Source organism: Berghia stephanieae, chromosome 7, assembly GCF_034508935.2.
Source record: "Berghia stephanieae isolate SIO BIC M18660-M18661 chromosome 7, UCSD_Bste_1.3, whole genome shotgun sequence".
Lineage (NCBI taxonomy): Eukaryota > Metazoa > Mollusca > Gastropoda > Nudibranchia > Aeolidiidae > Berghia > Berghia stephanieae.
Window position 1 is genome coordinate 27,484,363 of NC_088366.1, and position 62,500 is coordinate 27,546,862.

The 62,500-nt window shown below is 36.3% G+C and overlaps 3 protein-coding genes across 4 annotated transcripts; 2 read left to right on the forward strand and 1 right to left on the reverse strand.

Moving 5' to 3' along the window:
• The first annotated feature begins 4,026 nt into the window (after positions 1-4,026).
• Positions 4,027-11,777, forward strand: LOC144976976 (centrin-3). Its single transcript, XM_078921632.1, has 6 exons — positions 4,027-4,112; positions 6,449-6,584; positions 7,417-7,531; positions 7,881-7,995; positions 8,822-8,898; positions 10,086-11,777. The coding sequence occupies exons 1-6, from the start codon at positions 4,096-4,098 to the stop codon at positions 10,127-10,129; spliced, it is 504 nt and encodes a 167-aa protein (XP_078777758.1). The 5' UTR covers positions 4,027-4,095; the 3' UTR covers positions 10,130-11,777.
• A 14,385-nt stretch (positions 11,778-26,162) lies between these two features.
• Positions 26,163-30,674, reverse strand: LOC144976977 (uncharacterized). Its single transcript, XM_078921633.1, has 2 exons — positions 30,513-30,674; positions 26,163-28,111 (listed from the first exon to the last, which is right to left on the reverse strand). Exon 2 carries the CDS (start codon positions 28,103-28,105, stop codon positions 26,978-26,980), a length of 1,128 nt encoding a protein of 375 aa, XP_078777759.1. The 5' UTR covers positions 28,106-28,111; positions 30,513-30,674; the 3' UTR covers positions 26,163-26,977.
• An 825-nt stretch (positions 30,675-31,499) lies between these two features.
• Positions 31,500-52,501, forward strand: LOC144976978 (uncharacterized). Of its 2 annotated transcripts, none has more exons than XM_078921634.1 (13): positions 31,500-31,657; positions 35,925-37,081; positions 37,835-39,173; positions 40,005-40,110; positions 41,243-41,406; positions 42,205-42,277; positions 43,229-43,431; positions 43,972-44,564; positions 45,486-46,625; positions 47,366-47,566; positions 49,184-49,283; positions 50,014-50,118; positions 52,388-52,501. In XM_078921634.1, the coding sequence occupies exons 2-13, from the start codon at positions 36,008-36,010 to the stop codon at positions 52,438-52,440; spliced, it is 5,151 nt and encodes a 1,716-aa protein (XP_078777760.1). In that variant the 5' UTR covers positions 31,500-31,657; positions 35,925-36,007; the 3' UTR covers positions 52,441-52,501. The 2 variants fall into 2 exon arrangements, with proteins under 2 accessions (XP_078777760.1, XP_078777761.1); XM_078921635.1 differs by having other exon boundaries at positions 31,513-31,657; positions 47,396-47,566.
• Positions 52,502-62,500: the final 9,999 nt, after the last annotated feature.

Here is a 62,500-nt window from a genome sequence, read left to right on the forward strand (position 1 = left end):
CAAATTACGCAATATCCACTAAACGTGCTCAAAGGGGTCCCAAGTCAGCAGCAGCCCTTAAAATGTAGGACGAGAATGACGCCTGTGAGGCGATATTACAATTTTTTTTTTCCAACAGAGATAACATGGGGCTATTGGATTTCCATTAGTCACATAATATCAGGGCGAGCCGTTCAAGGCGTCAGCTTATAGATAGAACGAAGATGACGTCATTCCGGCCTTTTTTATTGTTTTTTGCCATCCGCGTTTATGAGTAATTCTCACTAAACTGTATTAACCAGACTTGGCTAAGAAGTTCACAACCTTGCCATCCGGAAGTATAAACGGACCAACACACAAAACTCTGTGTAACCATGAACGTTTATAGCCAGGTTAATACAGTTTAGTGAGAATAACTCATAAAGATGGATGGCAAAAAACAATAACAATGACCAGAGTGACGTCAACTTCATTCTATCTATAATATACGTTTAAGGTTACACAGAGTTTTGTGTGTTGGATCATTATATTTCCGGATGGCAATGTTGTGAACTTCTTAGCCAAGCGCATACTATCTATAGGTCCGACATCCGGGATGGTCTATTGACGGTCGACGGGAAGTACTCCTTTGACCCCGATATGCCTCAAGTTCCCCCACCAACGAAAAGGTAGGTGATCCATGAGGGCACTAATGCGAGTGTCATTCCACAAGACCACATAGCCGCACTCAATTTGATTCAATAGTCTGATGTCACGTCGCCCAGCAACGGCGGCCATCGTGGTTCTAAACAAAGAAAATCGGTACTTTTTATTCTTCATGCTGGCGATAACTTTTCATATGTCTTGTGATCAGAATGTGTAAAAGTCAAAACATGATCAGATTTGTAATGTTTGTTTCCCACTGGATACGCGTGTATGCTCGTCGGAGAAATATTTCATAAGAGCGTCCACCATTGTTCCGATAGTTTAGAGCCAGTTACTAAGTTTCCATGCGTCATTACGAGGGAAGTGACGTTACGACTGTTGAAGCGTATTACTCAATTGACCCCGATATACTTCAAGCTCCCCCACCAACGAAAAGGTAGGTGATCCATGAGGGCACTAATGCGAGTGTGTGTCCACAAGACCACATAGCCACACTCAATTATCGACCAATCAAAACGATCTTAGCTTGTCCAGCTTCAAAAATGAGAATTCTTTAAATTTCCATAATACCTAAGGGAGAGCTTTTGAACAAGTTAGGGGTCATATTGTTAAATTTATAAGTGAGGTGGAAAATTGTAATAGAATTCTGGCCAAAACGAATTCAAGTGTTTTGTCGGAAAAAGTAAGGCTGTTGGTTGCATTGGCGTATGTTGAAGTGCACGTATTTGCAGGTCTAGTAACCAAATTCTTTATGTGCCCATTGTTGTTATCGACATTTTTTTAATGATGCAAAATATTGTCAATTACAATAATGTTAAACTAGGCCCATAAAATTGCGCTCGGATGTCAGACCAGCATTTATGTACACGTCGGTGCATGTTCATTAGAAAGTCAATGCAGAATTCTATCCCCACCCCCCTCGCCCTTTACCAACCCTCTCCACGGGCTCCGCCAACGCCACATTATCTTTTCACGTCTATGTATTTACCATTCGCTGTATCTGACACTAACAGTACAGCACACAACAATGACGACAGTACCAACGGGAAAACCAGCCAATGAGATAGTAATAGTAACTAGCAACAACAGCTGCTGCAACAGCGACAGCAGCTAATATATTAACAACAAATGACCACCACTACCACCACGCACGAAAATAATCACCAATATCAAGACAATGATGATGATGATGATGATCATCATCATCATCATCATCATCATCATCATCATCATCATCATCATCATCATCATCATCATTTCCAGCAACAGCATTGTGAGGCTCACCGAACTTGTGCTCACACTCAACACTTTTGAGTTCAATGATGTATTTTTCCATCAGATCTCAGGTGTTGCGATGGGCACCAAGATGGGTCCCTCATATGCTAACCTCTTCATGGGCTACCTTGAGGAAACCTTCTTCCATCAGTACAGCGGACCTGCCCCCGAGCTGTTCAAAAGGTACATTGACGACTGTTTCGGCATTACGTCATTGACCCACAGCCAATTGAAAGGGTTCATCCTAGCGATGGACTCCTTCCACCCGTCCATAGAGTACACTTATGAGATTTCAACCTCTGAGGTGAACTTTTTGGACATCAAGGCTGTATTGACCAGCACGGGAGTACGGACCACTGTACACTACAAGGAAACGGACAGTCACAGCTACCTGCTCTATCGGTCATCCCATCCGGTGAAGTGCAAAGACTCCATCCCATTCAGTCAGATACTCCGATATATAATACTAACAATAACGACAGCAGTAACACTAGCTACCAACAATATTATAATTATAAACATCACTAAAGTCACGAACAAAGGCGACAACAATTTAATTCTCTCCTCACGGACCATTTTCAGAATTTTCCCAAAATGACAGGCTTACCCAGCACAAAAATAGATTTTTAAAACTCAAACCAGCTCTCTACAAAAAAAAAAATGTTCTTATTGATTAAACACAGATCATTCTCAAAGCTTGTCATGTACAAAATGAATCTGAATAAGCAAAATGTATATTGTGTCGTAACAAATGTGCCGATTTTGCTGCAGGTGGTGAGGAGAGGGTTAATGCCCAATGGCAATTTTAAACGAATTCATTTCCGAGGGAAGAGCGCCTCATCCAATCCAATCCGATCAGGAATTCAATCTTAAAAGAAAGAAGGCGTAAGTCATCATTATAATAATTGTCTATCTTATAATCCCCTAATGGCGGTGGTCGCTAATATATCCAACCTAACATTATGAATTATGTCTTGCAATTGTAAAGGAAAAACAACCAAACCGAACCAGAGTCGTGAGGAGTGCTTCAATTTTTATCATGGCGAATACCGTTAGACGTTCGACTGTAAGTAGATAATAGAGTAATAATGTTGATTTAAATAAAAAATTAATTCTCATGGGTTTCGAGGTAGCCTTATGAAGATAACCCCGTCTATTTTTTTTTTTTTTTACCAACCGTAATAGGAGATGATGATGATGATGATGATGATGAAGTGATGATATGATGATAATAATGATATATAATAAAATAATAATAATAATAATAATAATAATAATAATAATAATAATAATAATAATAATATATAATAATAATAATAATAATAATAATAATAAATATAATAAAATATAATAATAATAATAATAATAATAATAATAATAATAAATAATAATAATAATAATAATAATAAAATAATAATAATAATAATAATAATAATAATAATAATATATAATAATAATAATAATAATAATAATAATAATAATAATAATAATAAATATAATAATAATAATAATAATAATAATAATAAATAATAATAATAATAATGTTGATGATGCTGCTGCTGATGATGATGATGATGATGATGATGATGATGATGATGATAAAAATAAGTGACGTTTTATTAATTTTTGGAATATTATTTGAAACTTCAGAATTCTATCTGTGGTTTCAACTCAACACATTGAACACAATAACATTCTATTTGTGTAAGCTAAGTAAGCGTAAGTTATTATTATAAAGTTTTCTCTTTAAGATCTGCAAGCTGTATGAGGTTTTTACTCATCTTTTTTTTTTTTTCTTTTTTTTTTTTCAGATTTTCAACTTCGAGCAACACATTCAACATGTGTACTTTTGGAAGCAACCCGATTCAGTTCATCTTTTTAGAATCTGAACAATTGAATTAAGTACATAAAAGGACATCATACATTAAAAACAACAAAATAAGAGTACAATGAAAAAAAAACAAAAAAAAAAACAATAAGATTTGTTGTTTTTTTAAACCCATTGTTTTTTTTTTTTTTTAATTTTAAAAGGTTGTTTTGCAATATCGATCAGCGAATACTATTTTAGGTGAATACTAAACGTTATTTTTCAACTAATGCCCATTTATTTGACCCGGCAAGTATACCAAGGGATGCTACTCTGGTAATTTTAGTACATAGAGATCAAAGATACGGTGTAAACAATTTGCTTTCAAAATGAGTCTTGCATTGAGGTAATACATGTGTTTAATATTGTGTTTCTATCAAATAATGACATATAGAAGTTTAATTTATTAATCCTTGGTTGACGCTTATTTGGTTATGATTCATTTTAATGTACGATGTTCATCCAAAACAAAAGTTAAATATCCATCTTTTCTGCCTTCGCCTTCTCTACTATTTTTGGCGTGCTGCAACATGTTTAATTCTAATAAAGTCTACAATACATTCCAGTTCTAGTTATTTGTACATTCTATTATATTTTTAAAAATTATTGTTACATGTATTTTGACTAATGTGAAGAATAATTCAGTTCAATTTTTTTTACTTCTTAACTGTCGGTGGGAGAAGGTGAAGATATGTCTCAATCAAAGTGAGCCCTGAATCACTGCGTGCTCAGTCTCGATTTCTAAAGTCATAGATAGTCAATAGCCCACAGTAGACAATTTGTGGGAGGCCTTCCGAAAGCTCCTACATCCCCAGTATTCTTGTTCTAGTAGGGGGGTTTGGGAGGGGGAAAACTTTTTATAATGTTCTAGTGGGGGTTTGGGAAGGGGGAGACTTTTTTTTTTTTTTGTTTTTTTTTTTTGTTTTAAAGTTTCCCCCCTCCCAAACACCCTACTAGAACATTATAAAAAAACAAAACAAGAAGGAGCTTTCGGAAGGCTTCCCCAATTTTTACTAAAATAAAATATTTTGAGAGGACACGTTTATTTCCATAATCAAGTCTATTAAGAAATGTAAACGGATGGATTCGATCCTGACCCCTGGTTAAGTTGGATAGATCACTTAGAGATTATAGAGCAAAAGAAATGTAAATTAATTAAATGAACTTGAGCTCCGGGTTCTTAAAATTTCTAGATATAATCGCATTTAAGGCAGCAAGCAAATAGAGTGTCTAGAAACGATTCAAGACGAAGATGATATTAAGAGGGAAGTTTCAAATGGGATTTAAAACGGGAGAAAGGAGTTAAGCTTCTGATGTGCAATGGAATGTACACTACACCCATGTCATGATATGTGCATGTTTAACACACACACACACACACACATATATATATATATATATATATATATATATATATATATACAGTAAAATTACTTTAAACCGAAAGAAGCTAAACCGAAAAATACCTTAAACCTCAAAGAATTTAATAAATTGTACTAGTTTCTTCATTATCTTTGTACTAATTCTTATGATGAACCGAAATACTTCTAAGCAGGACTTTCTTTAAACCGAAACAACTTGAGAGCACCTTCCCTTTTTCTTTAAAAATTCGGAAGGAGGCCACATGTAATAATGCCTGGCGATATTAAACAAAGAGCGTAAGTATAAGATGAGAGTGATGGGTGGGGGGTAGGCAAACACTTCAATCACTGCACTTGGGCTTGGCCAACACCACAATCGCACAGACTGGAAAAGGAAGACAGCAGGTGACTGGCAGGCGAAAAATGAGGAAAGAGGGGGAGTCGGGGTGTAGAATCACGCAGGCGAGATGTTCTCATTCGTGTGTTGATGCTTTGGAACTGACTGGATTTTCAACACGACAATAAGGAGGGGGGGGGGGGGGGGGGGGGAGGGGGGTGTGGTAGACAACTTACAATTGACAGGCCATTTCATTTCCACTTTGTTTAAATGTGTGTGTGTGTGAGGGGTGGGGGGGGGGGGATCTATGTAATTAGGCCTTTGAACCTAATGGCTTTTCAACAAAAGAGAGATGTGTAGTAGACAGCTTAGGATTGACATGCCTTTTCATTTCCATTTCACTTCACCTCTGAGTCGCTGCACATAATTCATTGTCAATTATCACACAAGAACTTTCGATCTTATTTTAGCTTTGCATTTTACTAAAAGATGTCTAAAAGAAAGCACTGTGCTTACACGTTGGAGTTTAAAATTAAAATACTATGTGAAGTTGATGAAAAAAAAGTTGATCAAGACGTAGATATAATACAAGGCATCCGGAACTCAACTCTTTCAACAATTTTGAATTGAAAACGAAAACCCCCATTTTTTTTGATTAATGGTTACGAAGACGGCATTTATTCAACAACTCCATTTAACGGGAAACCCATGATACGATTAAATGAGCAAATTCCTTGATAAACATTGCAAAATGGGAGCTTGCTTTAAACCAAAATGTCTTTAAACCGAAATGGTTTAGAAGGTCCCCAAAATTTCGGTTTAAAGTAATTCTACTGTGTATATATATATATAAATTAATGTGCACTCATTTCTGGGGATGTTTGGTCATACTATTCTTATGTGTTCGTGGGGAAAAATGTAGACCGATTATCATGATTGTCTCTGCAATGCACCATTTTTCTTATTTAAAAAAAACTTTTACAGAGCTGAGTTTGCTTTGGACAAAAACAAGAAGAAGAAGAAAAGAGAGTTAGCTGAGGAACAAAAACAAGAGATCAGGGAGGCTTTTGATTTGTTTGACACAGACAAGGACAGAGCCATTGACTACCATGAATTGAAGGTAATCCATTTCCTAATATTAAAATTTTCTTTTTCTCTTTTAATTTTCGTTATTTTGAAACACACTCAAAGCAAAGCAAATTCCATTCAATATAATGATAAGGCGTGTAAGGGGAAGGGGGGGGGGGGGGGGGGGGGCAGAGATTCACAAACTCCATGTGATTTTTCAATCTGATTTTCAGTCACTACACCAAAATAGAACACCAAGGTCCTTGAATGTAGGTTTTACAGGTTTTACCCAAGGTTGTTTTTGAATAATCAATTTAATTTTCATTTACTGTTTAAAGTATGCAAACACAACTGTGGCATTATTCAATGACAGCAGTTTATGGTTTACTGTAAAGGAGGAAGTTAGGGTTCGAGTAATTGTTATTTTTTTTACTTTTAGGAATGGGAGTGCACATAGAATGGTTTGCTTCACCTAAGTCTTAATTTTTATTCACCAGTTATACATATGAAAGAAAGATGCCACTAAACAAGCTTAAAATTTACCTTTACTTTTTACACTATGAGTTCCATAGGTCATCACCGCAACACTCTAAATCCAGTCCAATGAGCAGTGTAGGCGGGGGTAACAATGAAAGATGAAAGTCTTTATGGATACAAGGGTGTACAATGGGATGATGATGTCTCATTAGGTCCCATGTATATTTTTATGTTTTAATTAGTATTACGAAATATTTATTATGTCAAAGTCAAATGCTTCATTATATTCCTCGTGTGACAGTATAGGAGTGAGAGAAAATATATTATAAGATAGAGCTCGAGTTATGTGATAGTGTGAGAGTTACATTTGGAACATGAAAGTATTTTATCGTGACTTTCTTTTTTAGGTTGCAATGAGAGCTTTGGGGTTTGATGTTAAAAAAGCAGATGTTCTCAAAATTCTAAGAGACTATGACAGGGAAGCAACAGGCAAAATATCTTTTGATGATTTCAATGAAGTCAGTAAGTACTTTTGTTTTAGTCTTGCACTTACAGTTTGGAAAATTTGATTTGAAATACAGGTGCATGATTAAAAACATTTAATTTGTATTTGTAAAAAAAAAAAAAAAAAAGTTAAGATGAAAGTGTTTATTACTGTTTTTAAAAATATCAAATGTTATGATTAGTTTTTCATTTTATTGTACACACCAAAAACCAACGTGTAATTTCTTCTCTGTTTGATAGAATTCATTATCCCTTAAAATAACTGGATTTGTGGGTTATTTTTTATTTATTTTTATTTATTTATTATTATAATTTTTGTTTTTTTTTTGTTTTTCTCCTTCATTGTTTTGTTTATTATTACATTCAGTGACAGACATGATGCTAGATAGAGATCCTCAGGAAGAAATACTCAAAGCTTTTAAACTCTTTGACGATGACTCATCAGGGAAAATCAACTTACGTAACCTTAGGCGTGTTGCAAGGTGTGTATACCACTTGTACAGTTTTTGACAATTTTTACCTGGTTTGTTTTCTTTCTTTACTTTTTATGTATCAATTTGATCAATGCTACAATAGGAGATTTTTTCATGGCCCTGTCTTGTATGACAGGAATTGAAGCCAAATTCAATATCAAACCTTTGAATGAGAGAAGAAAAAAGCATTTTGAAACAATGAACGATTTATACAAAAACTCCTCTCCATAAATTGTAGAATTTAAAATCAAAGAACCCCACTATTCTATAACAAATGTCCTGTTTATGACCCTTTATTATTCTTTGTATCTGTTTTATACTTATACTCCTTCATACCTTACGTAATGGTATAATAAGTGCATCTTCTCTGCGACCCATGATTAACTCAGTAGATGATTAATTGAGTAACAAGCGAATAATTACGAAGTGAAGCAACTGATACTTTATAAATTATACAGCCTTTTCATGATTGTCACCCTTGGCTATTCTGTCAAAATTTCTCATCTCCATATTGTGACTAATAGTTAGTCTCAAAGCGATATAATACTGTGTTATGTTGTGATGAATCGGGCCACGAGAAGTGAATTTAGAATCCAAATGATAAGATCTGCAAATTTTCGAGTTATTACAGAGTAAGAAATTGTATTTTTTCTCAAATATAATGAATAAAAATTAATCCCAATTTTCATGTTTATATCTAAATTCAATTTCCAGCACCTAACTTATCCTGATATCACACCACTTTTTTAGTCGGTGGGTCGCATATAACGAACTGATTTTTATTTTTCCAAATAAAGTCATCTTTCTCTTACAAGTATTTTGATATATTTAACAGAGAGTTAGGAGAGAACATGACGGATGAGGAACTGCGAGCTATGATAGATGAATTTGATCGGGATGGAGATGGAGAAAGTGAGTAAAACTAAAACTACAGTTTACCAGCTGCTTTCATTTAAATTCTTTTTTTTTTCTTTCTTTTTTTGCCTCATAATTTAAATATTTGGATCAACTTCAAAATGAAATAGGTTAGTATTTGTAAAAAAAAAACAAAGTCATTATTTATTGTATCTACTATTGCCCTATGAGCTCTCCTGAAGAAACAGCACAATTCAACAAACATAGGCAAGGAGGCTACTCATATTCTATGTATTTTATAATTTACAGTACCTTTACATTTATTGTCTTGTCTGGGATGTGACATGATTGGGTTTGAGTTTTGTCTTCATTCATCATCAGCTTTTAATTTTTTTGAATTGTCTTTATTAGGTTGCGTAAATCAACAACAAACCCTGTTTTTTTTTTGTTTTTTTTTTGGTTTATTTTTAGAAAGCTTAAAGCACACTTATTTATGTAAATTAACAACTAAGAGTAAAAGAAAGTTTATGTTATTATACCTCTCTTCTTTATTTTGTACATGGACAAATCACTTTTCTCATTTGGGCCAGAAAACTTTTTTTAGATAAAAGATGACCTAGCTCTAACCTGTTAGGAAAAAAACAATCTTAAACTATTTAAGTTATTTATCAAAATGAAAATGAAAATGGATGAGTTGAGAAGACAACACAATGATATTTAATAAATGTAAAGAGGATATAAATGAAATTGTAATCATTATAAGTGTATATATATAAATATATAATATATATATATATATATATATATATATATATATATATATATATATATATATATATATATATATATATATATATACATATATACATATATATTACTAATTAGAGTCATTTAAACAGTAACAGCTATACCGCCAGGTGTGAGATGGCAAAGTCAGGATTATCGCAAGGGTCCATTGTCCAATGCAAGAGCATGGATGTTTGTGTGTGTGTGTGTGTGTGTGTGTGTGTGTGAGTGTGTGTGCCTATGCTTTAATGTGTTATGCAGAGCCTGCATGTGGTGGGATGAGATGCATTAATATTATTATCATTATTATTATTATTATTATTATTATTACTATTATCATCATCAGTGGTATTATTATTACAACCTTCACTTGTTGAATATTAGTTGTAATTGTATTTATGGATCTACTTCTGTTATTTTTTCACTATTATGATTTAATTTTTCCCTTTCAATTTCAGTAAACGAAGAGGAGTTCATATCCATCATGACAGGAGATACATAAAAGAAGTGAAATTGTTAGTTAGTTCTACAAAGTAGGTTGATCAAAATCTCAAATAATCCCTTCCAACATTCATTGCGCATTTCTCTGACAGATCTGTCTCCATTTAAGCCACGATAATATTACAATTTTTGTCTAAGTGAGACTGAAAGTAGCAAGTTTAGTAAGCATAAGAGAGAGAGGGGAGGGGGGGGGGATCACACAAGAGAGAGAGAGAGAGAGAGAGAGAGAGAGAGAGAGAGAGAGAGAGAGAGAGAGAGAGAGAGAGAGAGACTATCATGAATGTATAATTGTCCCTATTGCCAAAACAAATGTTTAGAGCATTCTTCAGCGTCACGTGATTTTGGTATTTCATTTCCGTTGTAAGCAAACCTAGGTGCTCGGCGCTCATAGCATTGCATTGTGTTTTGTTGTATATTGTGTGTATACATTTTTATTACAAAGAGCTCCGCCCATGTCTAGAAAGAGAATTATAGCTTTACTCGTGTTCCATGGTACTTGATGATCAGAATCAGATCAAGACTGATTATATTTTCATTTTGGGGATTTGACATTTTAACTACTAGTGAGTAAGACGAGTGTAAAAATACAAGATTGAATGATTGAATGGAATTGAAGTAAACTGTTACATCCTAATTCAATCCCTTTATATTAACTGATGGTTGCTAACAAAAGCTGAATAATCATTTATCAATTTCTTTTTTTTTTTTTTTTTTTGTCTTATTTATTTTAAAATCAAATGTAGTACGATCCTCAAACTACATACCAAAGATGTCTCTGGTCTTTACTGTTATATGTACTTAATGTTTCACTGTAATGAAAGAATGTGGCAGTATAGTGGTAATGAGTATGAGGAAAATAATAATTCTTATCATAGTATTTGATATAAGAACCTGATAATCCATTTACTTATGTTAATGTGAGGAAATGGGAAGCTCTTGTGACAGAAATCTGGAATTGAAAACGACATGTCATAGAGCACTTGCATAAATCCAGCTATTGATTCAGATAAAAAGTCATGACACAATGGGTGCCTCCTTTGTGATTTATCTTTCTCATTTCTTAGTAAGGGTATTGACTATTATATTGAAAATGCCTCGAGTTTGATTTATCCCTTTCTACAAATACATGTACTTATTTTAAAAACTTTAATGGGGATTTCATATTGTTTGCTTAACATTAACAATCTCATGCATTTACAGCAGCAATTTTATGTTTGAATGAGCAAGGCTAGTACTCTGTTTTGCTTTATTTTAGCTATTATTCTGTTTTGCCTTATTTTAAGGTAATAGCAGCACCCAAAAACAATGGCATGGTGGGATATAAAAATGGTGTAAAATAGAGGTATACAAAAAAAAAAAAAAACGAAGCAAGGAACAGACCTAGAACTAGAATAAATCCATGCATTCCATTTCACTTGTAAGATTTACATGTTTTGTTTTGTTCATGAAAGCATTTAAAAGAAATCGATGCATCACACAGTACTTACTTAGTGAGTACCTCATATTTGTTGCTCTTTGTGTTTTTTATTCCTATCAATATTATTATTCCAATTATCTTACAGTTCAAAATGTAATAATTTGTAAATGAAAATGTATGGTTAATACAGCTAGTTGACATGCTGAGAATAAATATTATTTCAAAAAGAAAAGATTGTTGGAGTATTCAATGCATATTTAGCTGCTCGAAGCTCAAAAGAATAAAGCACAATGGAGTTGAATATAAAATCTAACTTGATTGACAAAGAGAAGTGGTGTGGACTTTTCCTTCAAAATAAACAAACAGAGAAGACTGTTTTAACCAGTAACAACAAAAAACAAAAAAATGTCAGATAAACAGACAATTTTTTTTTTCAATTTATCATTGTTACCAGGCTCAATAACCTACTGCGGCTTTCCGGTCCATGGGAATGACACTGTCGGCCACAAAAAGTTTTCACTGACATTTTTTCATCATACTTGGGTGTAAAATGAGTTACAGTGTAGTCTTTGTGAGAGAAAATTATAATAGTGATTCAGGAAAAAAGTGCGGAGCAGGCACTTATATAAATAATAATGAGAAATAAAAGGAGTAGAGAAGTCTCAGTTGGAAACAGAATGAAAATGTTACAGTTACAGTAACAAGGAGCCAAAAAAACCTGAGACTCAAGTGGTATGGTACAAACTTCCTGTCTCATTGAAATTTCATGGGTTCCGATGAGTTTATCTCTTTCAGTCCCCCGTGGTAGTTGTGAGAAACACAAGCCCCACAATAGTTACTAACTTTGAAAGTCACTTTTTTGATTAGGCAGAAGGTAGGCTATAGTGCTAATGCATTTCACTTGCTAACTTGAGTGAGGCAGTGAGTACTCAGTTGGATTTCAGGTTTGTCTTCATATTGTGATGTTTTTATTCTGTTTTCATCTGATCTCTTTTCCTTTTATTTCTCACTTATAATAATCCCTGACTGGAATTATGTCTCATCTTAAATGATTGATGTTGCTGTTGACTTGACGCAACTGCAGTATGTTCATGATTGAGCACCATTCCATGATTATTTTTCCCCATTACAGAAGACTCCGGATAAGACAATGTCCAGGGGAACAGGAAAAAATAATCGACTTAACCGATAAGCAACTTAACCGGAGTGTAACCAAATGAGCAAAAATGCATGTGAACAAAGCAAGCCAATCTAGAATAAGTTATGGCCCTTCATGTCTCACTTTCCGCTGAAGTTGCTTGGTCGCATCGAATTGACCAGAGAAGTAGAGGTCCCTGTAGTGGTCACGCTTCTTGTAAGTCATCGAGAGTGAATTGTCTGGTATGCCATTTCCTCTTCATGATTTTCTGTCACATGCCAGACTTTTGAAGGCATTAATCAGTTTGATCTTTCTTTTCAACGATAAGGTTGTCAACCTTATGTTTGCCATTTTAGTTGTAGACTTGACATGAATTCTTGATAAAATTGATACTAATTAAGAGGGTCATTAAATTGAATGCCTTGGAATAGAAATTTATTTTTTTTCTACAAATCTTGACTTGAAGTTGCAACCATGTAAAATGTGAGATGGATAAATCAAAGCTATTCGATAATGCTCATGTACATTGAGCATAGACGTCAGGCAAAGCACCTACGTCACATCAGTGTGTGCCAATCGTTCGTAGATAATCTTAACCAATGAAAATTCTTACTGGTAGCTTTTTTAACCAATGGAAATACTTGTTTATTTGTGTTTTTATTGTGGTCACGAGTGACAAAAAACATCGACTTAAGCAACATCGACTTATGTGGAGTGTTTTGTTTTTTTTACTAACGTTATATAGGAAGAAGGGAGAGGGATCAAGAAAAAAAATCGACTTGGGTATAAATTAACTTAAGCAACGTCGACGTGTCCACTGTATTTAAAATATGGCTTAAGTGGATCAATGAACTTACTCCCTTGCAGTTTGATTCAACAGATTTTCACCAAAAAGGGTTTGTTTGCTTTTAAGTGTTTTACGGTGATTATGACACATTAAGGTCATATCAGCGCCAGTAAAAAGGAAGAAAATGGGATAGTCAAAAAAAAAAGTAAGACAAAGGAGAATTGTTCAAATAGGGAACTGATGTAGATTCCAAGAGCATGCCATTAATGTGTTCATTTGCTATCACCAGCAGAAACCAGCACATGATCCCTCTAAGAAAAATATATTAAATGTATAAAAGATATGTTCTAAACAAAAAAAAATATAACTATCAAACAGAGAGATAATTAATAAGACAAAAATATCATCTCCCAAAACTAACACTCTACATTTGACTGTTACCCTCTCAGCCAAGGACTAGGATAAAACCAAGTAATCCCATTCCAGGACAAAGACAGAAACCAGCTACAGGGGGATAGAAATAAAAGACACAGTTAGTGACCTCCTGCCCACCATGGGAGATCAAAAGACCCTGCCCAGTAAAAACAGTTTAACTTACTAAATCCCAGCGATTTTTGCTAGTTTTCAAAATTGGAAAAAATGTATAAAAAATGAGTAAGTACATAGATAGTTTCATTCAACTATCATTAACATGCAAAAACTAAAAACATTAGCTTTGATACTACGCCTATAATTTGTCTCAGAAAAATGTAATAAATAGGCATGAGGAAAAGTAACCCGGGTAAACTACGGATATAGTTGGTGTTGTTAGGGTTGAGTGAGTTAAACCAAAATTCAAGTAATTTGGTAAACCATCTTAGTTTAGGACTTGTTGGGTCAGTTGGGTTCTGGTGCGGCTGTGTGGTCTGATGGTATGTCATTTGACTTGCGACTCGTATGTTGGAAGATTCTAACACAATTGTGGCTGGTCCAAGCCCAATGTTGAGTCCTTAGAAAAGGAACATTCTTGTATATAAAAAAAATACTATCTGATAACAGTTAACTCAGTTGAAAAGAAACCATATGATCACCCTAATGGCTAAATTTCCCTTCCTACATAATTCAGTGTTGCTGCTGGATGTCAAGTGCTTCGGGCACATTTTAGTGAAGGGCATACTACTTTAAATTAACAATTACATTTTTAAGGAAAGAAGTCTAAAAGTAAGAAAAAAAACAACATGGTATGATCCTAAGTTATCATTACCTACAGAAGTTGTCATTATTATTAATTGCTTCCCTCATGATAGACTTAGAAGGAAAAAAAATTATCTCTTGCCCTGGAATAGTAATAGCCCTACAGAGCCCTAATGCCCATGGAACTGGAGCTTTTCCTGGTTTCTGTATGGAAAACGGAATTACTGCATAATTGATAATTATTGACCCAGCTCCCCGATTAACTGGAAAGTGGATTGAGGAAACTGCAAAATGCCTATTCTAAGTTGAAGTGCCTAGTCACTTAAAATTGATGAAAGCACTTCAAATTTGTTTCTTAAAAGGAAAACTGTAACAAAAAGTATCAGCAGACGCCTAAATTCCTGCTAATTGGGCGGGACACACTTATTATATTATCCACAAACACATGAAAACATGAATTGCTATATAGGGGCAACAAGGGAGAATGATGTACAATTTTAAAAATTCATCTCCCATGGGTAGGAAGGAGGCAGAGAAGGACGGACGTCCCTGATTCCTAGTTAAAAAGATAGCAATAAGACTAAAACAAAGCTGTTTTTTAGCTGGTTTCAGACCGTAACAACTACTAGGTCCCTGTTAGATAGGAAACTTATCTATTGCAAAGACCTTATTGTCACAGCCACCCAATCATGGATGAAGAGATCAAACCTAAGGGTACTGAACCCCTTGCTTGTGATCCAAGCGCATTGCCAATAGCAATGCGTTTTTAAGGCTTTTACGAAGTTCGTGACACATTTAGGTCATTTCAGCACCAGTAAAAAGGGAGAAATTGGGATAGCCAAATATTCTAGATTTACAATTGGAAGCCCTCTAGAAAAAGTTATACATAGGGGAATGGCTCAAATAGGGAACAGATCTCGATTCCAGCGCACACCATCAGTCTCACCCAGACACAAGCACAAGATCCCACTAAGAAGAATACACTCAAAGGTTTACAAATCATATATATAATTCAAAACAAAACAAAAATATCAGTACATAGCAGAGAGATGATTTAATTTACAAGGAAAAAATGCAATCTCCCTAAAACTACGATATATTTGACTGTCTTCCTCCCAGCCAAGGATTTAGGCCAGGGGCAGAACAAACCAAGTACAGTCCATGACACCTTTAAACATGGTCATCGGGAGGTTGCTTAGACATGCTTGATGCCAAAGCGAGCTTGAATTTGAAGGTCCTAATCCAGAGTTCCATGAATTTAATTTAACGAGTCATTTCTCTTTGTTGGTTAGTCACGATTGCACAACACCATGCGATGTTGCTCCATTGTTACCCGCTGTTGTACTGTTTGGTTTGGGCTTTTTTTTCTTTTCTTTATTTAATTCTATCTGTTTTTAATACAGATGGTCTAATAATTCATCAGATAAAAATAAAAATGGAATAAAAACACTCAATCTGTTAAAAAATATGAAGTAATGTAGTAATAGGGGAGAATATTCTTGTTGAGGAGGGTCCTTCTTGTTTTGGTGAAATAACTTCAGTAATTGAGCTTTGCAAACTAGCATTAGGCATAATTGTATGTAACACTCTCCCTTTTTTGTTAATTTTTTTTATGTGTCTATGTGTAGCCTGTAAGTGTGTATGTGTCTGAGTGAGAGTGTTTGTGTGTGTGTATGTGTCTGCCTTTCTCTCTATCCCTCACTTGCCTTCTTTCCATTTCTCTTTCTCACTCTTACAGCTGTAGTGACTCGTTTGTTCAAATGGCCATGAAAGAGAATGATAACATCAGAATCGGATTTGGTCTTGTACTTGTATGTAACAAAGTGTGCGGGAAGCCGGAGTTACATTAGTTTATATATAGCAAATATTTGGTAAGAGACAAGTAGCATGCTTGAATCCGAAATGTGCTTAATGATGGCAAGGTCTGTAATCCCATTGCAAAACAAAGACCGGAAGCAACTCAGAAAACGGATAGAAGACGGAGTAAGTGACCTCCTAGTGTTATCAGGAACACATATTATATAATTATTATACAGGTGTAATATGAGAAAATAAATTAACAATAAACAAACTTCATCCCAGTTTGTAGGAGTCAAGCAGGCAAGTTTCCCACCCAACAAGATAGCATTGGAGTTGACCTTCAGAGCCAAAAACCCAACGAGTTTCAGTTGTGTTAAACAGACAATAATAATTTCAGCTACCCTTTAGAAAGGACAATGATCTATTGCAAAGGTCTAAATGTAACAATTACTCAATCACAGCTGGATGGATAAAGGGGTCATAAGAATAGAAAAGAAAAACAAGACTAAACCAATCCGTACTGAACAACTGGCCCGAGTGCCCTTCCAAATGCTGTCAGTCAGAAATCCTAACAAGGCAAAAGAAATGTCCAAATCAATTTTTATTTTTTGAATATATGTTGTTTATAATTTTTTTTTTTTTTTTTTTTTTTTAATCAAGATTTTTAATTATAAATATAAATGCAATGTAATGAAAGCTATGATAGTTGAGTTTAAGTTAATGAATTGAAATTAGAAGGAAACAAAAAAAAAAGAAAAAAATCCTGACTTTTTCTGGACACGACTAGAATCAAAACTACGTAGTTATAATATTAACCTTTACCGCCACTCGTGGGTCTATTAGACCCACCCCAAGTACATATTCTGTCATTGTGTCTTTGAATGAGTAAATAAAAACTTGAAACTCTAGATATGCTTCCTTCAACCATTTTTTGTTATGTGGATTGAGTTTTTTTTTTTTTTAATTTTCATGGAAATTGTATTTTATATGAATTTTTTTCACAACCCTATAAAATTCTTTAGCGCGGCCACTCGCGGGGTCTGTTGGACCCGGTAACGCACAAAGAGAGTTTTATTCCTCATGCCCCATTCGCCACTCGCGTGGTCTTTCAGACCCGCCGACAAGCGAAGAGAGGAATACGTTCGCCACCCGCGTGCCCGACGTGTCACTTACTTACGTATCAATTATGGTTGCCAATTTGGCATTCTTTTTGCCAAAAGCAAAATTTATAGATATTTTGTATAAGTCTATTGGAGTAGTGGCAGGGAGAATGTCTTAATAGATTACTATTTACACAGATGTTTCTGTATTTACAATACAACAGAGTGATCAACGCAATACTAATTTATAGTGCACTTTCTGACTGGTATCAACTGGTTGTAATGGGTTATTTTTTGAACGTCGATTTTGGCATGATTCCACAAAATAATCTTGTTGTGTCCTAAAAGAATGCGCCGAGTCATGACCTGACCTAGCCGTGTGTCGTCTATGTCATGTGTACTCATGACCTTTTCTACTCGTTTTGCCCGCGACAGTTTACAAATATTATTACTTCTGCTTTTACAAAATATCGATATATTTCTACAACTACAATTGCCAGTTTTGTATTTTGCCTATTGAGGCGGTGTGTCTTTTTTACGAAACCCGCCGAAACCCTGCGAAACCCTGCGAAACCCGCCGAAACCCGACAAATCCCGACAAAGTATTGGGAAGTAGGTGGCACTGGGGAGTGAACCCAGAACTCAGGGAAGTGTACACCATTGGGGAGTGAACCTGGGACTGGGTTTCGGCGGGTTTCGTAAAAAAGAATCAGTGCTTTTTTACGAAACCCGCCGAAACCCGACAATATGCAGCAAAGTTATGGGAAGTAGACAACCGTGGGGAGTGAACCCGAGACTCAGGGAAGTGTACACCAGTCGGGAGTGAACCTGAGACTAAGGTTATCGGCCGGTTTCGGCGGGTTTCATAAAAAAGAATTAGTGCTTTATTACGAAACCCGACAATATCCGGCAAAGTTATGGGAGTTTGGCAACAGTGGGGGGTGATCCTGGGAGTCAGGGAATTGCACACCAGTGGGGAGTTAACCTGGGACTGTGTAAAAAGGATATCAGTGGGAAATAAACCTGGGACTAAAGGGAGATGGATACCATTGAAAGTTGAAGCCGGATATGGGAGTTGAGTACCAGAGGAGAATGAACCTGACACTATAGAAGGTGGGCGCCAGTGGGGAGTGAACCTGGGACTCAGGGAATTTCACACCAGTGGGGAGTTAACCTGGGAATGTGTAAAAAGGATTTCAGTGGGAAATAAACCTGGGACTAAAGGGAGATGGATACCATTGAAAGTTGAAGCCGGATATGGGAGTTGAGTACCAGAGGAGAATGAACCTGACACTATAGGAGATGGGCGCCAGTGTGGAGTGAACCTGTGAATCAGGGAAGTGCACAGCAATTGGGAGTTAACCTTGGACTGTGGGAGATGGATAACTGTGGGTATCCGAGCCGAACTATAGGAGTTGGGTACCAGAGGAGAATGAACCTGACACTATAGAAGGTGGGCGCCAGTGGGGAGTGAACCTGAGATTCAGGGAATTGCACACCAGTGGGGATTTAACCTGGGAATATGTAAAAAGGATATCAGTGGGAAATAAACCTGGGACTAAAGGGAGATGGATACCATTGAAAGTTGAAGCCGGATATGAGAGCTTGGTACCAGAGGAGAATGAACCTGACACTACAGGGGGTGGGCGCCAGTGGGGAGTGAACCTGGGACTATGTAAAAAGGAGATCAGTAGGAAATAAATCTGGGACTAAAGGGAGATGGATACCATTGGGAGTTGAAGCCGGATTTGGGAGTTGGGTACCAGAGGAGAGAGAAACCTGACACTATAGGAGGTGGGCGCCAGTGGGAGTGAACCTGGGACTATGTAAAAAGGATATCAGTGGGAAATAAACCTGGGACTAAAGGGAGATGGATACCATTGAAAGTTGAAGCCGGATATGGGAGTTGAGTACCAGAGGAGAATGAACCTGACACTATAGGAGATGGGCGCCAGTGTGGAGTGAACCTGTGACTCAGGGAAGTGCACAGCAATTGGGAGTTAACCTTGGACTGTGGGAGATGGATAACTGTGGGTATCCGAGCCGAACTATAGGAGTTGGGTACCAGAGGAGAATGAACCTGACACTATAGAAGGTGGGCGCCAGTGGGGAGTGAACCTGGGATTCAGGGAATTGCACCAGTGGGGATTTAACCTGGGAATATGTAAAAAGGATATCAGTGGGAAATAAACCTGGGACTAAAGGGAGATGGATACCATTGAAAGTTGAAGCCGGATATGAGAGCTTGGTACCAGAGAATGAACCTGACACTATAGGGGGTGGGCGCCAGTGGGGAGTGAACCTGGGACTATGTAAAAAGGAGACCAGAAGGAAATAAATCTGGGACTAAAGGGAGATGGATACCAATGGGAGTTGAAGCCGGATTTGGGAGTTGGGTACCAGAGGAGAGAGAAACCTGACACTATAGGAGGTGGGCGCCAGTGGGGAGTGAACCTGGGACTATGTAAAAAGGATATCAGTGGGAAATAAACCTGGGACTAAAGGGAGATGGACACCATTGAAAGTTGAAGCTGGATATGGGAGTTGAGTACCAGAGGAGAATGAACCTGACACTATAGGAGGTGGGCGCCAGTGTGGAGTGAACCTGGGACTCAGGGAAGTGCACACCAATTTGGAGTTAACCTGGGACTGTGGGAGATGGATAACTGTGGGTATCCGAGCCGAACTATAGGAGTTGGGTACCAGAGGAGAATGAACCTGACACTATAAAAGGTGGCCGCCAGTGGGGAGTGAACCTGGGAGTCAGGGAATTGCACACCAGTGGGGATTTAACCTGGGAATATGTAAAAAGGATATCAGTGGGAAATAAACCTGGGACTAAAGGGAGATGGATACCATTGAAAGTTGAAGCCGGATATGAGAGCTTGGTACCAGAGGAGAATTAACCTGACACTATAGGGGGTGGGCGCCAGTGGGGAGTGAACCTGGGAATATGTAAAAAGGAGATCAGTAGGAAATAAATCTGGGACTAAAGGGAGATGGATACCATTGGGAGTTGAAGCCGGATTTGGGAGTTGGGTACCAGGGGAGAGAGAGAAACCTGACACTATAGGAGGTGGGCGCCATGGGGAGTGAACCTGGGACTATGTAAAAAGGATATCAGTGGGAAATAAACCTGGGACTAAAGGGAGATGGACACCATTGAAAGTTGAAGCTGGATATGGGAGTTGAGTACCAGAGGAGAATGAACCTGACACTATAGGAGGTGGGCGCCAGTGTGGAGTGAACCTGGGACTCAGGAAGTGCACACCAATTTGGAGTTAACCTGGGACTGTGGGAGATGGATAACTGTGGGTATCCGAGCCGAACTATAGGAGTTGTGTACCAGAGGAGAATGAACCTGACACTATAAAAGGTGGCCGCCAGTGGGGAGTGAACCTGGGAGTCAGGGAAGTGCACACCAGTGGGGAGTTAACCTGTGAATATCTAATAAAGGATATCCTTTATACATATTCCCAGGTTAACTCCCCACTGGTTTGCAATTTCCTGAGTCCCAGGTTCACTCTCCACTGGCGCCCACCTCCTATTGTGTCAGGTTCATTCTCCTCTGGTACCAAACTTTCATATCCGGTTTCAACTTTCAATGGTATCCATGTCCCTTTAGTCCAAGGTTTATTTCCCACTGATATCCTGTTTACATAGTCCCAGGTTCACTCCCCATTGGCGCCCACCCCTATAGTGTCAGGTTTATTCTCCTCTGGTACCAAGCTCTCATATCCGACTTCAACTTTCAATGGTATCCATCTCCCTTTAGTCCCAGGTTTATTTCCCACTGATATCCTGTTTACATAGTCCCAGGTTCACTCCCCACTGGCGCCCACCTCCTATAGTGTCAGGTTCATTCTCCTCTGGTACCAAGCTCTCATATCCGACTTCAACTTTCAATGGTATCCATCTCCATTTAGTCCCAGGTTTATTTCCCACTGATATCCTGTTTACATAGTCCCAGGTTCACTCCCCACTGGCGCCTACCTCCTATAGTGTCAGGTTCATTCTCCTCTGGTACCAAACTCTCATATCCGGCTTCAACTTTCAATGGTATTCATCTCCCTTTAGTCCCAGGTTTATTTCCCACTGATATCCTTTTTACATAGTCCCAGGTTCACTCCCCACTGGCGCCCACCTCCTATAGTGTCAGGTTTCTCTCTCCTCTGGTACCCAACTCCCAAATCCGGCTTCAACTCCCAATGGTATCCACCTCCCTTTAGTCCCAGGTTTATTTCCCACTAATATCCTGTTTACATAGTCCAGGTTCACTCCCTACTGGCGCCCACCTCCTATAGTGTCAGGTTCATTCTCCTCTGGTACCAAACTCTCATATCCGGCTTCAACTTTCAATGGTATCCATCTCCCTTTAGTCCCAGGTTTATTTCCCACTGATATCCTTTTTACACAGTCCCAGGTTAACTCCCTACTGGTGTGAAATTCCCTGAATCCCAGGTTCACTCCCCACTGGCGCCCACCTTCTATAGTGTCAGGTTCATTCTCCTCTGGTACCCAACTCCTATAGTTCGGCTCGGATACCCACAGTTATCCATCTCCCACAGTCCAAGGTTAACTCCCAATTGCTGTGCACTTCCCTGAGTCCCAGGTTCACTCCCTACTGGCGCCCACCTCCTATAGTGTCAGGTTCATTCTCCTCTGGTACCAAACTCTCAAATCCGGCTTCAACTTTCAATGGTATCCATCTCCCTTTAGTCCCAGGTTTATTTCCCACTGATATCCTTTTTACACAGTCCCAGGTGAACTCCCTACTGGTGTGAAATTCCCTGAATCCCAGGTTCACTCCCCACTGGCGCCCACCTTCTATAGTGTCAGGTTCATTCTCCTCTGGTACCCAACTCCTATAGTTCGGCTCGGATACCCACAGTTATCCATCTCCCACAGTCCAAGGTTAACTCCCAATTGCTGTGCACTTCCCTGAGTCCCAGGTTCACTCCCCACTGGCGCCCACCTTCTATAGTGTCAGGTTCATTCTCCTCTGGTACTCAACTCCCATATCCGGCTTCAACTTTCAATGGTATCCATCTCCCTTTAGTCCCAGGTTTATTTCCCACTGATATCCTTTTTACACAGTCCCAGGTTAACTCCCAACTGGTGTGCAATTCCCTGACTCCCAGAATCACCCCCCACTGTTGCCAAACTCCCATAACTTTGCCGGATATTGTCGGGTTTCGTAATAAAGCACTAATTCTTTTTTACGAACCCGCCGATAACCTTAGTCTCAGGTTCACTCCCGACTGGTGTACACTTCCCTGAGTCTCGGGTTCACTCCCCACAGTTGTCTACTTCCCATAACTTTGCTGGATATTGTCGGGTTTCGCCGGGTTTCGTAAAAAAGCACTGGTTCTTTTTTACGAAACCCGCCGAAACCCAGTCCCAGGTTCACTCCCCAATGGTGTACACTTCCCTGAGTTCTAGGTTCACTCCCCACAGCCACCTACTTCCCATAACCTTGTCGGGATTCGTCGGGTTTCGTCGGGTTTCGTCGGGTTTCGCAGGGTTTCGTAAAAAAGACACACCCTATTGAGGTGAGTAATTAGTATAAATTCATTATTAGCTGTATAAACTAGTATAATATGGTTATGACGTAACCCAAACTAGTCCTACTACTTAGCAGCCAGTTCATGTGCATAGCTGAAGTTGGTAAGGACATTGCAGGTTTTACACGTTGGTTCTTTTCAGGAGACACGGACATAGAGTGTGTTGTAAAAAGAAATAAAGATGATAATAGATTAGCTAGCCTCTATGATTTTTGCTGATAGTGAACAGATCCAATAATCCTGGGTTTCAGTGTGAGTCAGATTATTTCTAGTTATTTCCACACAATCTCTCCATGTTGGCTTCTATCAACAGTAATGGGTGGTGGGGTCCCTTCATACGGTACAAGCCATCGTCATGCTTGTGATACCAAATGCTATCAGTCCATTTAACGTTACTAAACCGGGATAGACTCTGTATCATAGTTCTTTATCATTCAATGGACTCAATAACTAAAGTAAATTACGTTTCTCGTTTTAACAGTGAAATGGCGGACAGAAATATATGGGAACAACTCCTGTCTGTTGAGCCGGAGAACAGCTCTGAAGAGGAATCTTCATCTGAAGATTTATTTCAGATCAGTTTGACGTTGAGGATGGTGAAATGGACGAAGCAGTTGGTGGGGATGATGATGATGATGATGAGGATGATAATGACTTGCAGACTGCCAGCTATACCGAGCTATTGCCTGTGGTTGCAACCAACACCGAGCTGTTGCCCGTGGTTGCCAACGACATCGCTTCAGATGCTGGCTGCTACAAGTCACGGATGATAGATTGGAGTAAGACCAAACCTGCAGCTACCAAAACGCCAGCCCGCAATATTTTGAGGTTACCTCATGAGCACACTCCCGCAACAGGACATGTGGAGACACCAGAGAGCGCCTTTCTGCTGTTTTTCACGGCGTTCATGATCGACGAGTGCGTAAAATACACAAATATTGAAGGGAGGAGGGTGAAAGGCATGAAATGGACAGTCTGAGAGATCTCTGCCCTTATTGGGTGCTTGCTGTATGCAGGCTCCAGGAAGGAAAACATGACAGATATAAAGATGTTGTTCGATGTTTTGGATGGACTGCAAATTTTACGGGCTTGTTTCTCTCGGAACCGTTTTTCGTCTCTTTTGACTTACATGCGGTTTGACGACAAGGAGACGAGAAGCCAACGAAGAGCCAGGGATCTGTTTGCTCCAATCAGGGACATTTGGAACAAGTTCCAGATTGCCCTTCAGATGCACTATGCGCCGGGAGAAGCCCTCACAGTAGACGAGCAACTTGTCAATTTCCGTGGTTGTTGTGCCTTTCTGCAGTATATCCCCTCGAAGCCTGACAAGTATGGCATCAAAATATTTTGGGTGTGTGATGCCGCCAACGCCTTTCCGTGCTACGGCATACCATATCTTGGAAAGGGAGCACAGCCCAAAACAGCCAGCAGTGTTGGAGCATCTACTGTTCTAAACCTGGTCCAGCGCTATTTTCAGTCTGGAAGGAACGTCACTTGTGACAATTACTTCACAGACTTCGAGCTGTCCCAAAAACTGCTGCGCCAAAAGCTAACTCTTGTGGGGACAGTAAGGAGGAACAAGACGTTTTTGCCTCAGATATTTAAGGACAAAAAGCATCTCTCCCTTCGCCAATCCATGTTTGCATTCAAGGACAGCACCACACTGGTGAGCTACCAGACCAAACGGAACATGAATGTAAACCTCCTCAGCACTAGGCGGACGTGACGTCAGACTGTGGAATCCTATTTAGCTAAGGGAAGTGTGATTGCCAGATTGGCATTTTATATCTTCCTTACGATGAATATATCCTTTACAACAAGAGATGAAGTGAGAAGGAAAGTGCCAGAAGACAATAGAGAATACACATTTCGCGGCGGTGATGGGGGTTTGAACCCGCGACCCTGCTGGTACAACTCCGCCTGGCCGGGGAGAGCGTGACTCTACCGTATGAGCTATCCACGATCCCCAAAAAGATTCCCGACTACTGTAGATCGCGGGTCCAACACACACAATACACAATCCCCGCGTAGTAAGACCAAGCTGTTTGTAATCATGTTCCATTAGAATTAGAGTTTAATGGGCCCGTTGAGCTTAACTTCGTAATACTTAGGGACATTGTTGATACACCTAGTATGGAAAGCTGGTTTATAGTAAAATAATTACCGCCAGGTCAGATTATTCCCCAGCTTCCCAATAACGGGCAGAGTAATTAAAAGGTAAAACAACGAAGTTCAAAAGAGGAGACGGACAAATTAAATTTAATAATAAATAAATGAATAACTAAAAAGATATCACAAAACAGGCCACCTCTATTCGCAATGGTACTGCAAGTAGTAGATATCATTCATTAAAGTTATTTGCAAATGCGGGTTCGTTTTTAACGTCATTTTTTGAGATTTCCGTTACAACACAATGAGCCCATAAGGAATTGGGTTATCAAACCTGCAGATGATGTTGTGCGTTTATTTATTTTTTAAAACTCGCAACATCACTAGCCGAATATAACGTACCAACACACAAATTATTATCAAATTAATATATCATCATCATATTTATTTATTTATTATTATTATTATTATTATTATTATTATTATTATTATTATTATTATTATTATTATTATTATTATTATTATTATATTGTTATATTATCATCATCATCACCATTATTATTATTATTATTATTATTATTATTATTATTATTATTATCATCATCATAATCACCATTATCATCATCATCTTCATTATTATTATTATTATTATTACTATTATTATTATTATTAGAGAGAGAGAGAGAGAGAGACAGAGAGAGAGAGAGAGAGAGAGAGAGAGAGGAGAGAGAGAGAGGGGGGGGGGGGGGGCTGAGTCCAAAAGACCTCGCGTGTGGCGAATCGGTGGCACAAAATACTTCTCTCTTCCCAAGTCACCGGGTCTAAGAGGACCCGCGAGTGGCGAATGAGACGTAAGAAATAAATCTCTATTTAGCTATAGGCGGGTCTAAAAGACCACACATGTGGTGAATAGGGTGCGTTTTAGGGAGTGGCGGTAAAGGTTAAATAGGATGAGATTTTATTTTTATTTGTTTTACAATTCAATTTCTTGATCCTCTTGGAATTTCAAAAACGCAATGTGAAATAAAAGTATAATTCCAGCCGATACCTTTTAACTATTTGCTTAAAATTACAGTGCAATCTCTCTATATATATAATGACATCATCAGTGGGGGGGGGGGGGGGGGGGGGGGGGTAGAGATTAAACATGTTTTCATGTCACCATTGTGTGTAATTTTAAGAATTCATTGATCGCTGTCTGTCTTTGTCTGGAGGAGAAGATCTCAAACACCATCAGTCCATTGTACGGCCTATCAAGAGCATTCATTGGTTGAACAGCAAATGTTCTCGTTGGCTACCTGTTGTGAGAGCAAGCGTTTTACATTGGCTAAGTGTCGTACAAGTATGGTATATCATTGGCCAAAAATCAAGATTTTTCATTGGCTATAAGGACAAATTTGATTAGCAGAACAGGTAGCAGTTTTATTGGACAAGGAATTTCAATGTCACTATTCAGGGTTTTTGCTAAAATGTATGTCGCAATACAGAGATTTTTTATTACTAACAATAGATAGGTAAAAAAATCGGGACCTGGCCGCCATGTCGCTATTGAGGGAATGTCGCTATATCGATTGTCGTAATAAGCAGTTGCACTGTACATGTATAGGAAGATAGACTGGAGATTGCAGGAATGAAACATAAAGAACAATGACGAAGAGGGCATCTTCAATCCATAACAAACAAGAAAAATTTGCAAAACTATTTCAGTTTATCAAAAATTAAACAAACACCATATGTAGTATATATATGTCATCAATGGCCTCAACCACATTCATGAGTGATTTGAACATTGTCACTTTCTACTACTGTATTGGTAAAACTATGCTCAGGATTAATCTCATTTTCTTCCACTTCCTTGTTTTCATCACAATTCAAACTTTGTGATTGGCTGCTACCAGGACAAGCTATCTCACTTTCACTTGTACTCGTGACCAAATTCTCTGGAACAGAATTGCTGTTGGCAATGTTATCTCTTGATCTCAGATCCATATTTTGAAGTTCAACCCTGACAGTGTTCAAATTCTTTAGAAAAGACACAAGCGATTTAATCTTTTTAGATTCTTCAGCAAATCTTGTCAGACATTGTTGCAAGAAAACACAATCACTATCTCTGAGTTGTGTCAAACTGTCCAAAAAGTCAACCAATTCTCGTGTTACATGTAAAAACGAACCAATAGCAACCAAAGTTCTTGAGTCGTTTTCCTGAGCAAACTCTAAAAATCGGATACTTTCAACTTCCCTCATAAGTTGTAACACATTAGAGTCATTTGAAGGTTCCGTAATTAATGCAGCAAAATCAAATAATGGAGAATAGTTTTGATTATATAATATTAAGCAAATGATATGTCGGGTATAAACATTGTCTGCAATCGGGATAAAACTTGACACAACATTCCAAATCTGATCAGCTGTATCTAGTTGAGGCCTGTATCTAATACTGTCCCGGAGGTCATTAACAAGTTCATCGAGAACTCCAACATTTTGTACCAATACACTGGTGTGGTGCAGGAAATCCAAGAGAGATTTACGACATCCTTTCTGCCACATCTCTTTCAAAATATTAGCAACATAACTCAAAATTTTTAACCCTGTGCCAAGTTTCCACATTTTATCCCCTATATTTACAGCCATCCGAAGTCGAGGGTTCAAAGTCGATGCTATTACAGCCACCATTCCAACTGTCTTCACAGTTGTGCCTACAATCCTGACAGCAGCATTTCCTTGTTTCCATGATAAAAGAAGCTTTGCCTGACAGATGTAACGGGTGACTTTTCTCTCTGATGCTTCCAGATCTTTGGTTAGTTGTGTTGAAATCTTCTGAAGTAGGTCAGCTGCACATGTCAATTTTACAGCAATTCTCTCAACTGCTGCAGTTTCTTGTACAGCCATTGGATACTGAAACAAAATTATATATATAAAATAAGACAACCTGACATATTAGAAAGTCTAAACAAGTGAATAAATTAGCAATGAAGATATTAACATTAAAAAAAAAAATTGTTCACTTGTTTTTAAGATTTTTTTTTTCATAATACCTGATACCGGAAAAAGGGGAAAATATAAGAAAGTTAAAATCTTATTAGTCTACACTTACAAGCAGACATAAAAGAGGGAAATATAACAGGAAACTTGTAAATTTTAAAATGTAACAGACGTAGATTCCAAGAACAATGTATCTATGAATTTAGTTTGAGACCACTGAAAAGCCTCACCTAAATACTAGCACTGCCAGAACCTGAAAAAAAGGGATACACTCAGTTGTTACAAAATAAATATCACCGTGGCCATGTTCCTGGCATCCTGCAGTTCATTAGGCTACCTTCAAGTGACACATTTCAAAGCTCTTGTTTGAGCAGGTCAGCAGGCTGCAGGGAGACACTCAGCTGTACGAATTTCTTTTTTTTTTTTAAAGGCTCGATGGCCTCATTCAAGTCTAGAAAGGACTCATTAGTTTTTCTAATGAACAAAACTTCACCAGAATTCATTTTTCCATTACGGCAAAGAGGCCAGATTTTGTTTTGATATCCATCCCAAATTTTCCTTATTTCGATAATTTTCCGATTTTTTACATTTGTCATGCCTCCTGAGTTATGGATGTGTGTGACATAAAGATTTCAATTTTTAAAATTATTGATATCAATACCAAAATTTTGATATCTTGCCGACTTTTCTATTGGTGCCTAAAAAGCCAGCCCAGATGGAGAGAAAATTATAGTGGGTAAATGCGACATGTAAATGGAGACAATACAAGACAGGCCTGTAAATGGTTGGTGAAAAAATTGTCGGAACTTTTTGAACACGCGAAAATAGACACAACAGGACAAAAATATGGACACAACACAGATATGACACGTCAATTGACTAGTCAAATCATGTCATTTTCCCCACATATTTATAACGAGGACCTTATTTTATGGTATCAAAAAAAAAATCCCAATTATTTGAGTTTGAGGTCCCAGGTCTGAGTTGTAACATGAAAGGAAGAGAACAAGTCCTACCCTTTTGAAGGATGTGTATCTAGAAGTCTAGTGCTCGACATGGGAAGCTGCGTATCTTCGCTCCTGTTTGTGTTAAATGTTTACGCTGATTCTTTTGTTTATTTGGATTAATTCTTAAAGAAGAAGAAGAAAAAGAAGCAGAAGAAGAAGAAGAAGAAGAAGAAGAAGAAGAAGAAGAAGAAGAAGAAGAAGAAGAAGAAGAAGAAGAAGAAGAAGAAGAAGAAGACGAAGAAGAAAAAAACGAAGAAGAAGAAGAAGAAGAGGAGGTGGTGCAGTGGTGTGAGAGCTTTCGAAGAAGAATATATATATTTCGAAGAAAAATAATTATTTCGCATTATTTTTTTTTCTGTCTCTTATCGGGACGGAACCAAAGAAATATAGAGACTGAGAAATAAGAACCGGAGATATGCATGTGTGTCGGTAGCAAAATCGAGAGAAACCTTCCGGTCCGCTTCGACACACTTCTGTGTGTGCGTTTAACTGACTAGGTGTGTGTGTGTGACGACGACTTGCGCGAACTTCGCCACCTCTCTCACGCTGGCTGTGGCACAGTAGCCAAGCAGAATACATAGACGTCTAGCGGAGCGTGTAGGTGACATGATAATATTATAGCTAACTGATAGACGGCATGTTTTGTCTTTGATGCGACAAATAAAAAAGTTTTTTTTTTTTTTTTATTTAAGTCGGTATTTGAAACGGAATAAAATCTAATTTTTTCGAGGAACGAAATAAAAGTCTTTTATTTTCTTTTTTATTGGTTCTGTTCTTTGGCGTTACGAATTTTATTTTTACTATTATCTTTTATTATTTTTTATTTTTAGCACTTATAGAGCAAAATCGTACTGTTGGAAATCCGACAATAGATGGAAAATTTACAGGCCTGACAAGACAAACAGTGTTTCAGCCCTTTTCAGGAGGCAAATAATCAAGACAAATAAATGATCACACAAAAAAATGATATTTTGACAAATACATGGGGGAGGGGCTAACCACTAACTGTGGAGGCAAATATATATTAAAGGGTAAACTAGCAATGCTAGCAAGTGAGTCGAGAGAGAGAGAGAGAGAGAGAGAGAGAGAGAGAGAGAGAGAGAGGGGGGGGGGGGGGGAATTCGGTCAAGACTTAAAAATGACAATAATTCTACACAAAACCCTCCAAATAGATAGAGATTATTAAAGAAGTTTGGGTGCTGTGAACGTAACCTGGCTGACTGACTTCATTAAGAGTGTAATGAGAATGAATATTAATTCCTTCAATGAATGTTCTAGGATAAAAAGTAGAGGAAACTGATAACCACCTTAATTCATAAAATAACAATAACGGATTCAGGTTATAGAAAGATGCCAAATGATATGCGACCAATCTCAAATATCTTTTTAAATTTTTATTCCTAAATGAAAAAAAAAACAACAGTTATTGAGTTCTGCTGTGACTTCTTGATTTTGTTTGTTTGGCTTTTGGATACTGCTGTAACTGTCAGGTGTTAATTGTTTTCGTTCATACCGTTCTTATAGAACAGTAAAGTTTGCTGCCCCAAACGTAAATAATAACAAGTTGCTAGTGATTTCCGTTAGGGACCGGAATAATTTACGCACAATATAGGTCTCCCAATTTTGTAGTTTGAGTTGTAGGCAATACACTTTCAGTATTGAAAATATGTTTACATAAAATCTAACAGTTGCAGAAATAATAATATAAGACTAAATTATTCTGAAAATCAGGCTCCGAATAATTCTCGTTTTGTTCATACCAGCGCAATAATTTGCTCTGGTCTAAAAATAGATAGACGTAACTTTTGATAAATTTTACCTTTTGTTCCATAAAATATCCATATCTAGACATTATTTGATGCATGATCGAGTATTTATGAATATGTGTTTCTTTTGCCGCCTAACAGCCAAATTTTAAAGGTTATTTTCTTTCTATTATTTACATTGGAACGTGAGCTGTCAAGACAGGAACATGTGGTTTGCCATGTGCTTCTCGACCATTGTTTACGTTTGGGGCAGCAAACTTTACTGTTCTATCTTCTGCAAAGAAGTTAATGCTAACCGATACCATAAACAATTCAAGGCGATACCAAACTTACTTTTACTTGATTTTGATAGATCTTTGAATATCGTGTATCATTGTTCTGAACAACCTCGTTTAAACGTGTGCAGATTAAATGGAAACTTAAAGGTATACATGGAATTGTCAACCGTTTGATGTTTATGATCTGCGAAAAAAAGAGTGTACTCGAACAAATTGCCACAATGTAAGCCGAATTTAAACAAGGGAAATTACTCCTGTATCTCGCACGGCACTGTTTGTAGTTTGTTGTTATAATTACAAATAGGCCTAATCAAGTATGAAATTTGTGTTTTATGTTTTTAATTTGCCTTTATATGCACTGGATCACCAAGCAACCTTGAACTTTTTACAAGTTATATAGGAAAAAGGGTAAGACTAGGCACTTTGATAAAATTATCAAACTTAAAATACCCAGTCCCCAGTCATGGGGATGGGACTTGAAATTGAAAAAACAAAATTTGATACCTTATTTATTGTTTCTCTACGACTTACGGTTCCAGAGTTATTTATATTTTTCTGTTGAATTTTTTTGTCAATTTGACAGAGCATTTGTGATCTCACTGCTGCCTCAAAACGGCATCTCGCGGCGATCGGGAAATTTTGAGTTTTGCATCAACATGGCCCACGAATTGAAATTGAACGCTGTGACTGTGACTGTGATTATCCCCAGACACCTGTCTAGGGATAACCAAAATTCATTATCCCCAGACATATATTTGAAACCCCGCTCCTTTAAACAATTATCCACATTCCAGAATATGGAATGTTTCCAAATGCAAACCGAAATAAGGAAAGTTAATAAAAAACCAACAGTAGGCACTTTGATAACTCCAGTCCAGTGGCCGCCGATAGGCTCACTGTAAGGTGAAACTCGTTTTTTGGAACTTTATTTTTGACCCTTTACTGTTTTGGTCACCATGGCGTTATTTGTGAACCTATGTGACTAACTTTGGTATCATTATAAAGGGCACAAAACAAGCTTTCTAACGGTGTATTTCATTCTTAATTCCTGATTGTATTTCTCAGAAAGCTTATGTAATAAAAATTTATAAATTTTTGAATTATAAGAACTTTTTAAATTATGGATACATTTTAATTATACTTCATACATCGATAGACAATTAATTGAAGAATATCTGCCAAATTTCATCAAAATTGATACACTCGCTCATTATTTTATTTTTTTCCGCCATCAACCCCACTTTTTAGGACAAAAACCTCATATTTTTTCCCCTTTCCATTGATCCTTAATTTTTTCCATACTTTCCATCCATAAAAATGATTTATATGAAAATAAAGCTTATTTTCTGACCATTAAAATGATACCTAACACTTGCCATTTATTTTTTAATTGAAACAAAATTACTGAAAACAATAAGTGGGTCATGTTGACTGTAAAACTCAAAATTTCCCGATCGCCGCGAGATGCTGGTTTTGAGGCAGCAGTGAGATCACAGATTCTCTCTGTAAAATTGACAAAAAATTTCAATAGAAAAATATAAATAACTCTGGAACCGTAGGTCGTAGAGAAACAAATAAGGTATCAATTTTTTTGTTTTTTTCAAGTCCCATCCCCCTGACTGAGTCAAATCAAGATATTTTGAGTTTGAAAATTTTATCAAAGTGCCTACCAACAGTAAATCAGTTGTTACTACTACTACATATACTAATATGCGTCGACCTCGACGTGGGTGTCAGTGTCATGGCCGAATGGTTTAGTCATCTGCCCTGGAACATTTACCAGAATCGACGTTGTGGGTTCGAATCCTGGTTCCGCCACTTGTTTTTTTGGTTTTTTTTTGTGCGAGTCTATTCTTTTCCCCTTTTTGTTTGGCATGAATTTCTAAAAATTGTTTTTATTTAAAAAAATATTGTTTTTTTTTTCTCTCCTCTATCTGACCATTTGGTCGCTCTCTGAATATTTCTGTTTGTATGCTTTTTAATTATTTATTCTTTTTAGACACTTTTTGAGATCGGAGTGGGGACGAATATGACAATTTGCTAGAAACTAGAAAGGAACCAAGAGAGAGAGGGAGTGAGAGAGAGTGAAAAAAAAAAAAGAATTAAGGAAAGTTAATAAAATATCTATAAAAAATTAAAATCAACCAACATTAAATCAGTTGTTACTACATACAATATGCATCGACTTCCAAGTGGGTGTCATGTCCGAATGGTTTAGTCGTCTGCCCTGGAAGTTTTACCAGAATCGACATTGCTGGTTCAAATCCTGGTTCCGCCACTTTTTTTTTTTCTTTTTTACATTCCGTCTTCTTTTTACAGAACGGTGCAAGGGATAAATGTCCCATCCATCCTCCCCCCCCCCCCCCACCTCTTTTTTTTAAAACTCTCTACTCTCTCTCTCTCTCTCTCTCTCTCTCTCTCTCTCTCTCTCTCTCTCTTTCTCTCTCTTTCTCTCTCTCTCTTAGTTCCTTTCTAGTTTCTAGCAAATTGTCATATTTGTCCCCACTCCGATCTCAAAAAGTGACTAAAAAGGATAAATAATTAAAAAGCAAACAAACAGAAATATTCAGAGAGCGACCAAATGCTCAGATAGAGGAGAAAAAAACAAACAATATTTTTTTTAAAAATAAAAACAATTTTAAGAAATTCATGCTCAGAAACGGAACAAAAGGTCAAACAAAAAGGAGAAAAGAATAGACTCACACAAAAAAAAAAGTGGTGGAACCAGGATTCGAACCCACAACGTCGATTCTGGTAAAAGTTCCAGGGCAGACGACTAAACCATTCGGCCATGACACCCACTTTGAAGTCGACGCATATTGTGTATATGTAGTAACAACTGATTTAATGTTGGTTAATTTTATGTTTTTATAGATATTTTATTAACTTTCCTTATTTCTATGTGCATTCGGAAACAATCCATATTCTGAAATGTGGATAATTGTTTAAAAGAGCGGAGTTGCAAATATGTATCTGGGGATAACGAAATTTGGTTATCCCCAGACAGGTGTCTGGGGATAATGAAAGCCCAGCCTTTTCGTTATCCCCAGACAGGTGTCTGGGGATAATGACAGCCTTTCAGTAATTTTGTTTCAATTAAAAAATAAATGGCAATATCAATAAATACTTCATTTTAAAAGGTCTTAAAATAAGCTTTATTTTATTATTCTCATATGAGGTTTTTGTCCAAAAAAAGTGGGGTTGATGGCGGGTAAAATAAAATAATGAGTGAGTGTATCAATTTTGTTGAAACTTGGCAGAGATGTTCTTCAATTAATTGTCTATAGATGTATGAAGTATAACATTAAAATGTATCCATAATTTAAAAAGTTCTTATTATTCAAAAATTGATAAATTTTTATTTTATTAGCTTTCTGAGAAATACAATCAGGAATTAAGAATGAAATACACAGTTAGAAAGCTTGTTTTGTGCCCTTTAACATGATACCCAAATTAGTCACATAGGTTCACAAATAACGCATTGGTGACCAAAACAGTTAGTCAGTTAGGGGCCAAAAATAAAGTTTTAAAAAATGAGTTTCAACTTACAGTGATCCTATCGGAGGCCCTGGACTGGAGTTATCAAAGTACCTAGTAAGACGTATTAAACTGAAGAAGTTAATTTGTTATGAAAGAAATTAATGTCTATAGTAGTTATAGTTATGCACGTCACTTCTACCGACAGTAATCAGCACACTCAGTCACAGTCACAGATTGTGACTCTGATGTCTCTTCGAATAAGAAAATCTTCCGAAAGCTCCTCGGTCTATCCTTTCTTTCAATTTCTTTTTTCACCATGAATCTTTTGTCATGCGTTTATTTATTCAATGTATCAATATTTTATTAATTTTTCGAAGTGCTTATAAATACTTATTCAATAATCAATAAGTTATTCGCTGGCAGTAGTAGAAGCTAATTGAAATAATAGCTAAAACGCAAAATAGGATTTTCACCAAATACAATAATAAAATGTTTTGGGGTACCCAGCAGTATTCACTAAGTGTGCTGGGCAATCTTTAGAAAAGGTATTGAATGTTGTGAAAGAAGTATTGTTCATGAGGTATTTGTTGAGACCTGTATGGGTATCAATATCACTGGGGATAGTTGATTTGATCTAAAAAATCCTCTCATTTGCCTCCCAACTGCCATGTGAGACCTCAATGTGTTCATTGAGTTATTGTTCATTTTGTCCATGACACCTTCGTTCTTTCTACATTAATAAACAGTTTTTAAATCAAAGTGACTTGTGCATTTTGCTATCGAAAATAGATCAAAACTCAAGTTTTATCTAGCATTAATGAGTTTTTATATAGCACAATATTCACTAAACTAAACATGCTCAAAAATACTTTACTCCTCAATTTCTTAATTTTCATATATTTAGAAAAGAAGGTCATCTTAATCTCATATAATAACAATAATAAAAATAATAATAATAATAATAATATTAATGGTGATGATGACAATGATAATGATGGTGGTGATGATGATGGTTTGGCAGCGAAATTGGTGATCTACTGCTATGCTGAAGACAAAAACAGCTTACTCAATTTTGAAAAAATTAACTGAGTCCAAACTTAAATTATCTTTTAAATAACTTTATTATAATTACAAAAAAGAAAATGAAGATATTGGTTTTAATTGTTTTGTTTTTTTTTCTCTTCATTATTCCAAGGTCAAATTTATATGGACAACGATCGGCTGACTGTTATGTGATCACACGCTCTTCATAAACCAAGTACAGATTCAATTATAGATATGTCAGACTTAAATTCTGATTCTACAGATTGTGATATTCACATTTGTGGACGATGCCGAGCAGAATTCCATGACATCTACAAATTTATTGAACACAAGAAAATCTGTGTCAGCAGCAAAGCTCAAGCTTTACCGAATCCAAATATTGACATCAATCAAGATGGACCCTCTTACATCAACCACAATATTGGCAACAGCACTCATCATGTGTCTCACCATAATCAGTCAACTTTTCAACCCGAGAAACAGTCAGCAAAATGTTTATCATATGCGAAATCAGTTCTCGATGCTCATCAGTACCAAACTGAACAACCCCTGTATAATGGAGATAGGAATATTTCTTATGTATATGCCCCAAATCAACAGACAAATATATGTTATGAAGGCATATCCAAACCCGACATTAATAATTCTGTCCAGTACAACACATCTGTTGACTGTAACAATGGTGATCAGTTAAGATTGGAATATGGCTATGAGATTCAGTCTTTTAGTCAATTAAGTTCTCACCAAAAAGCATCAAATTTAGATAGTAGCACTACATTACCTGAAACCGTAACTGTTACATCACAAGAGGTATTGAATCCAACCAAAGTCATGGGTATTCCTCCAGATTCTGAAAACAGTGTTGATAGCTCTGCACTGTGTCCTGAAGATTTGGAAGTAGGACAGATTTCAGAAGCAATGATGGGAAAGCTAAGTCAGAAATTTTACTCAAAGGGCCATGGGCAAGCAGATAGACAACGGAATGAAAGTAAAAACAAACGTGTCGGTAGATTGGATCCCATCTCCACTTTTACTTTAAGGAAGAAATGTGACAGAAATTCAACTAACACTAAGAAAGACTCTGCTAGATCATTACCTTTCACAACAAACAGAATTAATTCATCAAGTGCTCCACTTACAGCTGATTGTGAAGAAGGTGAATCACCCGTCAATCATCTTGATTTGAAAGGCATTTCATTTGAAAAGAGAGAGCGTTTGCAAGGGGTGTCTGATGATCTACTCAACCAATCACCATCAACCTCAACAACACTGCATACCAGCAACAGAACTACGTCACTTCAATTTCAGGTATCAGTATAGATCTTTTGACGGCTTCCCCACAGAAAAGAATAAAGCCTGTTCAACACTTTGGTAGACAACCTCTAACAAAATACAACCCCTATATAATCAGTCGCAGGTTTTGTTTTCCTTCTTATCATTTTTTTTGTTTGTTTGTTTTATGTTTTTGTTTTGTTTTTTGGGGTTTTTTTGTGGTGGATTTCAGATTGTGGTGGTTGGAATTAATGCTTCATTAATAAGACAGTTTATACAGCAGTTTGAAAATAGAGTAAAACATTAATTTTTATTCATTACTTGTATTGCCAATAGACTCAGACAGATGGGTACTTATATACTTTAAAAGTAGGCAAATGATTCCACAAACAATAACCTTTTAATCTAATATATTTTTATTATGCTGAGAAATATAGTTTAGCTACGCAGCAAAAACACTTTATTATGACTTGACTTATTTTTATCCACATTCAGTTAATGTGCTAATTATTATTGTATAATGATTATAAACTAATTAAATACAAATCAAAATCATAAAACTTGTATGTTGGGATTAATTGATACCATATCCAATCATAATTGGTTTGAAATTATAAGATATTTTTTTCACAGCAATTGTACAATGTGTTGAACTTGCTATACACATCTATGTTTTCGTATGCTATGTATGTTTTGCTTTTTTCAAAATTTTAATTCTAATTTCTCAATAACATATTTCCTTGTCACTGATTATTAGTTTTATCTTTGAATTTTTATTGTTATTTTCAGAATACTATTGAAAGTACATCAGTTCAGCATACAACATATGTAACAGAACATCAATCTAAAAATAACAGTCTGTACAAAGCTGTCTTCACCAGCCCATCATGTGGAGGTCAAAGACTCTCTGTAAAAATTCCAGAGGAAGAGAATGTAAACCTGAAACATCCACAACAGCTTTCCTATGCTCTTGAGAAAGATGTGAACATAATCAGCCTTGAGAATACAAATCACTCAAGTTACAAAAATATTTCAAAATTGGCTGATGCATCGAATAATAAAAATGATAATAATGAAAATATTGCAGTATCTCAGGTTCTTGAATTTGAACGAAGTGGATCCTTGATTGCTAGTTCAACTTTAAATTCTTTAAATAGTTATGACAAATCATCTTTGGAAATCAAGACAGAAGGATCCAGATTAGTACAAGTCCCTCATTATGAAGAAGTTGTCAAGGAATATTCGGTAATACCTCAACAACTGAATCAACCAGCTGTGAAAATATCAGAACAGATCTACCCAAGCATGTCCAATAACAGTCACAAAGAGAGTATTGAGATTGAGAATGCCAGGACATGCACCAATATTTCTATTCCTAGAGCTGTTGATGATAATAGTAATGGAAGTATTGTTTCAGGAATGACATTAATTAAAACAAGAAATTCAAATAATCTCAATACAATTGAGTATAATTCACAAGACACTGAGGAGATTCAAGTCTCAGTTGATCAGATGAACTATTTACATCTAGCCGGTTCTAATTCTGAAAACAAAGACTTAAAGCTTTCTTTTACAGGTGAAAACTATAATGTCGAAGGAGATGATACGCTTGTGTTTGTGTATAAAAGAGAAGATGGCAGCTTGATAATGATGTTTAAGCCTGACATGCCGAACTGTGAGGGTCTTAGTGAAAGTACTTTGAAATCACCGGTAGAGTCAGTCAAGGCTGAAGGTAGCATAGGTCATGAACAATCGCAAGATTATCAGGTTCACTCATCATTGGTGCAACGGCCAGAAGAAATTTGTTTTGAGTATAAATTTAATGCTAATGATTCTAGTTCTAGTGATCACAAAATTGTTAATCTTGACCTTTCAAGTACTAATAATGTCAATTCATCGACATCAGCTCCACCAAATGTAGTGTATGTTCAAGCACCTGCTGAGAATGTATCAGTAAATGAACAAAAAATTGTGCCACATAGGATTAGTGGTGTTAATGATAAAAACGATGTGACCACCGTAAACAATCAAATAATGGGTGAAAATAAAATAGTTTGCAAATTGAAAGAATCTTCACCTCGAGCCAAAGAAAAACCTTTGAGAGAGAGTGCTTTTAGAACATCATCAGGTTAGTACACTTGACCTTTTTTCTTTTTCTTGTTTGTTTTGCTTTTGTTTTTTTGATTTTGTTCTGTATTATGCTTGCACATGTTTTGATATTGAAGCAGGTTGAAATTTTTTTTATATATTGGAAGGGAAGATAATTAATTTTGTTTTAAACAAGTAATATTTGAATATAATTATAATTATTTCATTTTCCATTTTATAGAAAGGGATCAAACTTTTAAAGAAGTCATATGTTTTCGCTATCATGTTTGAAGGTGGAAGAAATACATTTATTGACCTTACAAAACAATATGCTGGTGATAACGTTACTCATGAATAATCACAGGATTATTGTTTTCCCTCACTAATTCCAAACTCGGATAAAATGCGTTTAGTTATGAGTGAGTATGACAGAATAGTACAGCAATCAGATTAAATAATATAAAGCTTTTAGAGTTGTTTTTACAATGTTGTCTGGTAAAGGAAAATATTTTTGGCAATAGCAAAACCAAAGATATTTTTTGTTGTTGAATTTTTGATGAAATAAATTTGTGTAAATGCTAATAATGATGAACTGTTAGAAATAAAGACTAAAGTGGAAGATTTACCATGAAATGAATTTTAAACGTTCACATATGTTCACCATGTGAAATGCACTTTGCAATGTTTCCAATTCCATTTCAGCATGTTGCATGTTAGACAACCTTTTTTATAATAGCTGGAAAAGTGAAACTATTGTCAAACTGTTTGGTTGTTTTGTTGTTTTTTTGGTTTCTGTTTTTACTGACAATTGTTTCCTCCATCATCACTTGATGACATTTTTTTCCCCCATTTCATTCCAATTCATCCACAGCTAATCCTGTAGCTTCTAACATAAATTGTGTTGTCAAGGAGGTAAAGAAAACTGTGAGAGGTTCTGGGTCAAACAAGATCTACTCTTGTCATTATGGTGAATGCAGGTAAGGCTATTAAATGTGAGCAGAAGAATACTCTATACAAAGTTCACGAAACTTACAGGATTTTGTTGCTTTAACTTTTCAAGGGACTATGAAATCGAGCAGAACAGCTTTTAATGAAATATTTTTTCCCCCCGGATTGCTCTGCAAATTCTTTATGGGGCCAAATTTGGATTTTATTAACAAAAGTTTTAGTATTCAAAAACCAGAAATAGATTTGCAAATAAATTAAAACATACTAATACAGACCTGCCTACTACGAAAAATTTGTATAATTACGAAATTTTTGCTCCACTTTCAGAAATTTAAACAAATTTAATTCATTAAAGCTTATTGAAATTAAAAGTTGATGTCAAGAGTGCATAATTTAAAGGCTTTTGAAGTGTTTTCTAATCATTGTGAGAGTAAATTGTTGAACTGTACATTTAACTATAGTGACTACAATTTTTATTTCCTACAAACTACGAATTTTGAAATTGTCAAGTAGGCAGGTTTGCTAATATTTTACTATGATACTATATATATAAATTAGTGGCTGTATACAAATATTTGTATGTTACCGCCTGGGATAGATCTTCTCAAACTCCAATGTGTATATGTGCCGTAGAATCCTAGCAAATTACTACGACATTGGGGTAAAAAAAAAGGTACAAAAGTGGTTAGATGGTTGCAATTACAAACCATTCTGCTCTCAATATAAGTCAATAACTCATTAATGTAAAAATCATCACACATTGTTTTAGACATGTTTTAGTACAGAACAAATGTGTAAATGGTGGCTTGCAAGTATTTTAGTATGGTCACTGGTTGAATATGCTAACATTTGAGTGCATTCATAAATCATCAACACTGCTTATTTGCTTTAATTTTATTATTATTATTATTATTATTATTATTATTATTATTATTATTATTATTATTATTATTATTATTATTATTATTATTATTATTATTATTATTATTATTATTATTATTATTCATCCTCATCATCATTATTATTATTATAGTCAGCATCATTTCTTATTTTCTTTCCAGCTATAATTAGCAGCACCCATATTCCCAGAATGCTTGAAGATATTCACCCAAATATTTTTACTCTCTCTGCATTTGATTTTCATAATTTTTTTATCCCTAGCTATTCAACCAAACTGGAGAAAGATTTCCACCGTCACTACAGAACACACACAGGTGAACGGCCATTCAAGTGTGACAAATGTGAGATGACCTTCAACCGATCTGACAAACTTAAAACTCATCTAAGAATCCATGCTGGATATAAGCCATATAAGTGTACCACATGTAAGTTATAGGATTTTGCGACTTTTTCTTTATGAAGCCTATTCATATTATGTATCATTAAAGATATAAACGTGAAGTGCAGATTTTTTCTGTTCAATTTATAATAGTTCTAGAGGAAGGAATGTAAGAAAGATGATCTATGGAAAATCGAGAACCTAACACAAAGTTGTTTACAGGGTGTTTGTATATATCATATGATTTTCAGTAAGATTGCTTTTCTTTTGCAGTGCACCCCACTTACAATGACATCAAATGAATCATATTGATGGGTACTTATGGGCACAGTTTTATTTCCAACAAGATGTGAAGATAGATACAAAGAGTGTTTCTGTTTAAAAGTTTCATACTTGGAAGTGGCCATAACTACCCAAAATGGTCCTTTTTACCCCATGTTATGATAACAATATCCTGCTCATTACATGGTCTCAAACTCCTGTTTTGGGGGGATTTTTGTTGTTTTGAATGTATTATTAGTGATGAAATATGTAATATAATGACAAAAGTTGTTCAAATCCGGCATATATAGCGACATACTGACTTGAGACAGTTGAGAATTTTAATTTTAAAATATAGGTATCCAATTAGAAAACTAGCTAACCTATCAATGATATCAACACTTTTTAGAATATGGCAACCAATGACAATGCTCACTTGTTCACCGAGGAGGGAATGTTTGCTAGTGACCAATTAGGGTATTACATGTGACAGCCGGTCAGAGAGCGAATAAGTTTTAATACCTGTTCAATGAAACAACTTCCTTACCGACCATTAAAATCCTAACCTTTTATTTTAAAACAGGCAAATATGCAACTTGGGAGAACAGTAGCCTGAAAAAGCACATGAGGATTCATACAGATGAACGACCCTATCAGTGAGTGTATGATTATGATTCTTCCTTTTTAGTTCAATAGTTTTGTCATGCATCGTGTATTGTAAACATAATTCCCTCCAACATATTATAAATGATAAAGGCTAAAGGTTACACATTGTTCTATCCTTCATTGTTGTTGATTCATTTTAACATTATGAAAAATAGGTAATTATGGATTTGAGACATTATGATTATTCACTTCAATTTGAATAATTGCTATTATGACTATTTATGAATAAGATGTCCAAAAATAAATCAGTAGAGTGGCTAAGATAAAACAAAGATACTGATTTATGAAGAAAATGTATTCACAGGGAGTTCTTTATCTTGACGATTCTCTCATTCATTTCTTTGTATCCAAGTTATTTTGTTTTTTTAACTTTTTGTATTATTGGTTTGTTTTTATCATTTAAAAAAATAAGCACCCGTTATATAGGGGACAACTGGTACAGTGGAATGGTCCTCTTTTTATACCCCAGAGGTACTGGGTTCGAGTTCCACTAGCCACACTCACCACACTGTATGGTCTTGAGCAAGTCACCTTGCTCTAGCTTGCCTGAGACGCTGTACTTGATAGTTGGACATTTCATTAACGTCACAAGGAAGTTCCACCATGGAGATGAATATATCATTGATTCTTTTTCATATTTATTTACTAAAATATAAACAATCATTATATAGGGGACAGCTGTTACAATGAAAGGGTCTTCCTGTCATATCCTCGAGGTTCTGGGCGAGTTTCACTAACTACACTCAACGCATTGTATAGTCTTGAGCAAGTCTATCCTGAGGGGCTGTACTGCTGTTTATGCTTAGGATATTTCAATATCCCCAAAAAGCAGTGTCCCCATGGATATGAATAATAAGGCATTTTATTCTTTTCATATTTATTTATTTATTTACCTTTGTATTTACTTACTTATTTATTTATTCATGTATTATTTTCCATAGGTGTCAGATTTGTCCATATGCTAGCCGTAATTCCAGTCAGCTAGTTGTCCATCTACGTACACATACCGGGGATGCTCCCTTCCATTGTAATGTTTGCACTGCACAGTTCAAACTCAGCTCTGACCTCAAACGTCACCTTCGAATTCACACAGGGGAAAAGCCATTTGCCTGTGACAAATGTGATTATAGATGCTCCAACAAAGGTCAACATATTTTCATATTTTACTTTTGAAAAAGAAAACTACTCGAGATCAGTAATTCCTGACGCTATTATATTATGTGGATTGTATTGTTCATGTTTGTCATTTTTATAAATTCATGGAAATTCTTAACAAAATTTTCATAATAAAATTAGAGGAAATTGAAAATGTTTTTGGGTTTTTTTTTTCATTTCTCCTTAACAAAATTAATTTAAAGGATCATTTCTATTTTGAAGTTTGTCAGTAAAGAGCTTTATTGGACAAAGCCTTTCAAAATTTTCTATCGCCATGAGAAAAATCCAATTTTCCTCTTTGAGTTTTATTATTGAGGACAATTCGTATTTAATTGATATTCATTTAACTAGCTTAAAGAATTTTTGATACGATGCTATTAAAGAAGATACAGTGTAATGCAGATGATAGTGATTAAAAAAAAGGAAATTTACAAACTTAGTAACTTTATTAAATGTGTCTTTAATGAACCCATTAAATTTGTAAATTTTTATTTCAAAATGATTTTTATATCTTTGTGTTGTTTTTCAGGCAACTTGAAAATTCACTTCAAAATCAACCATTCCTTAGAAAATCCCAAACCTTGCCCTCAATGCAGTTTTGTTACATCTTCAATGAAACGTCTACGCGAACATATCAAGACTCATGATGAAGCACGTGTTATAAAATGCAGTGTCTGCTCCTACACCTGTAGTAATGGTGCAGCGTTGCGCAGTCACACAATGGTTCACAATACACTTCGGCCTTTTCGCTGCACTTTTTGTCCTTATTCATCTAAACAAAGTGGGAATTTGAAAAAACACATACAGAATGTCCACCATGAAAAACAAAGGCGGACTGACACTACATCATCAACTCAGTCAAGATCAGCCATGAAACATTCGCTGTCAACATTGACGGATAAATCACATCATAACAGTAGTTCATCTAGGAGAAGAAACAAGACTCAGGATGATCAATATAGCGATTGTAATAACTCAGATATGAGTGTAAAATCAGACTACCATTATCGTCCCATGCGTCGATCCAGCTCCAGTCGACAGATTCATGTTTGTCACATTTGTGGAAGTGGGTTTGTCAGACAGGATTCCCTTCGCTGTCATCTCAAACAGCACAATTTGAAGGTGCGTTGTTAAATCAAATGTTGCACATCCTCTAGTTAAGTTAAAGAACAAAATCATAGAGGCCAGCTGTCCTGATATAATCGGGACTGTCCCAATTGGGCAATCCGATGAGAAGAAAACGAATGTGAAAAAAATTTTTTTTAATTAAAAAAAATATTTAATACACGGATGGTATGGAAACGTCCCGGGTTTTTGCTTTTTGACCAGCTAATTAAAACAAATAGAGAATATGTTCAAGTTAAATTTTAATATTAAGCAATCTCAATCTAAATTGTATTTTTTAAATAGTCCAAACATACTGCCATTCTGGGTCATGACGTTTGCACATGTTAGTGAGTCACTTTTTAGCTCTCTGCTAAGGCATAAACTAAACTAATTGTATACTTAAACTCATTAAAAGAATGGATTGATTGGTATATTCTATTGCTACAATGTCATCTAATTGACATTAATGTGCAAATGATTAGTTTAGTAATTTTTTCCACAATTTTGCTGATATTTTTATAGATTGAATGTGGACGTATTCCTCTTTTTTTTTTTTCGTTTTTTTTTCTTTTTCTTGTTTTTTTTGTAGTGACTTTTGACAATCAATATGAAGTATTCACTCTTTAACAATCAAGAAATTAGCTCCATTTTTGTGATAATTTTCTTCTGTCCACCTCAATAGTGAAAAACAAATAGAAAATTTCAAATTTTTGACACGCTGAGATTCTAGTCTAATTTTAGGTATTACATTTTCACGGTTGAACTGTAACACTGACTATTCTATCTGCACAAGTTTTATAATGTGTGTCACACTTGCACTTAGTGACAAAAGATAGGTGAAAGTGGAGCCGTTACATAAGTGGTTAAAGCAGGTTGCTAATTTTGAGATACTTATACCTTTTTTTTAATTGTCTGTTTTTTTTTGTTTTTTTCCAGGAAACTTCACCAAAATACAATGTTAAGTCTAATGGGAATGTTTCCTCATTACCAACTAAAAACAAGTCAAGTAGTGTCTGTGAACAAAACTTGTCTGTCTCTAAGAACAAATTGCCACCACCAGAATTGCCACCACTACCAGCACCACCATCATCATCTCTTACACTAACACAATCACCGTTATCAAAACCACAACCACTGCAGCAGCCAACTCGACTACAGCAACAGCAGCAACAACAACTACCTCTACCACCATCACCGCAACATCCTTCTCTTCCACCTCCTCCTCCTCCTCCCACATATAGGAGTAAAGGTTTAGAATCCATTGTAGCTGCAGCATCCAAACTCTATCGAGAACAATACATGAATGGAGAAGACGAAGGGGAAGATGAGGATCTGTTGTCCTTTTCCACAACTTCTACATCTCTGGATAATGAAACAAATACAGACTTGAACTTTCAAACAACCCAAGTTTTCAATGTCAATAAGAGTGAATCTTTTAGTTGTTCTACGGTTGAGAGTAGTACAGTTAATATAGACAGAAATTCATCGGTTCCAGTGAATAATCATGTAGGATCACAACAATGTTATTCAACAAAGAATGGAAGTGGCAAAAAACAGTGGAGTTTTGTCCAGGCAGGAGACAAAGATCAAGGGAGACAACCAGTGACTAAAAAGTCTAAGATAAATAAGAGTTCTTCAGTTTCAAATAATCTTAACCAAGAGCATCATCACCAGTATCAGGTACATTGCACTAATAATGATAATTCTGGTCAGGTGCCTTGGGAACACAGTTCTTACACTGCATCTCCTACAAAGAATACTCCAGCCCATACCCAATCGTCAACCTCATCAAAATCAAAAGTATCAACATCCCAGATTAGTGGGAAATCAACAAAGTCCAAAACATCCTCTTCCATAAACCATCAACAACATCGTAGAAGAAGTAACACATCAACTCAAATTCAAACTCAACCTAACACGCATCAGAATCATACGACTACTTTGTACCAGTACGGAAATGTTTCGACCTCCCGTGATGAAGTGTTAACCCCTTCGCAACCTATCAGCATTCAATTTGTACCTCAATCAACGCCCTTACAGCATCAACCCAGCTCACAAATTGCAACAGATACACAGGTATGAGAATATTGATAAGTCGCCTTGAGATTTTATTTCACTCTGAACTGTTTTTTTATTTCAAATAGAAATTGTCAAAACTTTTCATTTTAATTATAGGCCGCCCTAATTTTTTATAATTCGCAGTAAAAGTGACATTTTCTGTTTTGTCTCTTTTAATTCTATTCTTTTCTTTTCTTTTGCCTTTTTTTTTCCCGGGTATTTAAAATAAAAATCTCTTCTCTCTTAAAGCGCTCCATCAGGTCATTAAAGCCTTTTATTTTTGGTTCCACTGAGTGTAGTTGAAAATCCATATAAATATTCTGGGATTAAATGTGTGTCTGTACAACTACGAAATTCACTTTTCCATTTTTTTATCAGAATTTTTTCTACATATATTGATAGCCTCTAGCTTGTCAAAATGTTTGTTTTGTTGGGGGGGGGGGGGGGGGTTTGGGGGGGGGGTTTCTAATGCTTAGTCTGGCAACATTGAACACCGTTGTTGAAGTTATCATCTTTCACCAATGCATGTTCCCTTATTTATCATTATCATGTATGTGTGAGGTAATGGAAAATAATGACTTTAAAGCTTTCATTGTAATAAAACTTCTCATTTTTTATACTCAACTTTCCTGTCACAAGCAATTTCAAAAATTGAAGTTGGATTTATTATTGGAAATTGAAAACATTCGTCAAAAAAAAAGAAATAATAGTTGAAAGATCTTGAAATTTTATACCAATTTTTTTTCCCCTCCCCATAGAATCCTGTCTGTAACATTTCCTTCTCACAGCAACAACCAATTGGCGTTCATCAAACTGCCACAGCATTACAAATTCTGGTGCCTGCCGGAACTCAAATGACTCAGATCATACAGCCACAACCACCGTCACAATTGGCACTTGGAACAAGAACTGATACTGGCCAGCAACAAGAACACCAGCAGCAACAGATTGTTTTTCAGGTGAAAATAGAGTAAAATAGTTACAAGAAATGCAGTGAATAGAATAGTGCCAGACGACAATAGAGTAAAATAGTTGCAAGACAATAGAGTAAAATAGTTACAAGAAATGAAGTGAGTAGAATAGTGCCAGGAGACAATAGAGTAAAATAGTTACAAGAAATGAAGTGAGTAGAATAGTGCCAGGAGACAATATAGTAAAATAGTTACAGAATGAATGAAAGAATAGTGCAGGAGACAATAAGAAATAGTTACAAGAAATGAAGTGAATAGAATAGTGCCAGGAGACAATAGAGTAAAATAGTTACAAGAATGAAGTGAGTAGAAAAGTGCCAGGAGACAATAGAGTAAAATAGTTACAAGAAATGAAGTGAATAGAATAGTGCCAGGAGACAATAGAGTAAAATAGTTACAAGAAATGAAGTGAATAGAATAGTGCCAGGAGACAATAGAGTAAAATAGTTACAAGAAATGAAGTGAGTAGAATAGTGCCAGGAGACAATAGAGTAAAATAGTTACAAGACAATAGAGTAAAATAGTTACAAGACAATAGAGTAAAATAGTTGCAAGACAATAGAGTAAAATAGTTACAAGAAATGAAGTGAGTAGAATAGTGCCAGGAGACAATAGAGAACTAAATATTTGCCACTATGAGGATTCAAACCTTGACCCAACTGTTAAGACAACTCCGCTTGGCCATGAGAGGGAGACACTCTGCAATCGATCCCATCCATTGTTGGGTCATGGATTCAATCCTTATCACTGAAAAGTGTTTTATTCCCTATTGTCTTCTGGCACTGTTCTACTCACTTCATTTCTTGGTATTATCAACACAAGTGCCTGCTCCTCTCATTTTTCTGAATTAGTAAAATAGTTACCACTATTCTGTTAGTGTAGTATCATAGAAAGAAATATGTTAAGAGCAATTAGGCCTGTGGAATCAGAAATAATTATAGTTTTAGATATCTCAAACAAAGTAAGAATTGCTTGCTACTTTTTGGACAGGTTACTGGTCTATCACAAAGTACTTCCTTCTTGAGATAACAGACCAGACTACCTATCAACAGGGAGGTAGGGAGGGGGGAGGAACTAAACAAACAATACAAATATGATCTACTAGGATAACAAATAACCTGTTAAAATGCTCATGAGAAATATTGATGAAAAATCCCATAATCATGCTCAAAGCGCTTTACAAAGAGTCCCTAGCCAACAGCAGCACTTAACATGTAGGATGAGACATGATGCCTGTAAGGCAATATTAAATTTTTTTAGAACATAGATGATGCTGTTAACAGCCAGGTACTCATTTTACACTCAAGTACAGTGAGAGAATATGAGTAAAGAGCCTTTTCTAAGGACTCAACTATGCACCGCTCGAAACTTGGACCTTTCGATATAAAGGCAAGTGTCATAGCACTAGACCGCCATGTCGCACTATGAAAATCAGAATCTTGTTGACAAATGATTAAGAATACAATGAACAAGTTAAAGCTGCATAATGGCATTTTAAAGAAGCGATAATTGTAACAGTATCATTCTTTTTAATTAAGAACATGATTATGAATTTTGGTGTTAACATTCTGAAACCAAACAAAAAACTTGACGTATCATCAACAGGTCCAAGAAGCACCAGCAGCACCTAGACAAAATGTAATCACCATACCCATGTCAATGGCGGCGCCCCTTGGAAGTCAAGTGGTGATGGGCCCTTCCTATAGTATGTAGTTTATCTCCATCTCTCTCTCTCTCTCTCTCTCTCTCTCTCTCTCTCTCTCTCTCTCTCTCTCTCTCTCTCTCTCTCTCTCTCTCTCTCCCTCTTTCTTTCTCTCTCTCTCTCTCTCTCTCTCTCTCTCTCTCTCTCTCTCTCTCTCTCTCTCTCTCTCTCTCTCTCTCTCTCTCTCTCTCTTTCTTTTTCTCTCTTCTCTCTCTCTCGCTCATCTCCTCCCCCCTTCTGTCTCCCACTCTCTCTCTCTCTCTCTGAGAATCTTTTTAAAAACAAATGATGCAGACATGGGCTGAAAAATTAGTTACTTGTTATTTTTTCAGAGTTTGCTTTTTATAAGTATAAGGCAAACCATAATAGCCAGAATTTTGTTCATTTTGGGTCAATTGGTATCACACCGATCTCATGGCTGTCTCTTGTGCATGCACTGAGTGATTGTCGACACCTTTTTTGCCTCTCTTTCTGAATATATATACACGACATAGGAGACTGAAATTGACTTTGTATACATACATACATTCATTATATAGTAGTAGTAGCAGTATTAGTGTACACATTTGTCAGTGTGATTTCATTACTTGTGATTAGATATTATATAGTTACATGTGGATTCAAAAATTGTTACATGTCATGATAATTACCAGCCTTTTTTTAATATAATCAATAGGTGGCATCCATGTGAGCTTTAGTTTTATTAATATTTTTTTTTCTCTTCAAATGATAGGTCTTGTTCAAAACCAAGTCATATCTGCACCTGCTGACTCAACAACAATGGGAAGTGTGTACAGCGTCACTGAACAGATACCTATGGAAGATACATATCAGTCAGGTAAGCAACGAGGAATAAGATTTACTGCCTTAAGTTTGGAGGGCTAAAACAGTTGTGGAAAAATTGTGATGTGAAAATGTTCATATTTAAAGCAATTTTTAAAAAGCATGAGATTTTGTAATAGACCCTTTGATAACAAAACGAAATGTAATCAATGAAAAGTAAAACCACTGCGTGAATATATATAATCAAAAATATTTTGCTTTAATTTTGGGGTGGTTTTTCTTTCGTTCGTTTGCTTGATTTTTTTGTTTGTTTGCTTGTTTGTTTGTTTTATTTTTTTGGTCGGGGGGGGGGGGGGGGGGGGGGGGGGGGGGGAATTACTTTTGTTAACTTTTTATTAAAATTTTAATACCATAATTACATATTCTTTCAAAAACTAATTATTAATTTTGCCCAACAGAAAAAATATAAATCCTGTCTATTAATTTTGTCACAGTTTTTTTATCATGATAAATAAACGATGTTGTTAATTTTTGTCTTAAAAACAAAATACAAGTTTTTGCTGATGAAGGGTCCATGTCTGAAGTAGGTACTTGCATGTTAAAAAATAAATTGAGCAAACATTTGGCAATCTCTCTAAACCTCCAAACCAATGTCTCGAAGTGATAGGGGCGATTCGGGTTTTGCAGTAGATTGAAACTCTTTTTGTTTCCAATGAATTTGGGTCAATTTAATATATTTTGTAAATGGATATTATTTGAAAGGTCTCAAAATGAGTTTTTATTTTCATTTGCTTCATTTTGATGTGTCGAAAGTATAAGAAAAGCTAGGGGGAAGTGATGATTGATAAAAGTACGAGATTTTTGCCATGGAAAGTAGGAGAGGGTTGATGGGATATGGGGCAATGTGGCTCATCGGTTCGGTCTTTGCTTCATACTTGAAAGGTAACGAGTTCGATCAACCGCTGCTGCACTGTGTGGCCATGAGCAAGTCACATCACCCTAGCTCACATTGCACCACTGCTCTGCGGCTAACGTCTGGGATATTCCAGTCTTCCCTTGGAATAGACCCTAAAGACAAATTTCCCCTTAGGGATGAATAAAGGGAATTTTTTTTTAAATTTTATTTTATAACAGTCAAATGAGATATTGTGTGAGCTCATCCTTTTCAATTAACTTGGTGGGGTTCCTGACCTCCCATATTGGGCAGGGAGGTACTTACTGTGTCTTCTATAGACCATACTCTTAGGGATCATTTCTAGAGTATGCATTGCGGAAACATTGTGCTAAGTTGACGGGAATCTATCCCCCTAGATCTGTTTTCCAATTTGCTTTCTGTCTTTGTCTTGGAATGAGATTATATTTGTTGTGTCCTTTCCCTCGCCAGATGCCCTAGCTGAGAGGGAAACAGTCAAATATATAGATATTTTGGGAGATGATATGTTTTCCTAGTAAATTATCTGTTGTGCACTGTATTCTGTTTTGTTTACATATTATATTTGGTTTGTAAACATTTGAGGGTATTCCTCTTACCTGTACTTGTGTCTAGATGAGACTTTTAGGTGATCTCAAACTAAGTACTTTGATAGTGTGCTCTTGGAATCTACATATGTTTCCTATTTGAATCAATTCCCCTTTGCCTTGCCTTTTCTTGGGTGCTTTAATTGTAATTTTAGAACTTTTTACTATCCCATTTTCTTCCTTTTCACTGGCGCTGATAATGAGTTGCAAGCGCCTTAAACCCTTAAAAACAAACAAACAAACTTTTCAATGAAATTTGACAGAAATGGTCTTCAGTAGATAGGCTACAGATGCATCTAGTATGATTTATATGCATTTTAAAGGTTATCATATTTTAAAAACGGAATAATTTTTTACTTCACGTCATTAGAACCAACGCAAAGTGTTGTCCATTACAAGTCTATAATTGCTTGGGTTATCATACCTATCCTAAAAAATATGTGCACTTAGGCTATGTGGTCTTGTGATATGACACTCACTTTCTGATCAGGTCCTGGGTTTGAGCCTCGGCGTATAGTTGAGTCCTTGGAAAAGGCTCTTTTTCACATTCTCTCACCGTACTCATGTGTAAAAGGTGTACCTGCCCGTTAACAGCTTTATCTCTGTCCGAAAAAAAATTGTAATCTCGCCTAACAGGCGTCATGTCCCGTCCTACATGATAAATGTTGCTGTTGGTCAGTGGCCCCTTGTAAAGCACTTTGAGCACGTTTAGTGGATATAATATTACTATATAAAAGCTCAATTTAAAAAAAACAAAACTTTGTGATATCTGAAGACAATAAAGTAACCATTTCTATTTTCCTCAGACTTCCACCAATCATCGGGAGTACCAAGTCAGGAAGGATCCCATGTCACGTGATAGCATGGAGAATAGAAAAGAAATAAAAATAAAATTGTTGAAATTTGTTGAATACGAAAAACCTTTTGTTGTTTTTGCCTTGATATTGTTTTAAAAATCTTGACTGATGCATATAACGTGTTTGAGAAAGGGTTGGGACTGAGAAAGGACTGGGACTGACAGACTGAGTCCACAAGTCTTATCACTATCTAAATTCAATGCCAATTTATTATCAGTACTGATTGCCCAGTTGTTGATTGAGCATCCACTACAACAAGTAAAGGGGTATCAATCTCGGATTAAGTCAAGATATGTTTATAACTCCACCCCCCCCCCCCCTTCCCTCACTATCCATAGGTGATTGGATAGCCGGATCTGTTAGATCTAGCAGAGAGTACTTTATTATAAATCAAAGGATAGCAATCAACTGCTATAGTCCGTTTAACACGATAGAAACTGGGATAAACTCCATTGCCATGGGGGACCCATAGCTCTAAACGAGTTTTGGATTGGTAAGCTATGTACTTTTTTTTTATTGAGGAGAATGGTTTCTTAAAGTGACAAAATTCACATTTCACATTTTCTACCTTAATGTTATAATAGAGGGTATCAATAGCTCCGTTTATAGAGCACTTGCTTCACACGCACAGGAACTGAGGTCGATCCAGGGTGAAATAGAGATTTTTTCTGACTCCCCAGTCCTCTCAGTGGTGACTGGATAGCTGGATCTGCTTATGGAAAGTATTTTGCGATAGACTAGCGTCCTATCAAAAGGGTAGCAGGCAAACATTGAGTTTCATCATCCAGATGAAATGTTGTTTGTTGACAACTGGTTTACAAAGATCTGATGAAATCTTCTTGGTTGCAATGATTAACCATTGCTGTCCATATGTTTCTTTACTTCAACTTTAAAATGGCCTTTGTTGTCGGATTTTTTGTTTGTTTGTTGTTTTTTTTTTTTGCTATCATCCACTGTCTCAAAACAATATTATGTCCGAATGTTTCATTTATTTTCAAAAATATGAATCACAGTCCTAGATTGATTTTATACGTGTTATTGAAGACAGTTAGTTTCCATAATTGACAAAACCTAAAATTAATCACATTATATTTCTGTTAGTTTTGTCTTAAAATATAACCTTTTTGACATCTGTTTGGTCCCAAGACAAACGTACTTGTCCCTCTACCCGTTTTGAGGCTATTGGTCATAGATATAAAACGCCGCGCTGCACACTCATAATGGGTCGTCATTATATGTCGAGGCGGGGATATTTAAGTGCATATCGCAGGTATATCGGTCCGCCGGTGGACCGTCACCAGACTAGTCAGGTAGACGAGTCGTAATTGGGTGCCTTGGTCGGCCCACACTAAATTGATTCAAACTAGCGCCCGAATCGCTTCAGCCATCCCAGCCACACACCACAATTATTTTGACATGCTGGCGCGAGAAGAAGAAAAAATCAATGGTCAATAATTGGTTGACTTGTGCATAAAGAATCCGGAGTTATGTCCCATGGTCACCGTGAATTGTTTCTAATCAGCCACATAATGAGATTACAGATTGGCCTCGTAACTAAAACAACAAATTATTACACTAGACTGCCATGCTTTGATAGAACGCATATTTCAAATTTTGGCCAGAAAACTTATCCTTCAAATCTCGATCGATTAAAGCGTTTGAGAGTTTTTGACGATGAGGGTTATTGTGATCGATCGATATTTGAAGGACAAGTTTTCTGGCCAAAAATTTAAAATAACATACTTGTTTTTTTAAATATATTTTTTTGATTTTTTGTTGTTGTTTTGTTTTGGTTTTTTTTTTTTTTTTGTTTTTTGTTTTTTATGGGGGGGGGGGGTGATTTTTTTCGAGTATGGCAGTGCATTGCAGTGCAGGTTGAATGGCAGACTTCAAAGCAAGTCTCTTTTAACAATATTTACAGCCTGATATTGCGAATCGGCTTCGGTCGAGAACCTGCCTCACGCAAAATCGCTTCATCGGTGGGGACTTTCCAACATGTACCCGATGTGGGAAAGAACCGTTGAACTGTTGTGTTGTGACGAGGCTTCCGGGCGGGTTTGCGACCGTGCACGAATGCGGTGAAGAATTTGCTGGTTGGGTCGATCGTCAGAACATAGTAGTGTGTGCACCATTTGAAGCTGCTGCCGTACAATGACTCAACACCTTTTTCATATTGGCTGGCTAGAAAACTTTTGCTTCAAAATATAATATTGGCTCAAAACTTGCCTAAAAGTCTTTAACTCTAAAATCCGTGGCTTTTGACAAGTTTACTTGTCTATCGATGTATGAATCCGATCAAATGTAAAATAAAATGTGCGGTATATTTTCTGTTTATAATCACGAAATGTCTTGGGTAAATGCAATGCGATTCATCGCATCAATTTGGTTTATGTGCGATTCTGTGTCTCGTCTTGTCACAAAAGTCAAAGCAATGTTAAGCGTGATCAGTGGCAGAATTGATGACAGTGATCGTGAAAAATATGGTCCCGACGTTGTGTCTTTTGGTAAGGCACTTTATACGACACTACACACATTAACCCAATCCACTAAGATGTGAATGAGTACCCGGTTGCTGGCAATGACATATTGTAAGAATGTTAGTACAAAAGGGACGCTTTACAGGTGACTTGCGCTGTATGAAATGAAAATGTTGTTTCACATGACCTGCACGGGGAATAAATGAAACATTCTGAAGCGCATTGAGCATGGTTAATTTGTAGAAATTATGTCGGGTGTGATTCAAGAACTGGAGATTGACTTCCCATTCTGTGTTCCCCCCCCCCTCTCTCTCTCTCTCTCTCTCTCTCTCTCTCTCTCTCTCTCTCTCTCTCTCTGTGTGTGTGTGTCATTAAATTATGAAGTAACTTGTTTGCCTGGTTCTGGTTGGATACTTTAAGCTGAGAGGAAAACAGTCAAATAATTGTGACCCACCGGCTCAAAACGGTATTATGTCATCTCTCTATCTATTTTAATTTTCTATCTGATCTCTCTATCTATTTTAATTTTCTATCTGTTTTGACTGGAACACTTGATTAATTAATCAATTTATTTATTTATTTACTTATCAATCTGTCTATCTATTTTAGTTTTGTATCTGCTTTGCTGGTACAGACCAATACACACTGTCTAGGAAAATTATCTTACAAGACAAATGCTGGCTGCCTAAAATGTCATGTAATTTTAATCTTATCTTATCTTATCTTTAAAATGCTAACTGTGATCAGATTATTTCCTTTCAATGCCTTATACAGGACATGATATTGAAATAATCTTAATAAATCACATTTGTGTTTGATTACCTATGACAACCTTAGGGGGTCCTGGTAGCTCCGTTCGTAGAACACGAATTGCTTCACACGCAAAGGGACCGCGATCGATCCAGGGTGTAATCGATATTTTTGTTATAACCCCCCCCCCCCCCCCTGTCCATCCAACAGTGCTAGGGCGGCTGGGTCTGTTATATCTGGCGGAAAATACTAGCGTTCTATCCTAAGGGTAGCAAGCAATTGCTATTGTCCGTTTCATGCTATATAGATAGTATGCGCTTGGCTAAGAAGCTCATAACATTGCCATCCGGAAGTATAACGGACCAACACACTAAACTGTGTGTATCCATGAACGTTTATAGTCGGGTTGATACAGTTCAGTGAACATTACTCATAAACGCGGATGGCAAATAACAAAGACATGAGTGACGTCATCTTCGTTCTCTCTATAGATAGAATGCGCTTGGCCAAGGAGTTCACAACATTGCCATCCGGAAGTATAACGGACCAACACACAAACTCTGTGTAACCATGAACTTTTATAGTCTGGTTAATACAGTTTAGTGAGAACAACTCACAAACGCGGATGGCAAAAACAATAACAAAGGCCTGAGTGACGTCATCTGCATACTATCTATAGACAACGGGATAAACCCCGGCCCGATGGGCCGATTGTCTCTGAACGACTGCCGACTTCTTTATAAAAAACATTGTCTCACTCAACCCTAACACCGACTATATCCGTAGTTTACCCCGGGTTACTTTTACCCCATGCCTATTTTTTACATTTTTCTCTGAGACAAATTATAGGCGAAGTATCAAAGTTAATGTTTTTAGTTTTTACATGTTAATGGTAGTTGAAAAAAAACTATGTACATGCTCGTTTTAAAGATATTTTTTCCAATTTTGAAAATTAGCAAAAATCTCTAGGATTGAGTGAGTTAATCATATTCGAATCATAACGATTTCGATTCTTTGTCGATTCTTTATTTTTGGCAATTTTAACATCAGAACTTTTGTCAGATACCTTGGTATGTCTTGGCAGAACAGAAGTGAGATGAGAATCACATGCTGCACGTTGTATAATATCAATATTATGATTCCCCGTCTTTAACTTCATCATGCTTTGATGGTGGGTACGCGAAAAAGTAAAATATTCACCAGATGTGCCTGGCAAATCAATCGTAACCAGCAAACAAAACTATGGATAGACTAGCCTCAAATGTATAATTTGTCTGAAGAATGAATGACAGTGGTGTCTCTCACGTCTGTTTGTTGTTTTTATATCACCAGTTGGTTGATTAATTCTCAATTAAATATTTTAACCCCCTCCTTACCACCTACAGCAAAATTGTCATATTTTTGACGACACAAGATACATTTATTTTGTAAATCACAAACTTTGAAAAATGATCTTTGTTTGATTAATAAGAACATAAAGTTGTTTTGTAAAGAGATTGTTTGAGTTTTAAAAATCAACTTTTCTGCCATTTTGGGAAAATACAAAAAATCATCGGTAAGGAGAGAGTTAATCAGCAATCAAATTAAACATAATTTTGTCTTTTTTTGGTTCGTATTTTACTTAAAACGCATGCCAGTTGACGTCGCTCAGCTCTTTTATATTGTGTTTGACCGCCAGCTGGATGAGTAGTTATCACTTTAGTCCTTCTGACAGACAATATTAAACGTTGAAGGTCACATGTTTTGTCTATTGATACGATTGATCTTGCGGGTAGAATAGGTATGTATTTTGCTAATAATCTGGCGGTCTAAAAACAATGACAAAGCACAGAGTGACGTCCACTTCATTTATTATATAGACAGAATGACGATCACGTCACTCGGGTCTTTGTTATTGTTTTTTTTTTTTTTTGTCATCCACGTTTATGAGTAATTCTCACTTAACTGTATTATCCAGACTACAAACGTTCAAGGTTAAACAGAGTTTTGTTTGTTGGTCCGTTATACTTCCGGATGGCAATTCCATCAATGAGCCTACTTTGATATTAAAAGTCCCATCCAGGCACACGCAAAGGATCTCGCCAGAGGATCTTTATGTATGATCTCTGATAGGGCTATGAAGGATACACGAAATGCTCACACAGTATAAAAAAACCAGGATATTCAAAATTAAAACCTATAATAGCACATAAGGGGAATAGTTTACAAGGAAAAAATTATAATCTTTCAAGACTAGGAACTCTACATATTATGACTGCTTCCATCTCAGCTAAGGATCTTCCCCAGGACCTGAAAAATTCGTGTAATCTCAATCCATAGCAAAGACTGAGATAAACTGGGGAAAATCAAACATCTAATATAAGGGGTATAGAAGGCACAGCAAGAATGACCTCTACGCCCATCATGGTAGGTATGGAGACCCATCTGAAAAGTAAACATTGAAAAGTATGGCTTTGTCAGATACATTGTTTTGTCATGGGACAGCAGGGACAAAGTCGTGCTATGTCAAACACACTCGATTTCAAACTGTGCTGTATTGACGGAAGGTAGCTTCGTAGAATGCTCACAACTTCCATCTGCTAAAACAATCGGAACCATCTAACAAAGCTATAATATAATATGCGTATTCTTTAACGTCCGTCATCTATTATTAGAAACAATTGATTGAGATCTGATTGTCTCTTTGGTGGTCAAAAACGATAGCAAAGAGCTTAAGTCATATTATTTGTTTGCTCTATACTGTCAATATGATTCTACTTCCGGCTTGGCGTTATGTCCTAATGATTTCAAAATTGGAATAGAGATGGAGAGTGATTACAATATTTCAAATTCTGTTGATTTCAATTAGACGCATTAAGCTTTTCATTAGTTTTTATATTGTCATGGTTTATTTCTGAACAAGACTTATTCTGGGGGTAAGTTGATTTATTGCTGCTCTCACTACTGTCAATGTCAACAGGGAACAGACGTGTGATGTCAAAATACTGGTTCCAATCTCTTTGGAAGAGTAAGACAATCTTCCGGAGGACTGAGATCCTCTGGTTTCACTGTAATTGCATCTTGAGTTGTCATTTAAACGTATGCTGTCGTCAATAAAGATCATCCATCCTTGCTCTTTTACGTACCTTAATCCTAAGAATCTGCAAATACATCCTGATACTAAAATAGTTATCACCTCATGATTCAATTTTTAACTTATTCATTAATAGTCTTCTGATAGACCTATGCACTTCCAATGATTTTGGAACCGGAGGAGGAGAAGGTGTGGCGTCACTTTTCTACCCTATTGGAATAGAGGATGGAGTGTGATTGAAAAATTCCAAAAAGTTTTGATTGCAATTAAATGGATTAAGCTTTCCAATTAGATGTATACTTTCATGGTTTCTTTCTGAAGAAGACTTTTCTTGAGTAAATTGATTTTTTGTTGCCCTCACTAATGTGAATATCCATTTTACCGTATTAACGGAGGATTGATTAGGCAGTGGATTAGGCAGTTCTCTATAATCTGGGCAACACATTTTTCCTATTCCTCACTTAGAATTTGCATTGTTCTATGGGCTTGAAAATTAGTCCGGGGTAGCTCGGTTGATAGAGGACTCGGTTTAGAGCAAAGGAACCAGTATCGACCCCGTGAGTAGTCGAGATTTTACCAGAAAAAAACTTGAATAATAAAATGTCGGTTTAGAAAAAAAAACAACTATTATTATTATTATTATTATTATTATTATTATTATTATTATTATTATTATTATTATTATTATTATTATTATTATTATTATTAGTATAAATAAATTAAATTTTACGTGAGAAGAATAATGCCATTGTCCGTTTATTCATTTATTGTTTAAAATCAGTTTTTATATGTTTGTCACGTCTTTCAGCTCTTCTCTGTGGGCGTTGGGAATTGGCTGAAAAACAGATATCAATCTTGACACGATATCATGTGACGAATTTTGATTTCTCAAATCAAAACAAATTTAACTAGAACAATTTAAGGCAGGAATTCCATAGTTTCATAATATCACTTTTTAAATATAGATAGATCGAAGTTGACGTCATTCGGGTAATTGTTATTGGTTTTTTTTTTTGTTTTTTTTGTGTTTTTTTTTGTTTTGTTTTGTTTTGTTTTTTTTTTTGCCATCCGCGTTTATGAGTAATTCTCACTAAACTGCATTAACCAGACTATAAACGTTCAAGGTTACACATAGTTTTGTGTGTTGGTCCGTTACACTTCCGGATGGCAAAGTTTTGAGCTTCTTTTCCAAGCGCAGACTATCTAAAGCTAGACGTTTCAAGAACCATTGTATGCAAATCACAGAAGCAAACTTATCCAATCAACATTATTATTTTAGACCTTTTTTTTATTGTTTTAGTTTAATGTGGTCTAAGTATCTCTAAATTCAAAATCGAATTCAAAGTCCATTCTAATATGGTTGGATTGTTCATTTAGACAAGAACTGATGCGTGGCCACATTTTTATGGTCACTCCAAAATGTACAGATCGATCAGATAAAAGCTGGATTGGATCTTTAGATTATTCTGATTCTTTTATTGTTTCTTTCTTGTTCTTCTTTTGAGGCAGGGTATGCAGTTTGCTCTACCAACAGATCTATATTGCCGTACTCTGTCTGAACAAAAATAACATGTACGTGCAATATTTTTGGCCATAAAAACCGTCCTTCAAATATCGATCGATTAAAATGACTCTTAATCTTGGTAAAACTTTCAAACCTGGGACTTCGCGACTTCAGTCTACAAATTCCAATAATGAAACATTTATAGAAATAGTGCATTTACATTACGCACTATCCACTAATCGTGCTCAAAACGCTTTACATGGAGTCCTCAACGAACAGAAACACTTAACATGTAGGACGAGACAACACGCCTATTAGGCGATATGACAGTATTTTGCCGTCAGAAACAACGCGGTTAACGGTCAGGTACGCATTTTGAACCTGAGTACGACGAGAGAATGTGAGTAAAGAGCCTTTTCCAAGGACTCAACTATGCACCGCTCCGAGCGGGAATCGAACCCTGTACCCTTACGATCCGAAAACGAGAGTCGTATCACACGATCATAAAGCCGCAATATAATAATAATAATAATAATAATAATAATAATAATAATGATGATGATGATGATGATGATGATGATGATGATGATGATGATGATGATGATGATGATGATGATGATGATGATGAGAATAATGATAATGGTAAACATAATTTAATTATCACTATCATCACCATCATCATATTTTCTCTAGCCTTATCATCTTCGTAATTATAAACGACGCTTAAAATTTAAGATTGGCAACCATGGCCTACTATCAAATCAAAACGTTTTCAGGATGATTGTTCAATAATTCATCACTGTGATGGATAAAATTAATTTGATTGGAAGTCAGCGCTATAATGCAATGAAATATCATTGATCCTCTTTGTACAATGAGTAGTGGCCGCTCACGATATTAATTCGTCCTTTTGTTTATGTATACCAAAGTATGAGAACGAGTGATAGAACGTGATGCAACGATAAAAAGTATTGTTTTAACCCTTTGATTGCACTATGATTTTATTTCAAATCATTATTCCTCCTGTTTCTCCTCCTGTGCGGCTATGTGGTCGTGTGGTATGACACTCGCTTTCGGATCGGAATTTCCTGGGTCCGAGCCTCGCTCGGAGCATAGTTGAGTCCTTGGAAATGGCTCTTTACTCACATTCTCTCACCGTACTCAGGTGTAAAATGAGTACCTGGCCGTTAACAGCGTTGTCTCTCTCCGAAAAAATTATAATATCGCCTAACAGGCGTCATGTCCGCCCTACATGTTTAGTGTTGCTGTTGGCCAGGGACCCCTTGTAAAGCGCTTTGAGCACGATTAGTGGATATTGCGCTATATAAAAGCTCAATAAAAAGAATTTTAGTGACTTTCTTAATATGGAAGAAAATCCGTGACATCAAACCCTCTCCTGTATGTACGTAACCAGTCCTTCGAAGTATTAACATTTAATATGTTACATAAAGGTGGAATAACTATTTTACTAGCAGGATGTATAGACATATTTTCAGGATTAGGGGATGTAAAAGAGTGAGAATGAATAATCTCTATTGACAACCGACATATATTTAGACTAGAAAACAAGATACCATCACTGAAACTAGAAGATGGATTATACAAGGCATGTATGTATCCAGTCCTCCGAAATAGTGGTGTTACACTTCCAATGAGAAAGGAACCGGTTCCTTTTGACATCACACTTTTCTTTCCTATTAAGCCGACTGCTACTTATGGAAATTATGATATTCATCCGTAATCTTTGTAAAACCGCATCGCGTGACACTGACCAAAAATAAAACACATCAAAAGCAAGGCCAGACTATCAAAAGAAAACAAATTAGATTCAATAGTCTGATGTCACGTCGCCCATCAACGGAGAGCAGCATGGCTCTAAACAAAGAAAATTGGTACTTTTTATTCTTCATGTTGGCTAGAACTTTTCATATGTCATGTGATCAGAATGTATAAAAGTCAAAACATGATCATATTTATAATGTTTTCCTCCTCTGCATACATTTTTATGCTCGTCGGAGAAATGTTTCATAAGGGCGTCCGCCATTGTTCCGATAGTTTAGAGCGAGTTACTAAGTTACTATGCGTCATTACGAGGGAAATGACGTCATGACTGTTGAAGCCAATTGTGAGTTGTGTTCAACAGTTGAATCATTTGTTTCCTCGAGTACTTGACAACTCATTAGACAAAAATTCGGTACAATGTGAGACGGGGTGGTTACGTGTTGCAGTTGGTCAGGGACTCTTTGTAAAGCGCTTTG

Coding starts and splice junctions, on each gene's coding strand:
- LOC144976978 (XM_078921634.1), top strand. CDS start 36,008: ATGTCAGACTTAAATTCTGATTCTACAGATTGTGATATTCACATTTGT. Junction 37,082..37,834: donor CTACGTCACTTCAATTTCAG/GTATCAGTATAG, acceptor TGTTATTTTCAG/AATACTATTGAAAGTACATC. Junction 47,567..49,183: donor AGCAACAGATTGTTTTTCAG/GTGAAAATAGAG, acceptor TATCATCAACAG/GTCCAAGAAGCACCAGCAGC.
- LOC144976976 (XM_078921632.1), top strand. Junction 7,996..8,821: donor AACCTTAGGCGTGTTGCAAG/GTGTGTATACCA, acceptor TATATTTAACAG/AGAGTTAGGAGAGAACATGA. Junction 8,899..10,085: donor TCGGGATGGAGATGGAGAAA/GTGAGTAAAACT, acceptor TTTCAATTTCAG/TAAACGAAGAGGAGTTCATA.
- LOC144976977 (XM_078921633.1), bottom strand. CDS start 28,105: ATGGCTGTACAAGAAACTGCAGCAGTTGAGAGAATTGCTGTAAAATTG.